Source organism: Oryctolagus cuniculus, chromosome 18, assembly GCF_964237555.1.
Source record: "Oryctolagus cuniculus chromosome 18, mOryCun1.1, whole genome shotgun sequence".
Lineage (NCBI taxonomy): Eukaryota > Metazoa > Chordata > Mammalia > Lagomorpha > Leporidae > Oryctolagus > Oryctolagus cuniculus.
This window is the reverse complement of record NC_091449.1, coordinates 67,038,031-67,100,677: the sequence shown is the minus strand read 5'-3', so window position 1 is coordinate 67,100,677 and position 62,647 is coordinate 67,038,031. Positions and strand designations below refer to the sequence as shown.

The following is a 62,647-nucleotide window of genomic DNA, read 5'->3' as shown; positions in this document are numbered from 1 at the left end:
GGCCAGCGCCGGGCAGATGCCAGGTGCCAACCCCAGGCAGCCCTTGGCCCTGCCCCGGCCGCGAAGTCCACACAAGTGCAGAGCTGCCCACTGCCCCCTCCCCACCTCCGGTCGCCCCCCTGACCCTGCCTGTCTCCACCCAGTGCACCCTGACCTGCCCCTCCCCCCCACGGGCCAGGGGCCATAATTAGCTCCCACCGGTCAGCACTTTCCAACACCCACCCCCCAGGAGAGGAAAGCACTTCTCAAACGCTGACATCTGAATGTGCCAGGGAGGAAGAGGCTCCCTGGGCCGCCCTGGCTCCACCACCCCAGGCTTGGGGCAGCTCCTGGGACAGCCAGGGCGGACAGCCAGGCTGTAGGGACCAGGGGTGGACAGCACCCTGGGCTCTGGCAATGCGAGGGACCCGTTTGGAATGAAGGTCTGGAATTCAGGGTCCCAGGGGTGTGGCCTAACTGCACTGTGGCTGCACCGGGCCCAGGACCCCGAGACTGGGGCCTGGGACCTGGGACAGGCTGGGGGGCAGCCTGGCTCAGCGGGGACGCACGAGAGAGGCCCATGGCCAGCCCTCAGCCCACATTAGAGACAGGGGCCCTCTGCCAAGTTATACGCTAGTGCCAGACTCTCCCCAAGGAGTCTATCCACCCTCAACTCGATTTGTTAAACTTTGTTATGAAATTCTTCAAACACAGGGAAAATGAGAAATACTGTGTCTCTCAGGCCTCCCGACACGTCACACTACAGTGCGGCCGGCACCTCCCCTGCAGACAGAGCGCGTCCTGTGCGCCCAGCGGGCTGGCTGGCGGCAGCTCACCTGCCCTCAACGGGCCGCAGGCGGGGACTCGCTGCCTCTGGCGGTGGCGGAAGAAGCTCGTGGCAGACGGACGGGGCAGCTGCCGGGCACAGGGTGCGAAGGGCGGAGGGCAGCAGCGGCCGGTGGCACCAGCAGGAAGCAGGGGCATACGGGGAACCGCAGAGGTCTCGGCTGTCGGGGGACGAGGCTCAGAGGAGCAAGGTGCTCAGAGTCACCGGCTCACTGGTGCCCCCGTGCACGGCTCACAGCCCAGCCCCCCGCCCCACAGGCCCCAGCCATCTCCCCGTGGCCACAGTGCCTGCCCCGATGCACTCAGCGGGTCTGATTCGCTCCTCTGGACCTCAGCAGTGGGGCCCGCCCTCCAGAGCCCCCCGCAGGGCTCAACTGGATCCTTTGCTCCCCAGCTCCAAGGCAGACGGTGATGACCTGGCCTTAAACTCCGGAGGAGCCGCCGGGAGGTCCTTCCTCTCTCCGGAGCTGCGGGACCCCTTTGGCACCGGGAGCCCCACGCTCGGAGCTGTCCCCCGTCTGTGTTTGGGAACCTCAGGCCCCCACCTGTGGGTGGGTAATCTTGGGTCCTTGTCCGCGTTCAGTTTGCCCAGCCATTGGTGGGTGCAGCCGTAACCTTGTCCTCGCTGGCCAGCACGGCCACAGGTGGGGAGAACGCAGTGTTGGGATCACTGTGTTTTTTAGCTGCTTGAGCCCTCGTCGGTTTGCTTGTTTTTGGAACTAAGGTTCTCCTGCCACTCAGAAGCCACAGGGAAGAGCTGAGTACCCGGCACACAGCAGAGCCGGGAACAGACAGCTGCCTGAGGCCGGGAGCCTGCCCTGAGCCCCGGCCCCGGAAGGTGGTGAACAGACCCCCATAACACTGCGTGCGGGAGGCCGCCGGGAGCCTGGCAGGTGCAGTGCACCGTGCCGCTGTTTCTCTGGAAAGCAGCAGAAATCTGGACCCATTGTCAGCACGTCCACGTCTCCTGCCGTCCATCAACCTCAGAAAACAACTGCTGAAACCTCACTTCCGCCCGCGGGTTCCCACGCAGGCGGCCCGGCGCGGGGAAAGTGCTCGGCCGTCAGCAGCTCCCACCCTCGCCTCTTCCTCCCCTTTCCACAGGAACTGAGTTTAGTTCCTTTTCCCCCAAAAGCCGGACCGAGAGGAAGCAGCCTGTGTCCAGGCAGCCTGCGCGGGGCACGGGGCGGGGTGGGCTGAGGCTTCCTGCCTGCCCTCTGACCTGTGCCCCCACCCCACCCTCCACTGATGGACGGCTCCCACGGCCCCCGCCAGGCAGCCCCCTGGATTTCACCGGCTCACCAGGGTTGGCAGAAGGGGTCCCCTCTGAAACACGCAGAGGCACACTCTCCCCGCCCCCCAGGGCTACCGCCCGCCCGCCCCACGCCGCCCCGGCCCCAGCCTCAGAGCTTTCTACAGGCTGCTCCGTTGCACCCCCACCCTGCCCAGTGGAGAGGAACAGGAGCAGAACTGGGGGCACACACTGCCCAAAAGGACACCCACAAAACCACGAGGGCGGCCACCCCGGGCCGGGCAGGGTCCAGTCACAGGTCCTTCCTTTGCGTCCACCCACAGGCTGGGTTCCCGTCCAGTCTGCGCCTCTGCCAACGCTTCAGTCGCCAGGAAGCTGCCCAGGCTTGTGTGCCGCCAGGGATGGGAGCTCGTTACTTCTCAAGGCTGGAAAGTGATTGCACAGAGGAGGTGCACCTGCCTCCCTGGCTTCCTGCCCCACGGCCGTGAGGCGCGGGCACGCCCGGTCCTGGACGCTCCTCACTGCTCCTCGACCTTCCTGAGGGCTGGCCCCACCTGCACCTCTCTCCAGACAGCAGAGGCGGCACCTGGAGCTTCGCGCTTGGCGAGTCGGTCCTCAGGATGCGGCTGAAGACACAGCAGGGGTCCAAAGCCAGCCTAGGTAACCCCGAAGGCTTAGGGTCCTTGAGAGACCCTGGGAGGAGCCCGCAGGGCCAGGGACGCCTCCAGGGAGCTGTGGACACTGCTCCCGGACACTCCAGGGAGCTGTGGACACTGCTCCCGGACACTCTGAGAGACCGTGCCTAGAGACCCTCGGGCCTCGCCGCCCCGGGTGTCCACGGGACCCAGGCGAGAGCTCCTGCCCCCCCCACCCCACCCCTGTTTCTCTCTGTGTAATTACTGCCTGTTGGAGATTTTTTAAGGGATAATTTAAACGCTGTGATTCCCTTGGAGGACAGAGTACTCCCATCTGACAGAGAAGGGTTTGACACCTGTCAGGGGAGGGGTGGGAGGCAGGGGAGGGGGAGGAGTGGGAACAGCAGCCTTGGGGACCTTTAACTCTGAGCCATCGCTAAGGGGAGGCAGGCCAAGGGAGGGCAGGGCTCGGGGGAGGCCTTGCCGCCGGCAGCACCACGGGTTGGGAGCTGAGGGCCAGGGCCCATCCTGCATCTGTCGGCTGTGTGGTCCCAGCCTGCACCGTCATCACCATCCACGCCGACCACAGCAGTGTTTCTGGAAAGCGCAGAGTTTTTCATCTGGGGCGCGCTCCGGCCTTCGGCCCCAGCTTGCCTCCCTCTCCCCCGCCCCAGCCCGGTGCTGGCAGTGCACCTGCTGACGCTGCGCGGGGGCCCGGCACAGCCCGTGTGTGCTTAGGGAGGCAGGCTCCCGACCTGGCCTGCTGCCCAGCCCTGCCAGGCAGACGGGCCTCCCCACACACACCTCCCAGCACCAGCGGCAGAGGGAGGCTCCCGGCTGCTCCAGCCTCCCTCCGAGCAGGTGCCGGGCCTCCCCAGCGCGCCTCCCACACCCACAAATAGCAGAGGCCAGGGGAGCTTCATCAGTGCTTGGCTTCTGGGAAGCTGAGTGGGCAGAGAGACCCAGCAGGGGCCAGGAGCCAGCAGGAGGGTGCATGCCGCCTCCTGGAATTCGCCCTACAGGCTCTCCCACACCCTGATGCAGGGGATCACAGCCCTACCAGGGTCCCCGGTGCCGGACATTGCTCGTCCACTGCCTGAATGACATCGGGACCCTGCCCAGAACTCCACAGAGACGCAGCTCCGAGCCGATGGGGCTCCGCGGTCAGGACGGCACAGAGCGGCACAGAGCCCAGAAGACCCGCAGGCAGGCAGCCCGCAGGGGGTGACGCTCCAGAGCCAGCAGCAGGGACGTGGAGGGATGTCGTCAGCAAGAGGCTGAAAGAATGAATGAAAGAAGCATATATGAGCCATGACTGCTTTTCTGACACGCCACACATGCGTGAACACAGAGTAAACGCCTGCCATGATTGCCGTGTGCCCCGGAATCGTCACAGGCTGTCCCCGAGGGTGCTTTATAGGGGACTTTCAGTTCTTAAAAAATCTCTGGCGTGGGGCACCCACACCCCAGATCACAGTGCAGGTTCAAGTCCCAGCTCCTCCACTTCCGATCCAGCTCCCTGCTAACGCGCCTGGGAAGGCAGCGGAGAACGGCCCAGGTGCTTGAGCCCTGCGCCCACGTGGGAGGCCTGGATGGAGTTCCAGGCTCCTGGCTTCAGCCTGGCCCAGCCCTGGCATTGCAGGGAGTGAACCGGGGAGGGAAGGAAGTTCTTGATCTCTGCTTTTCAAGATGAAAATAAACATTCACAAATTCTGTTAACATGGGTACTCTAAATTTTTACGAAATGCTAGCTACTTCTAAATTGGCTTTTGGAGGAATGCACTCATTCTAAGTGTGTCTTTCAAGAAGACTTGACAAATTTGTGTCACCCTGTGAATAAAACCAGACGCCCCGAAGCCCTCGCCTGGGCCCTCTCAGGCCACCTCTGCCCCCCAGTCCTGGCCCCGTGCAGCCGCCGATCTGCCTTCTGCCGCTGCCTTCGACTCGTTCCCGCACCATGGAGCCACGCTGCGTCTGGCTTCTTTCACTCAGCACATTTTCAGATCCACCGTCTGCCGTGAATCAGCAGGCCGTGAGGACGGGGCTGTGCCGTGTGGGCTCGCCACAGCGTGTGCGCAGAGGCCCCATCGCAGCCCATCGGGCGGTCTCTCCTCTGTTTTGGATGAATGAAGCCCCTGACATGAGGGTGCGGGGAGGCTGTGCCCGCGGGGGTGCAGAGGGGAGCACCCGGCTCAGAGAACGCGCGCTCTGCCTGGCAGCCACGCCCAGCGGCCGCCACACGCCCACACCGCCCGCTGGAGAGCCCAGATCTGATTTCCAGCTCCGGCTTCTGCAAACGCAGATCCCGGGAGGCTAAAGTGGTTGGGTCCCTGCCACCCGCGTGGGAAACCTGCTTCTGGCTTTGGCCGGGCCCCACCCCAATCGCTGGAGGTGTTAGGGGAGTGAACCAGTGGACTGGGCGCTCAATCTCTCTCTCTTTGTGTCTCCCAAATTAGAAAAAAAAATAACCTAAACATCCTCATCAACAGCTGATTCCAGGGACTTTCCCAAGCCCAGCACCCCCTGACCTTGTGGGAAGAGGGGCCCACTCCCCGGGGAGGAGCCGCACCACCACAGCCAAGAAGTGGCTCCTGCGGGACAGGACCCCCCCCCCAGCCCAGAAGAACGTGCAAGCCGGTGGGAACCTCGTCTGGTTTCCAGGAGCGCGGCCTGCACTCGGCACACTTTGCACGGGGGAGTTCCCGTGCACCTGCCCTGCTCCGACGCCTGGCGCTCACCACCGGCGCCTTGTTCCCTGACCTGGCACTCAAGAAGCCCGTGTGGGTCTCGTCATAGGTGGGGTTGGGGCTTGGGGTTTGTGGCAGCTGCTGCACCGTTGCTGGGTGTTCTCCGTGGCCCCATGTGCATGCGTGCACACAGAGACGCTGTTTCCAGGACGCTGTCACAGGTGTCGCCACCACCAGAGCCACGACCCTGGCCAGAGTACAGTGCCAGGCCCTCGGCCGCAGCAGAGCGGTGAAGGGCACAGGCCACCGTCCGGGGCGGCCTCGGTCCGAGGGAGGGTCGGGCGGCTCCAGGAGGACAAAAACCAAGTCAGAAGGAGGCCCCTTGGGCCTCAGACCTGGAGACCACTGGCTGGGGGGGGGGCAGCCCCAGCCCAAGGCCCGGCCCCGAGACGCCCTGGCCTCCAGGCAGCCACGGCCTCCACTCGTGCCGCGCTGCACAGGGCCGCCCGCGTCTCCTCGGCTCGGCACCCAGCTCCGGCTCCCAGGCCTCAGCTGCTGCCACTCGCTCTGCCCCTCCCAGCCTGGGGAAGCCCTCCCTGAAGGCCCAAGGCACAGGCACAGCCCCCGGCACGGACCTGGGTGTGGACACCGCACTGACAGCCACGTCTGCCCTCTGCGAGGCAGCACAGACCGGGCACACGAAGGATGGCAGCGTCTCCATGGGTACGGCGGCCGTTCCCTGCCTCGCACTTCTCTGGATGTCTCTGCCCCTGTGCGTCCACACTGACAGTGCTCCCTCTGTGTGCCCTCTGCAACCCCACACTCCACATTCCTAAGCCCACCTGGCCCAGGCCGGCGTGTGTGTCCAGTACAAAGGACAGCGCCTGGCACCCACCAGGCCCAGCCGTCCGAACAGGAGCCTGCACACTTGTCCCTCACTGCCCGGCCAGCTGCCGTCACCTCCGGGTGTCAGCTCAGCGAGGACGGAGGCTGTCGGTCACCTCTCTGCCTGTCCCCAGTGCCCAGCACACAGGAGCTGCTCCTTGGGTCGCTGAGCCCTGAGCTGCAACACTGCCATTGGCCCAGCACCCTGCACAAAGCTGGGCCTGTCACAGCCCTCAACTCCCCCCAGTGGGCCGGTCAACGCCAGGCTCCTGGCCTCGTCCATCCCGGATGCCTGGACGCCAGCACAGGGCGGGGCAGAGCGGCCAGCGCCTTACTGAGCCTCCCGAGAGCTCCCGGCATCCCCATCTCACCCCTGCGCACCGGAGCCGCATTCCCAGGAGCAGGACTGAGCCGCAGGGCTGAGGACCCCACAGGGCAGCCCTGCCCAGACATCGCTGGGAGCAGGAGGAGCTCCTGCCCCTGTGCCTTCTGTGCCCTTGAACCCTGCCACTAACACAGGCCGGCCGTGGGGCAGTCATACCCGGCCGGGGCGGGGGCTGCCAGGCCGAGCTGCCACAGCACCGTGTGGCAGGTGTGGGTCTGGCACACTCTGGGGTTGGGGACGGGGGTCCAGAGACGCCTGCCGCTCCCAGCCCCTCCCCGTGCTGTCCTAGCCACAGCGCAGTGTGGCCCTGCCTGTCACCTATTCCGTTTCTCCCCACCCATGGCCGAGGCCATGACGAGAGATCTACTGCCTGGCACACGGCCTCCTCGGGGTAGAGAGGGAATGGGCAACGTGGGTGCCCCTGCCCCGGACCCTCACCCAGCCGGCTGCTGGGCACCTGCGGCCAGGGAGCAGCAGGTGTGCAAGTGCCCCGGCGGCGTCCGAGGCCAGGCGTAACCCAGGCTCCCAGGCCCACAGGAGGGGCCCTGGGTCCACCCACTCCCTGCCACCCCTGCCCGCGGCCCCGGGCTTACTGGAAACAGTTGTGGGCCAGTCTCCTCACAAGGAGAGCTCCTCGGCCGGAAACGGGCGGTTGAGGGCGAGCCACGGCGGGCGCACCTCTGCCTCCGCGTCGGGAGTCCCCACCACGGCCCGGGGTCGCCTCCAGCACAGCACGGGGAGGCCCAGGCTGCAGGCTCCGCGGCACTCCCGCCCGCACCAGCCTGGCTCCACGGCACTCCCGCCCGCACCAGCCTGGCTCCGTGGCACTCCCGCCCGCACCAGCCTGGCTCCGCGGCACTCCCGCCTGCACCGGCCGGCCCAGGAATCAGGCCCCTGAGCTCCCATGCGTGCTGGGGAGGGGCCGGCACTTGCCCCCAGCAGCTCGGGGTGACGGCACAGGACAGGAGGGGCGAGGAGCCCTGGGTACAAGGAAAGCCAGGGTCGCGACAGGACAGTCGGAGCCTGGACACACCAGTGGCCATGTGGTCTGAAAGGAAATTGGGGGCTTTTCGGGGTCCTGGGGCAGAACCTGCGGCCACCCCACCTTCTACACTGCTCTGCAGACCACGCCCACTCACATACCCCAGACGGGCGCCCCGGCCCCATGCTCGGCACCCTTTCTCTCCAGCTCCACACTGAGCCCCGAGCGCTGCCTAGCGCAGCCGCTCAGCCCAGGCAATGGGCACTGTGGTAGCATGTGCTGGGGCAAAGGCTTAGCGGCTGTGAGAAAAGACCCCAGCTACAGGGGCCAAGGGAGCAGGCGGACCCCTCCGGCTGCCAGCAATGTCGGCAAGAGCCGCTGTGGTCCGTGGGCACCTCTGCTCCACGCGCTGTCTCAGGGACCCAGGCTCCACCATGGCCGAGCAGTGCTGTCCCCAGCCTAGCAGGGGAGGGGGACTGTCACACTGACCGCCCCGGGGGGAGGAAGAGACAGAGGGAGTCCCCCACCTGTCTGTCACCCCTGTTCCAGTTTTCTGGTGAGGAGGCAGTCACGCGGCCTCACCCGGCTGCGGGGGGGGCGGAGGGGGGGGTGCGTCCTGCTGGGCAGCCGGGAGCCCAGCACAGCCGTTCACAGTGGGCAGGAAGGGTGGATCTCGGCGCACGTGGCCGTGTCCACCTCGGTCAGAACTGAACCCCTAGCCTAGGGCCCTCAGACCTACTATTTTCCCGAAAGTAGGTCCGTCTTCACAGGCAGGCAGCCCGCGGCTTCCACCACACAGAGGAGTCCAGGACTCCCCGAGTTTAAGACCTACAATGGCGTGGTTCCACATCCGCTCCTGCTCAGACGCTGGGAATCACCGGTGTGGTGCTGGGCAGGGGGTGTCACGTGCCCCCCCCCCGTGCCATGTGCCACGGACTCCTGGCCTAGAGTTCTGCAGTGCCAGGGTGACCAGGGGCTGCCCTGGCGGAGCGTCCCCCAGCCAAGCCCAGCACACCTATGCCAGCAGGTGCAGTCAGCCGACCACCTCTCCCGAAGTGGGAGTCCGGCTCAATGCGGCCACAGGCGCCCAGGAGCAGGGTCTGTGCTGTCTTAGCGGCCCCTCCCGCCGCCCTCGGCGGCTGCTTCTGGGTTCTGTGCCCCCAGCCCGGGGAGGCCTGGGAATCCCGAGGCACATAGTGCAGTGGGGCTGGACCTAAGGCTGTCTCCGGAGGGCCCGAGCTCTGTGCCTGGCACAGCATCGCGGCACAGGAGCGCCGCGGCTCCGAGCTGCTGCCTGCCTGCTGGAGCGGGGCTTCGGCACAGCTATGTGAGCAGTCAGCACCTTCTTATCTGAGCGCAGACTCCCCAGCTTCCTATCTGCCCTTGGAGGCCCACGGGCCAAGGCTGAGGAATTTGCCCGCCCAGAGGTGGAGACGGGCGTGAGCCATCAGCGTGGACAGACAGCGTGGGCAGCTGGGGAAGCCCCTCCCACAGGCACAGGGAGGGGACGTTCTGCTCCAAGGTCACACAGCAGGTAGCAGCAACAGGGGCAAATGCCCTCAGCCAGCAAACCACAGAGACCCTCGCAGGGTCCCTGCTTGGTGAATCCTTACTGAGGGGACCACAGATAGAGACGGAGCACAGCCCTGGTGCCTGCCTGTGGTTGCCACCGTCGTCATCCATACGAGTGACCTGGTCAAGGAGACGGCCAGCCTTCTGGGCCCTGTGCAGACTCAGGGGGCGGGGGGCAGGGCAACAGTGCTGGTCACTTGGCCAGAAGGTGTGTAGGACAGTGTCACCAGGGGCCCACCAGTGTCGCCACGGGCCCAGTGGTTGGTCCGTTGGTGCTGTGGTCATTTGCTGTGGGCTGAGGTCTGTGTCCCCCCAGTTTCTCCACCTGCTAGCCAGCCACAGGCCCTCCTGGCCAAGCAGAGACCCCAGGAACTGCCCTGACATGGCCGAGAAGGGAGGGACTTCTCACAGGACCCTTCTACCACTCCCCAAGGCGGCCGCCCACAGCTAGCCTGAGTGACCACCCAGCCGTCGCCAGCGGCCACCTCCCACCACAGCCCCTCCTGCGCCTGCTGCGCCTGCGCTGCCCCTTCCTGCCCGGGAAGCCACCAGCAGCCCAGGCAGACACAGCCCTGAAGCTGCCCCTCGCGCCTGGCCGTGCATGGTGACCGCCCACCCTTTCAGCCGGGAGACAGGGCCCTGTGGGCCCCAGGCCCTGGAAGCTGGAAGCTGGAACCCTGGGTGCCCGCGGAGGCCGGGCTCCCCTCTGGCTGTGATGTGGTTTCCGGAAGCTTCTCGGGGCCGTCGGAGGTTTCCAGCTTAGCGCCGGCTCTCCTCCCGCTTCCTGCCTGGGCAAGCACAGGTGCAGAGAACGCACAGGAAACCGTGAACGCGGCCTGAGGGACCAGCCCACTGGGGCCTCCCTCACGCCCCTCCTCTGCAGCTTTGACTCCTGACCTCTCCTGTATCCGCCCCCCACCGCCACCTCCCAGCATCTCAGAGCAGCTGTGTGTCTGCTTCTCTGCGCCGGCAAACGTCACCCACTCGGGGGTGGGGCCTCTCTCACCACTGCCCCCAGCCCTGGCACACAGGGCGTCCTCCCCAAATGCGTGGCTGGGGGGCCGTGGTTTCCCTCCCCAGAGCCGGGGCTTCCTCCTGCCTCGGCCCTCGGATAAGAGGCAGTGGGCGTCTGCTCAGGGCGCAGGCTGCCCTGGAGGCCCGGCTCTGAGGGCTGAGCAGTGGGGGCCTCCCTTCCCCAGGGAGTCATCTCTGGCCCGGGCCTCGGAGGGACTCAGAAATCCCCCAAAGGGAGATCAAAGCCCAGGCCCCACTTCAGAGGCAGGATTTGGGCTGCAGAGATAGGTGGCCTGGGGGAGAGATAAGGCAGGAGCGGGAAGGGAGGCCCTTGGACCATGAGCGCCGGGCCGCACCTCCTGGGATTCTGGCCTGGGGGACGCAGGGGCAGACACCACCCAGGGCCTCCAGGAGCCCCCGGGTGGGGCCAGGAGTCCAGCAGTGCCGCCGAGACTTGGGAAAACAGCTTGCGGCGGCTGCTGACCCGGCAGAGCCTTCTTCCTGGCGGCTCCACCACGCCACTCCTGTGTGCACCCCCCCACACACACACACAGGAAGGCAGAGGCGTGCGGGCACCCAACAATGCCTTCTGGAATGTTCTCAGCAAGACCCATCATGCAGTGCAGTTGTAATGGGCTCAGCTGAATGCTACGCAAGCACCCGCCAACAGTGAGGCCGGTAAACAACCGGCACGCATCCCACACGCAACCACGCGTGACCCTCTGCGGACCGCACACCCAGTGCCGGAGCCAGCCAGCTCCCTCACCCCGGCTGCAGGGCCTGGCGGGCTGCTGGCCCCGCCCTGGCCCTCTGAGTGGAACCCACGCGCTGGCCCCGCCCCGGACCTCTGGAACCCACGGGCTGGCCCCGCCCCGGCCCTCTGAGTGGAACCCACGCGCTGGCCTGGGCCCTGCAGCCCTGTGCCCACAGGACTCATCTCCCTGGACACGAAGGGAAAGACTCTCTTGTGTCGTGGAACACCTGCTTTCACCTCCTGGGACCTCCCCCGGGGTGGGGGGGGCATGAACCAACAGACAAGCTGAGGAGCCTGGCCTCAAGGTGTGGGCAGAGCCACGCCCCCTGCGAGGGTCCGGGGAGGAGTCGCCTGCCCCTCCCGGCCCTGGTGGCAGCAGGGGTCCCTGGGCCGCAGGCTTCTCCTCCATCTTGTGTGCTTTTCCCTCTCGTTAGAAAGAGGCCCCCAGATAACCCGGATGCCCTGGGTCAGGCCTGCGGACCCTTCCCACACGGAGGGCTTCCTGCAGCAAGGAGGGGCCGAGGCTGACGCAGAAGTGACGTGGGCCCAGCGGCGACCGCAGGGCTTCCTCCCAGGCTGAGCAGTGAGGGCGACAACCCGGGAGGCTGCACAGAAGGGCTCCGACCCAGAGGACAGGCCGGGCGGGCAGCTAGGACGCTCCCACGTCACCTGTTCCCTCTGGAGTGCCCACGTCACCTGTTCCCTCTGGAGCGCGGGGCCGGGCGGGCAGCGAGGACGCTCCCACGTCACCGGTTCCCTCTGAAGTGCCCATGTCACCGGTTCCCTCTGGAGCGCGGGGCCGGGCGGGCAGCGAGGACGCTCCCACGTCACCGGTTCCCTCTGGAGCGCGGGGCCGTGGCGGGCAGCGAGGACGCTCCCACGTCACCGGTTCCCTCTGGAGCGCGGGGCCGTGGCGGGCAGCGAGGACGCTCCCACGTCACCGGTTCCCTCTGGAGCGCATCTGACGTCACCGAGAACTCTACGGCCACTCAAGCTGCACGAAGACCTTTCCAAGCTGCCCGTCTGTAGCACGGGCTGGACAGACGTTCAAACCACAACCATGGCAGGACACAGGAGGCCCCCTTGAGGGGCGTCAGGCTGCAGGGTCCACCTGCATGACCTGACCTGCACGTGTGTCCACCGAAGGCAGGTCTGGCACGTCACTGGCTGCCCTGGCCCATTGTCCACCCCCGGAAGGCAGCGAGTCACCGTGGAGCACCTCGCAGAAAACAGAGCCACGGGCACACAGGCAGCATGGCGGCCACAGTGCGCAGCCCAGACCTCGGAGCCCGCCGTGGCTGCTCCGTGCAGGAGAGGTCCACACAAGGACGCAGCCAAAGGGGGCCTTGGGGTCAGGTCGCGTCTGGGCAGCTGCCTGGGGCTGGCATCCTGGGCACTGCACACCAGCTCCCAGGAGGAGCCGAGCAGGCACCCGAGCGGGCCAGGGTGGGGTCCTTCAGTGCAGGCCTCTCCAGGACCCTCCCCACCGCGGCGTCCCTGCTCGCCTCACTGCTGGTCCTGAATCAGCTTCCTCCTGCGGGCGGGACCCTGCTCCCTGCTCCCCGTGGAACCAGCGGGGAGCCTCAGGGCCCCTCCCGAGCCGCACGGCCCGGGGTCCACCCCACTCTGGGCTTCCTGGGCAGAGTGCAGGCCCCGCCTCTCCACGGGAGGAAGATGGTCAGAGAGTGAGGGGTGTTCTGTGAGCGCTGCCCGGGATGGGCGCTAGTGTTTGGGTTAGGACAAGCGTGTGCCTCTCTCCTGAAGACAGCTCTGAGTCTCGGGGCATCGGCTGTGGAGTCCAAAAGGCCGCCTCTGCCCCTGGCCAAGGCCGGGCGCCCGGTGGGCGAGTCGGAAGGGCCGCCCCAACCTTGCCTCGTGCCTCCCCGCCCCCATGGCTGCTCCCGGGCACCCGAGGGCATTCCGACGTCTCCCTCAGCAATGGCTGCACCCTGGGGTGCTGGTGGGAGGCCACAGGCTCAGCCTGCACTGGGACAGTAAGCCTGTGTGTGGGAAACTCCCCTGGTCCTGCCCAGGTCCCTTCCGTCCCCACCCATCGGCCTCCTGCATGCTGGGAAGTCCAGAAGCACCCGGCATCCTCCAGGCCTGCCTTCTCGTGCCAAACAGGGGCCCCGAGGGAGCAAGAGCCCCGCTGCTGTGGAACACGACCGTCCTGGCGAGCAGAGGCCACGGGCCCCCGGAGACCCCAGAGGCCATGCCCGGCAAAGCCACGGCGGACTTCTAGGTGGTTTCCACGCTCCGAACTCAGAAGCTCAACTTCTCCCCCATGTAGAGAAAAGGCCTTGGCTCCCGTCCAGCCACTGACCAGCAGCCGCCGACTCCACGTGTGCAGAAGGGCCGCCGGCCGATCCGAGAAAGGCTGAGTCAGGGGCACGGGAGGAAGCCCAGCCTTCCTCTTCCCCTCGGGCGCGGAGCACAGGCACGGCCACGCGCAGGGGCTCCCGGCACCGTCCACAACCTGAACACCGGACACCTGTGCCCGTGCCTGTCCCTCGGTGTGCCGTGTAAGCTGGCTCCTGACGCAGGCCAGAAGCCGCAGGTTTAAAGGAAATCACGGCGGGAATCGGCTTGGGCTGAGGGAGGAGTTTGGGAAGCCCCTGACCCCACAGGTGCAGCCCTCGGTTTGGTGCGAGGAACTTCAAGTTCTCCCGAAACCAGAGCCCTGTTCCTGCTCAGGATGGAACCCGGACCCCCAGCTTGGCCCCGTAGACCACGGCACCGAAAAGAAACCGAACGCGCAAGCCACACACGATGTTTGCGGCCTTCAAACGTGCAGGGGAGGAGACGCCGATGCAGCACGCGTGTGGTGAACCCGTGCACCCAGCACGTAACCGGGACCGGCACACGTGCACTGGGGCGGCTCCGTTCCGTTCTCAGCCCAGGCCTCTGGATCTGAGTCTCCACGGGGAACGCTGGGTCTGGTCTTAGAGCTGGAAGATTGCAACGCAGACACACAGCCAAGTGCCCGAGCAGGCTCAGTGAGTCCTGCCGCTGAAACCGGGCCGAATCCAGAGGGCAGCGCCCGCCAGCCCAAGCACTCGGTGGCCCCCTGGGCTCGTGGCAGCCGGCGCTCTCGGAGCCAGCGGCTCCGGGACAGCGGCCAAGTCCACAGTGACCCCGCGCCCTCATTACAAGGGAATCTGGCAGAAGGGCTTCTTCCCCAGGCCTGGGAGGAAAACAGCAGCAGTACTGGGAAGACTTCGGCGGCCGAGGGCACTCATTATTCCTGTGTTGCTGTGGTTTCCCAGAGCGCCAGGCTGGGCTGTGCCCCGCCTGCCCCCCCCACCCCCGCCCCTGCCCCAGCTCCCACTCCGAGGCAGGGGGCCGTGACTTCTCGGCAGGAGCCGGACCTCATGCAGGGACCTGGGCGGGGCAGCTCCAGGTGCTGGCCCGTGGGGAGCAGAGCCAGTGCCCCAGGACCCCGGTGCCGCGGTGGCAGCGAGGGGCTCTCCGAGCCTGGGGCCCCCGTGTGGCTTTTGGGGCTGGGGCAGCAAGCACCCTCCTGTGGGGGTGGGTCCCAACGTCAGGGCACAGGCAGGGCCCCGCCCCCGCCCAGCACTCCCTGGCCTTGTGTCCTGTCTGCGTGTCCTGTCCTCAGATCTAGGGTCAGCTGGGGTACTTCCGTCCTTAGCTAACTGCACCTGAACTAGCCCTCGCCTAAACACACCTCCAAACACCCCCTCTCCCAGCAACCACAATCTGAGGGCCTCCAGGGGGTCATGTTCAGACCCCATCCCTCCCTCAAACGCAGGCTGGGGCACCCTTGCCCCGGGAACGGAGGCCCAGGGCTGATGGGCATCAACCACTTATTGCGCTCGTGCGCTCGGAGGGGCAGGGCAGCACCTGAGCCGCATCGCGTCCCGGGAGCCCTGCAGGGGAAATTATCCCCCCCGCCCCCGCAGATGGGCAAACTGAGGCTGTGGGGGGCTGGTGAGGCACAGGGCACCGCCAGCACGTGGAGGAGGAGACGGGCCGTGGACAGGCCCACTGTGGAACCTGCACTCAGAAACGGGTGCAGACTCCAGCCCCCACCGCGCCCACAGCAGCGTGTGCACCTGGGCTGCGAGGAGAGGGCCTCACGGCCCCCAGTAAGCGCTGGCTGCGCTGCCTCCCCTGTGCTCAGAGCCTGGAGCGGCCGATCTCCTCTGAGTCCCGGGCAGCCACAACCCGGCAGCAGGGCCCAGGAAGCGAGGCCAGAGGGGCTGGCTCCTGGGGAGGCTCCGCCCCAGGCCTCCCTGGTGGCCCCCGGGGGTCTCTGCCTCAGACACCGGTGCCTGTCCTCCCTGCATGTGACCACTCCAGTCCTCCTCCTCCGGACGCCGGTGGGATTGGACTAAGGTCCCCTGACCCCAGTGTGGCCTCCTGCTTCCAACAGGGTTGCGGGGTGGGACTTGGGCATCTCTTTTGGGGAGGCACAGCACAGACGTGTTAGAACTCACACTGTGTGAACCCCCCATGCACCCATGTTAGATGAGCAGAGCAGTGGGGACCCTACCCAGCCCCTGGCCCACGGGGATGCGACTTGGGCTGGTGCTGTGTGCTGGCGCAGGGAGCCTCGCTCAGCGGCTGGGGGCAGGAGGCGTGCTCCGTCGCTCCCAGGAGAACCTCGGGAAAGCCCAGTGTGCAGGCAGCGAGAGGGAGTGGGGCCTGGGAGCCCCAGGCTGCTTCCCCGAGAGCCAGCGCCAAGCAGGGCCTCTGAAGGGCCGGAGAGAGGAGCTCTGGTCTCACAGGCCGGCGTGTGAAACTGAGCTGGCAGGGAAGGCGGGCCTGGCCAGGGCAGGGCGGAGGCAGAGGGCTTCTGCTTGGGTAGGAAATGGAGTTGGGGGGAGGGAGAAGGGAGAGGAGGAGAGGGGGAGGGCTGAGGGGGTAAGGGAGAGGGGGAGAGGAGAGGGGAAGGGAGAGGAGGGATGAGGGGGAAAGGGGAGGGGGAAAGGGAGAGGGGAGGGAAAAAGGGAGGGAGAGTGAGGGGGAGGGGAGGGGGAGGGAGAGGAGGGGTGAGGGAGAAAGGGGAGGGGGAGGGAGAGGAGGAGTGGGAGAGGGAGGGAGAGGGGAGGGAGAGGAGGAGTGGGAGAGGGAGGGAGAGGGGAGGGAGAAAGGGGAGGGGGAGGGAGAGGAGGAGTGGGAGAGGGAGGGAGGGGGAGGGAGAAAGGGGAGGGGAGGGAGAGGAGGAGTGGGAGAGGGAGGGAGGGGGAGGGAGAAAGGGGAGGGGAGGGAGAGGAGGAGTGGGAGAGGGAGGGAGGGGGAGGGAGAAAGGGGAGGGGAGGGAGAGGAGGAGTGGGAGAGGGAGGGAGGGGGAGGGAGAAAGGGGAGGGGAGGGAGAGGAGGAGTGGGAGAGGGAGGGAGGGGGAGGGAGAAAGGGGAGGGGAGGGAGAGGAGGAGTGGGAGAGGGAGGGAGGGGGAGGGAGAAAGGGGAGGGGAGGGAGAGGAGGAGTGGGAGAGGGAGGGAGGGGGGAGGGAGAAAGGGGAGGGGGAGGGAGAGGAGTGGGGAAGGGGGAGGGGCGGGGGAGAGGATGGGGCGGGGGCTGGGTCTCCGTGGCTGGGGGCTGCTTACCCTGGGAGGACTGAGCTGGGCTCACCTAGTCTGACTTTGGGAACCGGGAGCTGGCACTTGCTGCTGGGAACCCCCCCCCCCGCCCCCAGAGCTCTGCAAAGCAGCCCAGCTCGGATCAGGCCGAGTCCTGGGGCAGGGGGCAGAGGGCAGAGGGCACGGCAGAGCTCGGGGGAGGCCTGGGCAGCAGGGACAGGGGCCAGGGTGAGAGAGAGAGAGAGAGAAAGGCGGGGGGGGGGGGCAGAGCGAGGCGTCACAGCTGTGAGCGCTCTCCCTGTGCCCACGCAGGCTGCAGGAATCCTCGCGGTCGCCCTCGGCTGGGACCAGAGTTCCAGGCCTTTATCCGCGTGCGGGTCCGTGCCCGCCGCCCGCCGCCCGCCGCCCGCCACCTGCCTCCCGCCTCCCACGCACTGAGATGTGGGGATGAGCGGACTTGCAGGTAGGCAGCGTTGGCCCAGGGCGGGTCCTCCGTGAGTTTGTTGTCGCCGCCTTGGGGTTTCCCGGATCCAGGTCCCCAGGGAACCTCGGGGACGCCCTTTGGCAGGGTGCGGCTTCGGCCGTGCAGCCTCTGCGTGCGGCCAGTCAGCCACCGGCCACGTCAGCCCTGGGGTGGCAGCCCCGGCTGGCTGCTCTGCCGGGGACACCGGCGCCTGCACACGGGCCTGGCGAGGTCTCAGGTCCACCCCCACCGGGCGCTCGCCTTGTCCTGGTGCGTCCCCCACGGTGCCACCGTCCTGCTCCTGGCACAGTTCCTGGCCAACCCCTCGACCTAGCACAAAGCCGGCACGTGGCAGGAGCTCACGTGGGCCCCGTGGAGCCGTCCCACGAGCCCACACTGCCCCCTGTGACTCAGACGCAGGGGCTTGTCCCGGCCCGGGGTTCAGGGGATCCCTGTCACCGAGACCAACGCGGGCGCATCAGGCCCACACCTGTCGGGGGGGTGCTCCTGTGGAGAGGGCCGGGAGGTGACCGCCTGGGGGTCGGATGTCCTGGGGTGAGCTGAAGCCATTGGAAAAGGAGAGGCCGCTCCTAGGGACCCGCTCTTTCTCCTATGAATGGGGTGGTGTGTGGTGGTGATGCCCGGAACCCTGGGAGCCCTTCTGCAACCAAGAGGGAAGAGACGGCAAGAAATCGAGTCCCTGGGTGACACGGTTGGGCACAAAGCCAAATCCACCCAACACCCAGAGCACCCACTAACCTGGGCTGACCAATCAAACAGGCCAGGCCGTTCATCCCCCGCCCCAACTCCCGCCCCCCTGGGGACCCACAGGGTTCAAACCTCAGCCTCACAGTGGGGTCGGGGGCAGACCACACCCCCGCCTCGGGCCTCAGCCTCTCCAAACGAAAATCACAGCGAATGAGAAAGACCACCCTGGTCGCCCCTCCTCCGGTCCCCCGGGCTCGGCTGAGGCTCCCCGGGAGGGGTACCTGGAAGCCCTGGAGCCGGGCCCCAGGTGGCCGGCTCCTCCCAGAACACCCCACGGCCCCATCAACGCTCGGGCTCTGATCTGTGCGCTTTGTGAGGCGCACGTTAAGTCTATGCCCGTTTCCGGATGGAAAACTCGAGGCCGGGGGGGGCGGGGTGACCGCCCGAGCCCCAGGGGCTGGATTTGGGTTCAGGCGCGGCCTGCGCTGTGTGGTAGCACCGGTGTGGGCTCCTGGGCGTAAGAGGAGCGAGCTCACCCCACCCCCTGCGACCCGCGCAGCTGCAGACGAGGGGCGGTCAGTCAGGCCTGCCGCCGGCCTGGCTTGCTCCCCCCAGGCCAGGGGTCCCCTCGGGAAGTTCCCGCTGACTGCCCGCAGTGTTCCTGGGACCCAGCGCCTCATCCTGTCCCAGATCCCTGGGAGCAGCCCTGGGCACGGAGTTCCCAGTAGCTTCAAAGGCGGCCGGGCGGCGGGGCTCCCAGGGGGCGAGGACAGCAGGGAAGTCGGGCCGGCCCTGCAGACGTCAGACGTGTGAGGCCGCTTTGGTCTCCAGCGCAGCCCGGAGCCAGCCCCGCTGGGAACCCTGCTGGCATTTCCGGGTCTGTCAGCCCCACCGTAGCACCCCGGAGACCTCACGCAGAACAAAGCGGCCTGCAAGGCGAGAGGATTAGACGGGAGCGGAGCCAGCGGGTGCAGCTGCACCAGCCTCCTGGACGGGCGTCCCTGCCGGGCCGGGTTCTCACGACAGCAGCCGCCCGGCATGCGTGGGGTGGGCAGCGCAGGCGGCCCCACCCGGCACCCGCAGACGCCGCAGGCTGCGGACCCTCCCTGTCCCTGTCCCTGCCCACAGGTGAGAAAGATGAGGCTGGGGATGGCTGGGTGCCTGGTGGGGGCGAGGCAGGGTCCCCACAGCCTCTGCCCAGCCTCATCTTGCATCTGACAAAGCCGAGACGGGGGCCGGGGCTGTGGCTCAGCGGGTAAAGCCACCGCCTGCAGTGCCAGCATCCCCCATGGGCGCTGGTTCGAGTCCCAGCTGCTCCACTTCCCATCCACCTCTCTGCTGTGGCCTGGGAAAGCAGTAGAAGATGGTCCAAGCACTTGGGTCCCTGCACCCGCGTGGGAGACCTGGAAGAAGCTCCTGGCTCCTGGCTTCATCCCAGCCCAACCCCTGGCCGCTGTGTCCATTTGGGGAGTCAGTAGTCTCTCCCTCTCCCTCCCTCCCTCCCTCCCTCCCTCTCTCTCTGTCAATCCTGCCTTTCAAATAAAACAAATCTTTCATTAAAAAAACAAAAACGGAGCCCTGGAGGTCCCTGGCTGCCATCACACGTGCGGCCGTGGGATCTGAGGTGAGGGACGGCGGCGCCAAGTCCAGGGCTCCCTTCCTGCCCCGCAGACGCTGGACACCGTGCCCAGGCCCAGGACAGGACGGAGTGTGGGGCAGGGTGGGTGCCCCGCCCTGGAGGGAGAGGCATCGGGAAGGGGCGGGGACGAGCCCAGGAGCACCTGTGCCTCCTGGGTCGGGGGAGGAGCCAGGAGCCCCCCCCTGCCCAGCCACTGCTTCCTGCTGGTGCTCTGGGGGTGGACGGGGCCGGCGCCATCTGACCAAGTCACACCCTGGGCGGCGGCCTCTGAGTGTGGGCTCTGTCTACACTGCCAGCTGCAGGCAGGGGGTGTGACAAGTGTTGTGAGAAGACTCAGCAAAGCCACTCGTGGGTCCCTGCAAACACACAGCGGAAGCCACAGACGACCCCTCCCCATACGGCCCTGTAGATGGACTCAGGTGGGGCCCGGCCACCAGCACCAGGAAACCTGAACAAGAGCAGGTGTCCTGAGCCAAACAGCTGGTGCTCTGTGGTGCTCAGGGAGAGCAGAGGCAGCACTAGTGCCGAAGAGCTGCTTCTGTGGCCCCACCATGCGTGTGGACCTCCGGCTGCATTATGGCTGCTGGAGCTCCGGCCATCATGCTCACATTCTGGCCAACTAGAAAGTCGAAGAACAGCCACGCGCATGCACCGTGATCAGGGATGTGCCCACAGGATCCCATGGACAAGGTCCCACTGGCCATGACCCTGTCACTCTGCACACCTAGCAACAAGGCCTCGTAGAAGTGCAGCCTTTACCTGCCAGTCTGCGGGTCTCAGGCTCAGGCCACACCAAGTCCCCTGCAGCAGGCACAGGAGGGAGAGGGGTTTGCAGGGGGGACAGAGCGAGGGGTACTCGGGGAGGGAAGGCGGCAGGGCCGGGACGAGTGTGGCTTCAGCTCTGCTGCTTCCCTGCCAGGCCTCAGTGGCCCCATCTGCATGATGGGTGGGCAGCGACTGCGGGAGACCCCTGCTCTCTCCTCAGGCTCCAAGGCTCACAGCTGTCAGAGGCCGGGCGGGGATGGGGGGTGGGAAAAGAAGGGGAGGGGAGGGGAGGGAGGGAGGAGGGGGAGGGGGAGGAGGAGAAGGAAAGGAGGGGAGTGGAGGGGGGAGGAAGGGGAGGGAGGGAGGGAGGAGGGGAAGGGGAGGTGGGAGAGAGGAGAAGGGAGGGGAGTGGAGGGGGGAGGAGGGGGAGGGAGGGAGGGAGGAGGGCGAGGGGAGGGGGGAGAACAGGAGGGGAGGGGGGAGTACAGGAGGGGAGGGGGAGGAGGGCAAGGGGAGGTGGGAGTACAGGAGGGGAGGGGAGGGGGGGAGGGGGAGGAGGAGAAGGAAGGGAGGGGAATGGAGGGGGGAGGAGGGGGAGGGAGGGAGGAGGGCAAGGGGAGGTGGGAGAACAGGAGGGGAGGGGGGAGGAAGGGGAGGGGAAGGGAGGGAGAAGGGGGAGGGAGAGAGGGAGGAGGGGGAGGGGAGGGGGGAGAACAGGAGGGGAGGGGAGAGAAAGGGAGGGGAGGGGGGAGAAAGGGAGGGGAGGGGAGAGAAAGGGAGGGGAGGGGGGAGAAAGGGAGGGGAGAGAAAGGGAGGGGAGGGGGAGAAGGGGAGAGAGGGGTGTGAGCCGAGCTGCCGCCTGCGGGTACCTGTGGGGAGCAATCCGGACTAGACTAAGTTACTCGAATTAGGACTTATTCTATGCATCTGCTCTCCCACAATATGGCGCTGGGAGAGAAGTAAACAGCTTCCGCACAGCTGCCTCCAGTTCAACCAATAAACTGTAGGACTTGTTCCTGATTGGAGGAGAGCAGCGTACTCAGCCGAGTTGGGATTGGCGGAGGAGGACTATAAAGGAGGAGAGAGACGGCATGCACCAGCAACATCTATGGGGAACATCTAGCTGAGGGAACACCTGTGCAGCCCCGGAGAAGAGCCGGCCGGCGGTGTGCCGCTCCCCTGCGGAAGTGGGGAATGCGGCCAGGGGGAACTGCCCTTCCACGGAGGTGGAAGGGACAGTAGCCAACCCGGGAAGAACCAGCAGCAAACCCGGGGAGAGCCGAGCAGACGAAAGAACAGCGCAGGGTCCTGTGTCGTTCCTCCACGAAGAGGGGGAGCGACAGGTACCCACCCGTGCTCCGAGTGCCCGTGAGACATCGGTGCGCAGGCGTCCCTGGAGCGGGGGGGAGGGGGAGGAGGGGGAGGGGGGAGGCCTTATCTGCCCCATTGTGCAGGTGAGGCTCGGGGTCACACGCCTGCCCAGGGGGTTCTGACGGCAGGGGAGCAGCAGGGGCCGGAGCGGGAATGCTCTGCACAGGCGCCGGCTCTGGTCAGTATCCGGGGGAGCTGAGAACCCCCCCGGTGTGGGCGTCTGCCGGGGCAGCTGAGAGGTGGGCACTGGGGTGCGGGCGTCCGAGTCCCGGCTCCACTGCCGGTTCCAGCCTCCTGCTGGCAGCCGGGGGCGCTACTGTTCCCCCCCACAGATCTCCCCCCCACCCCTCCCCTCTTACCCACCCCAGGACTGCCCAGTGCAGGGCCTGCGCTCCCCGGCTCCCCACCCAGGGCGGCCCAGGGCAGGGGCGGCCTGGGGCAGGGGTGGCCTGGAGGGCAGCTGCCTGGGGTCTGCAGGAGCAGGAGGCCGGAGCGGGCAGCAGCTGGGCCCAGGAGGAGTCTCCTCTCCCAGGGCCGCACTCCTAGGCCTCTGCTCTCGTGGAGATAAGCTGGGCCAGGCAGGCCGAGACGCCCAGCCGAGACCAAGCCGGCCCCGCCTTGCTCCCCAGCGGGCACAGCCCTCGTCCACTCCCCAAAGCCCAGGTCCTGGGCGGGGCTGAAGCCAGCGCAGAAGTGGAAATTTTAAAATTGCGCCCGCACGGAGGTGGCCAGCAGAGCCCCCAGCCCTGGCCTCTGGGCCCTGAGAGGGGCTGGAGCGGGAGAGGGTGGGGCCGGCCCAGAGCCGGGGGAGCAGGAGAGAGACGGGCGGGGGAGCAGGAGAGAGACGGGCGGGGGAGCAGGAGAGACGACGTGGTGGAGGCAGCTGGGAACGGCCTGGGAGGCAGCCTGGAGGCGAGGCCTGTGAGGTGGACACCATGGCCACCGCCCTCTTCACACCAGGGCCGCGTGCCCTTGGGTGCCCAGGGTGCCACAGGCTGGCTGGGGACGGTGCCTCCAGGGCTGTCTCCAAAAGCCAGCGCCGCCTCTGCCCCCTCTCCCAGACACAGGGGGCCCCGTGGCCAAGGTTCTGGAGGGAAACAGGGGGAGCTGGGGTTTCCACCCTCGCGGTGCCGCCACCTCTCCCCCTCAGGCCTTAGGGGACAGCCAGGTCACAGTGAGCCAGCAGTGGGGGTCCCAACCCCCCGGTGCCCCTCACGGGCTGTGCAGCCTTGGGCGGGCGACTGGACCTCTCTGTGCCTTTGTCGCTGTCACTAGGAAGCAGGGAGGGTAATGACCCCCAGCAAGGGGCATCCTGACCCTGATGAGAGCCAGCGTCCACGCCGCGCATGTGCACGGCCACTTGCTCTGGGTCTCACACACTGCACCCGTGTAGTCACATTGGTTGTGAATAACACTATGATTGTGATGCGTGTGCACAGGCGAACACGTAGAGCAGCCGCCACATTATTCAAAGAAATGCGCTCCAATCAGAAGTAGAATTCTAAAGAAGTCCACGACCGAGGAATGCAGAGGGCGGAACAGAAGAGAGAAAATCGAATGGAGTCCCAGCGCGTCGCCCACTCCCTGGCAGATGACCCAGAATCGGCACCAGAGGCGGGCAGAAGGAAGGTCTCAAACGACCTAACTGTGGTCTAAAAGAAATTGTCTTTGGGGTGGGCGCTACGGCACAGTGGGTAAAGCCACCATCTTGTATGGACACGGATTCGAGTCCTGGCTGCCCCTCTTCCCATCCAGCTCTCTGCTGTGGCCTGGGAAAGCAGTGGAGGGTGGCCCGAGTCCTTGGGCCCCTGACCCGCGTGGGAGACCCGGGAAAGCTCTTGGCTTCAGCCTGGCTGTTGCAGCCATCTGGTGAGTGAAACCAGCAGATGGAAGATTCCTCTCTGTAACTCAGAGAGAGAGAGAGAGAGAGAGAGAGAGAGAGAGAGAGGAGAGAGAGAGAAATTCCCCTCAAAGAAAATGGAACAGGTGGATTGACGTTAAAGGATAGAGAGAAAACGTGTGGGGCATCCTCTTGCAGGGTCGACATCCCACATGTGCGCTGGTTCGAGTCCCGGCTGCCCCACTTCCAATCCAGCTCCCTGTTGATGGCCTGGGGAAGCAACAGAAGATGGCCCAGGTGTATGGGCCCTGTGTGGGAGACCCGGAGGAAGCTCCTGGCCCCTGGCTCCTGATCAGCCCGGCTCTGGCCATTGCAACCCTTTGTGGGGTGAACCCGTGAATGGGGACCTCTATGCATCCCACGGCCACACTCAGCCCCACGAGGGCCCTGGGGGCAGACGCCCGGAGGCTCTGCTCACCAGTGGGCGCCCGCCACGCCTTCCCCAGCCTTGCCAAGCCTCAGTCTCCCCGTGGGAAAAGCAGCGAGCTGCGGCCCCCGCCAGCCACGGCGGTGACAGGGGACGGGTGCTCCGTGCGCAGCGCACATGGAGGCTGTCTGGGGGCCAGTTTCCCGTCCACCCTGCAGGCCCCCAGCCTGGCTGACACAAGGCCTGGGGAAAGCCATAAACCCCCGCCCGCCGGTCCCGGGCTGGAGATCTGACCGTCCCCGTTATCGGAATCAAAGCCGCTCTGCTGATGGATGGGCCTGGCCGGGCTGGGGGCCCGGCAGCCAGGCTCCTGGCGGGGACGTGGGCTGGGCGGGAGCAGCTGCGGTCACCTCAGCGGGCCGCCCCCTGCTACAGATGCTTATCTCTGGCAGAGCGGGAGTGCCGAGGTGTGAAGAGGCCACACAGGCGCAGCCCGGCGGCGTGCACAGCCCCCGGGGCCCAGAGCTGACACCCGCAGGAGCTGCAGCTGGGCTGTGGCAGCGGCTCCCCGCGGGAGGCTCTGGTGGGGGAGCCTGGGCAGCCTCCAGGAGGAACGCCGCATCCCAGGGCTTGGAAGATTCTGGAAGGGCCTGGTTGGTCTGGGACCCCCGACGTGGGGTCCCTGAAGGCTGTCGGGCGACCCCCCAGGCCGCCTGGGCTCCGGCCTGGCTCCCGCGCCGGGAGACGCCGTGCTGAGGGGCATGGGGAGGACTCTGGGGCGTCTGGGGAGACCGGAATGAAAAGCGGAGCTTGGGGTGGGCGTTTAGCCTGTGGCGAGGACGCCCACACCCTGCATCGGAGCTGAATACCCGGCCCCTGCTCTGGCCGGCGCGGCCCCGAGGCAGCTGGGTCCCTGCCACCCCACGGGACCTGCCTGAGTTCCGGGCTCCTGACTTCAGCCTGGCCCAGCCCCGGCTGTCGCAGGCATTTGGAGAGGGAACCAGCGGACAAGACGGCAGGCTCACTCTCTCCCCACCCCCAAAATTAGCGAGTCACTGGAGGCAGTTGTAAAGGTGCGCTCCCCGTTTCTCTGCGCCCAGACGCCGTGCTGTTGGAGCGGTCCCCGGAACACCTGATGACGTCAGCCCAAGCCGGCTCCTCAGGGCCCTGTGGCCTGGGGGAGGCTGTCGCCTGGTGCCAGGGAGGAGAAAGAGCCACGGGTGTGAACAAAGGGCCCCCCCAAGCTGTGCCATGGCGGCTGTGTGGGGGGGTGAAGTCAGGGGAGCCCAACCCAACCCCTCTGACCAAGGACCCCGCCCCAGTATTCTCAGGGGACAGCGTCAGGAGGTCCTGAGAGGCACCGGTGCCCTCGTCCAGGGGACCCCAGGGAAGCGCCTTGTCCCCTCCAGTGAGTGAGGACAAGGGGCGGCGCCTGCCAGCCAGGAGGCAGCCTTGACCTCGGCGTGTGGCCCCGGCACCAGGATAAACTCAGGTCCCTCGATCGAAGCCCGTCTGTGCACATCTGACGGCTCCCTGACAGGTGGAGACACGGTCTCCGGCCCCCAGATCTGTTCCCGTCTGCTTTGGGAAGCACGTCCTGGGGCCGCCAGCCCCCAGTGAACACGGCTCCCACGGCTCCAGTGCACCCGCTCAGGACCCTGGCCCGACACCCGCTCTGGCCACTCCCTCTCACTACCCTCCCCACCCCCGCCCCGCGCTCAGGGGTCCCCAGGGCACCTTCCTCGCCTGACCCTGCCTCTTGACAACAGCTGGTTGCCAAGGAAACCTGGGGGAGCCCAGAGCCAGGCCAGGGCCTGCCCTGCAAGGAAATCCAACCCTTCCCGCCCCTCCACACACAGTGGCCTCGCCGCCACGCCCCACGAGAGGCGCCCGCGCCCTGCCCTGGGGCTGAGGCCAGCCGGACGCCCTGGGAGGCCAGCCCGCCCCTCTTGCACGGCGCACATCAAACGCACACGTCCCACTCGCAGAAGCTGCTCCAGGAAAGGGGGGCATCCCCTTCGTGCCCCCAGTGGCCATGCCCCTCGCCGCCCACAGAAGGAGAAGCCTAGCCGACGCCTCTGCCTGGCAGTGACCGTGCGACACCAGCGTGGCCCCTGCTTGGGCTATGCTGGTGAGAACTGAGCCGGCGTGGCCCATGGCAGCCAGGCGTGGCCGCGTGAGCTGCTGCCTGGCTGCAGGCCTGTGTCCCTGTCTCAGGCGCTGGGTGCTGGGGACGGGCACAGCAGACCCGACCACGACCTGCACAGGGTATGTAGCTCCTTGGCCTGGGGTCCATGTGGCCACCCTCCTGCCCCTTGCACTCGGCCGTTGCAGCTACCGAGGGGCGCTATCCCCACGACCCCTGATCAAACCCACTCATCAGATAGGACACAGAGGCCCAGAGAGAGGATGTCCCCTGCCGGAGGTCACACGGCCACCAGGGCCAGAGACCCCACACACGCCCAGTGCCCTTAAGTGGGGACTGTGGAGCAGCAGCATGGATCCACCCTGCAGCTTGTTAGAATGCACATGTCCAGGTTCCGCCCCAGAACCCCGGAGTCCGGGTCTCCGAGGATGAGGCCTGGAGTCAGCTTTCCGGCTGCCCTGGAGGGGGTAGTCTACCTTGGACCCTGACGGGCCACCATGTAATTCCCCAATGTGGTCACTAGAGGGAGCCAGCGCCCCAGAGACAGCCCCAAGCAGCAGGTGCCTGCGGCTCCAGGGGCAGCGGGAGGCTCTCTGCCTCCGGTCTTCCAGCCAGGGGTGTTTGGGAAAGGGAGCACTTCCTTAACGGGACGGGCAGGAAGCTTGAGCTCACAATGCTCCAGGAGTTCCGAGCCTGCTCTTTGTCTCTGTGGTGAAGAATTTTTTTTTTTGATGGAGAATAGGTTTATTAGCACTGCAGGGGCCCACTTTTCCCTTCACCATCCAAGCAAGTGTCCAGCTCAGTAGACAGCTTCAACCTGGAGGCCACAGGAGCTGTCGACCCCCAAGTACATGAATATGCAGGTGATATACTGACTGTGCGCCTATCTTCCCATCATTGATCACAAGTCGGTATCCATCTCCCAGGCCCTCAGCCTTTGTTGTCTTCTTGGCCACAAGGAGGAGGTGTCCTAAAAGCTGTTGATCTTCAGCCTGGCTAATCCGAGGAATGGGCGTCTTGGCAATGACCAGGAAATGCACCGGAGCCTGAGGGGCCGCATCACGGGACACGAGGCACTGCTGCTCCTCGTACAGAATGTCAGCCGGAAGGCTTCGGTCCAGGATCCGGGAGAAGATGGTTGGGGCCGCACCCCCCGGGGCTGCCTGCTGGGCCTTGGCCACTTCACCCCCATCCGTCATACCCGCCGCTCCTCGGACCTGCGCCCCCTGGGGCCCTGCAGCCACCAGGGCCCGGCATGCCGCGCGCACCCCGGCGGCCAGCACCGCGGCTGCCGCCATCTTCCCAGAGCGGGAAGGGCAGCGGGGAGGTGAGCAAAGCAAGTGAAAGCAGGTTGCAGTGAGAAACAGACCCTGCTTGGTGGGAGAGGCCCCCGGGGAGGGCTCCGTCCAGGGCTGGGTCCTGGGGGCTTGGATAGGGAGTGCCGATCAACTGACTGGTTCCTCCAGCCGCTTGGATCCACCAGGGTCTCGGCAGGGCCACGGTTCCTGAGCAGTTAACACAGGCCACCCTGCCGTCCACCTGGGAGACGTGACCGTGGGAACCATGCTGGTCCCCCAGCACTTCCCCTATGAAGCTCTGCATTTTCTGGGGGCACGTCTCTCGTCTAATCAGCGGACAGCAGGTTTCACGCAAACACCCAACTCCTCCTCCCCGCAGGGCCCTTCCCAACAGCCTGTCAACCCTACCAGCTCCTCACCCGCCAGCTTCACGGTGTCACCCCGCCAAGCCTCACTCTGCCATCGGTACAGCGGGGCTGCTGAGCCTCTGAGCCCCCGAGCCCAGCCTTGAGATTTCCCAGGATGCCCGTTGATGTCCGTGAAACAGGAAACAGAAGGCGGGCAGTGCTGTCCCTTGGAAGTCCAGAGGTCAGCTTGCACGGTTTTGCCGGTGCTCCCTGTGTGCCGTGAATGGCACGCGCCCTAGCCAGGGAATGCCGCTGGAGGCCTGGAACGGTGGCAGATGCTGAGCGTGGCTATGCCAGAGACGGCGCTCCCTCCAGCGGGCCAGGTGTCCACCCAGTGGCTGCGAGAGACTTTGTCACGCCGGCCGCTGCTAGGAGCACAGGGTCAGGCGGGGCTGTGGAATCCTGCTGGGCCAGGTCACCAGGGAGGGCTTCCTGGAGGTGCGGCCCAAGTCATCCAGGCAGGGGCCTCCTGCATCCAACCATCAACTGCTTTCCTTAAGCTGGAGAAGATTCCTTTACCTGTGCAGGCCACGGTTTGCCGTGGGAAGCCCCCTCCGGCTATTACATGGCTCCCCCCTGCCGGCCTGGGGGGCCACAGGGAGCTGCCGTCTTTCTCGCATGGCCAGGGGCACACCGCTGCCGTGCCGACTGCGGCCCACGGAACATCCCCACCGTCACAGGAACCTCACACATTTATCCATTAACGCGGATTTAAGCCCACGTCGTATGCACCCCCAGCGCCTGCGGCACGTGCATCGCCGTGTTGCTAATCCTGTTTCTTAATGAGATCCAGGCTGCAAGAGCGCCTACCCAGGGCGCGCGGTGAGAAGCAGCGAAGCCTGGATTTGAACGCTGAGCAGCCGGCTCCCGTTTCACGCCCATTTGCTGGACGACGCCGGCTGCCTCCAACGGCCACTCCGTCACACGGCAGGCCCCTCTGCAGAATTTTTTTTTTATTTTTATTTTTGACAGGCAGAGTGGACAGTGAGAGAGAGAGACAGAGAGAAAGGTCTTCCTTTTGCCGTTGGTTCACCCTTCAATGGCCGCCGCGGCCGGCACTCTGCGGCCGGCGCACCACGCTGATCCGGAGCCAGGAGCCAGGTGTTTCTGGTCTCCCATGGGGTGCAGGGCCCACGGACTTGGGCCATCCTCCACTGCCCTCCCGGGCCACAGCAGAGAGCTGGCCTGGAAGAGGGGCAACCGGGACAGAATCCGGCGCCCTGACCGGGACTAGAACCCGGTGTGCCGGCGCCGCAAGGGGAGGATTAGCCTAGTGAGCCGCGGCGCCTGCCCCCCTCTGCAGAATTTTAAACTCAGTCCTCACGGGGAACAGCTGTGAGAACCAGAGGAGCCACACGGGTTCCTCCACGTCTCCCACAAGGAAGTCGGAGCCGTCCCTGAAGGCGCCAGGGCCGAGGCACCGTGAGGAGCTGGGCGGCAGCCTGGGGCTGGGTCCCCAGAGTCTCGTGTGAATGGACTAAGAAACGCGATCTCATTACGGTGTCGGGGAGGTGGGCTTAGTGAGAGGCCCGCAGGCCCCCGGGGCGTGGCCGTGCAAGCCGGCTCTCGCCACAGCGCTGGCTCCTGAGCCAAGTCCAGCCCGGCCTCTCCGCTGCCTGCTGGCCACAGGGTTCCTGCCTGTCATGTGCTCCCCTCCCCCGCCCACAGAGAACGGTCTCTGACCAGCACAAGTGCCCTCCCACAGGGCACTGACCTCTCCCCCGCCAGGCCGGCCTCACCCTCCCGCCCTCCCGGAGCGGACGCCTGTTGGGGGCAGAATTCAGAGCCCCCCTCACCCACCGTGCATCAGCTCCACCCCTGCTCCCTGCTAACCGCGGGCTCAGAGGGGCCGCCTCCCAGGCTGCGGCAAAGACACCAGGTGAGGCGCCCGAGTCCCACGTCAGAAGACCTGGGTTCAACACCCGGCTCCCCCTGGCTCCATGCACACCCCGGACACAGTGAGGATGGCTCCCGGCATCGTGTCCCCGCCGTGTGGGAGACCTGGAGGGAGTGAGTCTCTGGCTCCCGGCTTTGGCCCGGCCCAGGCCTGGCCACGGTGGGCGTTCGGGGAGCGGCCCAGTGGGTGAACATGCTCTCTCCCTCTCGATCTCAAATACATAAAATTTTTAAAAAATAATAAAGGCAGAGAGCAAAGCCTTAGCCTTGTCTGGAAGATGAGGATGAAGAGGATGAAGGTGGTGACGACGATGAAGAAATGATGAGGACGGTGGTGACGATGGTGGTGATGATGCTGATAATGTACGGATGACGGTGGCGGTGGCGACAGCGACGGTCAGGTTAATGGCAACGATGGAACCTAGGTCCTTGCCCAGTGCTGGCCACGTTACCCACCAGCCCCACCTCTCACTCCCACCCCCCACCTCCCGTGACGCCTTCAGCCAAGGGACACAAACTCGTCAGCCATGGCTGCCTCCGGGAGCTGGGATGCCCGCCGTGCTCTCTCGCTTCCCAGCCGCACTCTGGACGCCTCCCGCCCCAGCCAGCCCGGTGCCCAGGGCGCGGCAGCAATGCCGACGACCCTGCCCCCGGGCAGCCCCAGCTTTCTGTGGCCCGAAGGCGACCACAGAACCCAGAGGGCCCCCCAGGAGCCTCCACGGGCAACCAGTGCACGGCACGGTGACCACAGCGACCCAGCGCCGTTGCCGGGGGCGGCACCACTGTGTTCCGCAACCCGAGGACCCGCCCTGGTGGCTTCCTCGAGAGACCCCTCGCGGTCCTTGAGACTCAGCGCCCTCCAGGCCCCTCCCTCCCCTGTGCAGCCCACGGGCGGTCACCCTGCCCCCCACTGGAAGGAGTCCAGGAGGCAGGCATCGGGCCGACCTCGTCTCCCTCCAGCCCGGTGCTCTGCCCCTAAGGGGGCGCGGCTCGTGGGTGCCCCGGAGCCTGGGCGGTGGAATCAGCCGCGGAGTGTCCAGCTGTGAGGACTGGGGCAGCTCAGACCTAAACCTCGGGCAGGACGGTCGGGGGCAGGGGCCGGCTCCGCAGCCGTGAGGAAGAGGAGCCACATCGTGTCACTTCCGTCACCAGGTCGGCAGGATGTGTCCAGGCTCTCGGGAGACATTACGCGCCGTGCCGCTTCCACCACGACTCTGAGCAGGCTTGGGCAGCAGAGCGGAGCCAAGCGTTCGGCTTGGTCCCGAGCCGGGGAGGACAGGACCTCGGACCCCACAGAGCAGCGAGCACCCGGGGTGGACACGGCTGAGCCTGCCGCGGCTCTGCTTCCCGGAAGAAGAAACGCCGCCCACCCGGTGTGAGCCCGGCGGCGCCCCGCCCACACCTCGGCAGCCACTGCCCGTGTCGGCCACGACCCGCTTCTCAGAGCCGACGCAGATGAGCACTTTGTCCGGGAAACACCCAGGAGTCTTGAACCCCCGTTTGCAATTTCACAAGAGTGTGCGGAAGACACGTGCTGGCAGGTGTCCCCCTCTCCGCCCCAGGAGAGCCCCGGCCAGGCTGCAGGCTGCCGGGCGCTGCGGACAGGGACCTGGGCTCTGGGGCAGGGCGTTTCACAATGACTGCGCCCCGGAGCTCGGACTCAAAACCAGAAGCAGCCGCACACCACTTCTTATATAACTCAGCGTGCGCTTCCTCGTCCCTGCGGTCGAGTTTTCTAGAACCCACCGCGGGGTCGCCAGGTTTGGTTTTGATGTCTGCTCTCCACCTGCGAAAGGGGAAACCATCAGGAGACCTCGGAGCGGGGGTTTTTGTTTGGTTGGTTGGTTTGGTTTGATTTTTTCAAAAAAAAAATTTTAAGGTTTATTTATTTATTTGAAAGCGTTAGAGGGAGAGAGAGACAGAGAGAGAGAGAGAGCTTCTGTCCACTGGTTCACCCCCCCCCCCAAATGGCTGCAAAAGCCAGGGCTGGCCCAGGCCAAAGCTGGGAGCCAGGAGCTTCCTCTGAGTCTCCCGCGTGGGTGCAGGGGCCCCAGCACTTGAGCTGTCCTCTGCCGTTTTCCCAGGCCGTTAGCAGGAGCTGGATCGGGAGTGGAGCAGCTGGGACTTGAACCTGTGCCCATGTGGGATGTGGGAGCAGCAGGTGGTGGCTTTACCCACTGCGCCACGGGACTGCCTCCCGGATTTTGTCATTCTTTAGTAATGAAATGGCGGCAGCTCCCGTCTAAGCACCCCCTGCCCAGGATGGTGGGCCTGCCGGGTCCTGAAAGGAGCGGAGGCCGTGGACAAGGGAGACGAGGGAGGGCAGCCGAGCGGCTCGGGGACGCCAGGCAGAGCCGGGCAGGGCTCGGGGAGCACACACACTCGGTCGGGTTGTTGTCGTGGCTGCTGCTGTCCCTCGTGGCCCTCGGCTCTGAGCCACACGTGTCGCCCGCAGGGTCACGTTAGCCCTCAAAGATGCGGCAGGACGCCCCCTGCCGTCCCACGGTTGCACGAGCGGCTGCCGACATCAGGGAGTGATGCTGCCCCAGGAAACAGGAGGTGAAGGCCCCACACTCGGCCCTGGGCTCTGTCCACCGGGAGGTCCACTTGAACCTGGCCACTCCCTGGCTGCCCAGCTGCCGTCCGCTGCAGCCTCCGTGTCAACAGGAGCTCACTCTGGGGTCTCGAACAGGCGATGTCCCAGGCTGTGCCTCAGTCATCTCACACGCAAAATGGGTCCTCAGTGCCAGAGAGCGGGTGGGAGACAGGGGCTCCGGAGTCCGACCCCAGGGCTCAAATCTGGGTGACGCTGCTCCTCGCTGCGTGGCCTCATACAGGGTGGGGGCCCTCCATCTGCAAAATGGGTGGACAGCCGCCTGTAGGAGACTTGCTGTGACGAGCAGAGGGGCTGAGGGGCGCAGGCAGGCACTGAGCAGCGGCCGTGGGGAACGGAGGGATGGGGTGGCGGGCTCGGAGCTGCCCTGCGAGGTCCTGGGTGAGGGGACGGGCCTCAGCCGGCCCCTTCTCCGTGCCCACCTAGGACAGGAGCCCCCCGGTAAAACACGCAATTAGTGAACTTGAAGACACAGTGGAGACAGCTGAAAAGCAGAGGGTCTGCGCCCTGGAGGCCCCGAGCAGGGGGGTGGGGGGCGGGGAAGTGGCTGAGACCCTGTGTGAATAAGGCCCGGTCCTGGTGAGTGGCCCACACCCACACCAACGTAAGCACAACACGCACCCAGCCTCATCATCGGTTACTGAAAACCGGAGAGGACGATGAGACCTGCCAGGCACCTGGGGGTGGGGCGCATCTTACAGAGGATCAAAGACAGGGACGAAAGGAAGCTTCCTGGGGTGAAGCGGGTTAAGCCAGCACCTGGCACGCTGGCATCCCACATGGACGCCGGTTCAATTCCCGGCTGCTCTACTTCTGATCCGGCTCCCTGCTAATGGCCTGGGAAAGCAGCAGAAGATGGCGCAAGTGCTTGGGCCCCTGCGCCCACGTGGGAGACCTGGAAGAAGCCCTGGCTCCTGGCTTCATCCCAGCCCAGCCTTGGCCGTTGCAAACATTTGGGGAGTGAACTGGTAGATGAGAGCTGGCTTGCTCTCCGCCCCTCCCCAGACTCTCCCTCTGTCCGTCTGTCACTCTGCCTGTCAAATAAATAAAAATTTTTAAATGCCACAATGAATTACCTCATTTCCACCTAAAAACCAGAACGAGAAGTGCAAGCTAAGCCCAGAGCCAGCAGAAGAGAGCGAACGCTCCAGCTCGGAGCAGCGATGAGCGGAACAGGAGACAGAACCAAGAGCAAGGAAGGCAGAACTGGCTCCGGCTCGGAGCTGTGCCATTCGTGACTGCGACCAAACTCGCCAGGAAGGAGAGAGACACACTTTACCAAAACCAGGAGTGGAAGCCGTAACACGGCCACAACACAGACGCCGCGGGCTCAGCGGGGGAAATTCTGAGCGATTTCAATAAATCGGGCACTTCAAGGGAAGTTGACAAATTTCTCGAAAGACACAAAGTGACAGCGCCCACTCAGGGGGCGGGGTCTGAGCGGCCACGTGACCACCCACGGCAGCCGGATTCTCTCGTGGACTTCACCAGCACTGAAGGAAAACTAACATCAGTTCTTCACAATTCCTCCAGAAATTAAAGGGGAGTGAGTTTCCCACCCCGTTTACAAAGCCAGGATAACCTGAATACCCAGACCCGATGAAGGCACTACAGGAAAGCCACAGACAAACCTTCTTGGTGAGCACAGAGCAAGACTTGCCGACAGCCCCTCGGAAAAGCAAGCCGATCACACAAACAACGGAAAACTCGCCGAGCAGTGCAGCGACAGCCAGTGGGGAGTGTCTCATGTGGGGTGTGCCACGTGGGGTGTCTCGCGTGGGGAGTGTCGTGTGGGGTGTCTCATGTGGGGAGTGTCGCGTGGGGTGTCTCGTGTGGGATGTTGTCGCGGGGGGAGTGTCACGTGGGGAGTGTCGCGTGGGGAGTGTCGTGTGGGGTGTCTCACGTGGGGAGTGTCGCGTGGGGAGTATCACGTGGGGAGTGTCGCGTGGGGAGTATCACGTGGGGTGTTGTCACGTGGGGAGTGTCGTGTGGGTAGTGTCGCATGGGGTGTGTCTTGCGTGGAGTGTGTCTCAACACGTCACATCACCAGACTGGAAAGCAGAACCCGTGGCCATCCCGGGAGGCGGTCCCAGCAGCCGCACAACCGACGTCCACTTCTGGGAAAAGCCCTCCGCAGGTTCGGGACGGAAGGGAATTCCCTCGCCCTGAAGAGGACATCCAGGCCAAGACCGGCCTCACTGGGCGAACGGGAAGCATGGCGTCCCGAGGGGAGGGAAGAGGCGAGGACGCCCACCCTCGCCACGTCTGCCCCACAGTTCACACAGCAAGAAACAGTGGCCGGCGCTGTGGCCAGCGGGGTGAGCGGCCCCCTGTGACGCCTGCAGCCCACAGAGCAGCGCCAGGCCCAGTCCCGGCGGCTCCGCTTCCAATCCAGCCCCCGTCCATGCACCTGGGAAAGCAGCAGGTGGCGGCCCAAGTCCTGGGTCCCTGCCGCCCATGTGGGAGACCAGGATGGCTCTCCTGGCTCCTGGCTTCAGCCTGGCCCAGCCCTGGCCACTGTGAGCATTTGGGGAGCGAACCGGCACACTGGATCTCTCTCTCTCTCTCTCTCTCTCTCTCTGTCACTCTACCTCTCTCTCTCTGTCACTCTACCTCTCTCTGTCACTCTACCTTTTTTTAAAGATTTATTTATGTATTTATCTCTCTGATGTGAGTTGGGGCGAGCACTGTGGGGAGATGAGAAGCGTGCACCTGGATTTGACCAGGCCTCCTCCGCCTGCCAGGAGACACGAACACGCGGGAGCCATTTCCTGGCTGTCCCCGCGGTCACACAGACCAGCAGCTAAGCACCACCCTCAGGCGCTCCCGGTTTCCTGGGAGGGACTTGGGCTCCCGAGGCCAGACTCTGGTGCCGCGGGCTGCGTTCCTTGCCGGAGGCTCCGGGAAGAACCCACTCCGAGCTCGGGCAGGCTGTCGGCACAGCTCGGTCCCGGTCCCAGGGCTGCTGTCCCTGTCCCCGTGGCCTGTGCTTCCAGCTCCTGCCCTGCCGCGGCACGTCCAGGCCTCCCACCCCCTGGCACTCACTCTCCGGCCAGAAACGGCTTCTGCCTTTAAGGGCTCGTGGGCCTGGGGCCGCCCAGATGCCAGAGGGTCTCCCTCTCCGCCAGCCTATGCCCTAATTACAGCTCAAAATCCCGCAGGACACGGTCACCAACCCCCCACCCCCCAACAGCCCCTTCGTGCCTTCCGGCCCCTGATGCCGTCACCTGGGAGATTAGAGCCCACGTGAGCTTCGGGGGGCACAGGCAGAGCGCCGGGCCCAGGACATGAGCACACATGTGGGCGTAGGGGAGGCAGAGCTGGGTGTCGCCCATGGCACACAGGTGGATTCCAGCACATGGCTGTCCACGGCATCCATAACACCAAAAACTGGAAACGGCACTGACCAGTGGGTGCATAAGCAGAGCGTCCCGACCACGGGACTCTCCTCTCATGACACAGAACTACCCGCCCCCGCTGTGTCAGCTCCCGCTGGGGCATTTAGCTACTGGAGACCGACTTCTCCCGGTTCCTGGAAAGGCCGGGATGTGTGGTGGAATGAGAAGGTGAGAAGGTCATGCCAAGATGGCCACTGACAACAGAAACTGCCTGGCAACAGGCCGCGATTGGATGGCTTCGGAAACCACATGACAAGAGAGCCTGACTGGCAACAGGCCGTGATTGGATGGCTTTGGAAACTGCCTGGCAACAGGCTTTGATTGGTTAGGACATAGACTACCCCTTGACTGGATTGGCTGCCTCGGCTACATAAGCAGCTGTAGCAACTGAAATAAATGAGTCTGCAGGCTGCTGGCCTCTGGCCCGCTTTCACCTCACTCCTGGGGTCTGTGTGGTGACTCCGCGCCGCGCCTCCTGCCCCCACCACGCTGCTCCTCACAGAAACGAATCCACAGCAACAGGGATGAAGGGAGAGCCTCCCTCGGCTTCGTGGGCGGGGCCTCTCACTGAGTTCCGAGCTCTCTGCCGGCTGGGATCCCACCACAGCCCCGCTCACCTGATGGCCCCCAGGGCCTCTGAGCACCGTGGCCTGGGAGGTTACGTGCCATGCCGGGACAGGGATTTCGGGGCCCACACTCAGACCCTGGCGGGCGACAACACCAAAGCACGGTGCTCCGTCAGAAACGCAGCCCCCAGACAGCAGCACAGGCGGCTTGAGCCCGTTGGCATGAAAGCCTGAAAACGCAAACCAAGGGTTTAGTGACCAGATAGGGAGCTGCCAGGGCTGAGACTGGGGTACGGCAGGGAACAGCGGGGAGCAGGGGGGACGACACCGAGTGCACCCGTGGCACCCAGGGAGCCGCAGCTCCCCAAAGCCTGCACTTTGTACTGAGCCAGGGAAGCATGGGCGGGCGAGTCAGGCCCGGGGCCAGGAACGTGCGGTGCCACGTGCCGGCTGTGGGACCCTGTGGGAGACAGTTCTCTGTGCAGCGGGGCTGAGCGGGACACTGCAGCCGTTGGATCTGTGCATTAAATTAGACACACAGGACAGCCTCCTGGACATGGGATCAGAGACGCTGAGACTCAGCTGAGCTCACACAGCCGGGCCTGCCCGGGACTTCCCCCGCCCCTGGGAGCCTGGTGTCAACAGTTTGTGCAAGCAGTGGCCTGCGGAGGAAGCCGGGCCCAGCACCTCGATGTATTTTTGTCAGGGTGGGGAGGCACTTTGCATAGCCGGAGGGTGCAGGCCCAGCAGCAGTCAGGCTGGCTTGGGTGGACAAGCAACGATCAGAGACTCACGTCCACTGTGCACAGCCCTCCCTCTGCCCCCTCAGAGTGGACAGAAGCCTGGTCCCTCCCAGGGTCAGGAGATGACCGGCCAGTACGCACGAGCAGGTGCTCAGACGCACAAGCCCGTCGGTCAGGGATGCCGCGGGGGGAAGGTTCTAGAAGCAGGGGAAGACCTCCCGCAGCCCCTCCTTGTCACCTGTGCCACTGCACTGGCCAAGTGGCCTTTGTTAAGGAACCCAGAGGTACAATGGAGTCCGCAGGTCCCCATGGAGGAGAAGGTGTGGAAGGTGACGAGTGTGGCGGAAAGCCGAGGGTGACCCGCTGCCGCCCACCCGCTCACCCCTCACACCGGTCCCAACCCCGAGAAGGACCTCCCTGCAGGGGAGTGGCCGTGGGGGAGCCCACACAGTTGCTGGCACGACCCCGACTGCGCCTCCAACCCGCGCTCGGGCGTCAAGTAGCCCGGAATTCCTCCCAGCAAGGCGAGCGGGTGCCCCAGCCTCTGGCCGACACGGCCGGCCCTTCGTCCAGCTTTGCCGTCTCTCACAAAAGCCCCGGCGAGCAATGGACCCGGCCTGTCTTTCATTTAAAAGACAACTTTGTTTTTCTTAGGAGTCAGTTCCAAACAGCGATGGCTGCAGGCCCCGTGCGGGGAAATAAAACTCAGAAACACGGCTGGGCCTCCGAACAAGGCCGCGTGGGGAGGGCAGGGCAGCGCCCCCCAGGGTGAAGGGATGAAGTGCTGCATACTTGCCCAGCTCCGAAGGTGGGAAGCCCTGGCTCCGTCGGGACAGGCCGCCTCCCCCTCCTCCCTCGCTCGCCGGCCAGGGTCACTTTCAGCGTCGGCCTGGGCTCAGCTGCCGCCGTCCACAGTGCCGGGAGTGAGCGTGAGGCCATCTCGAAGCAGTTCCCCTCCAGACTGCCGGGATCGCCTGGCGCTCATTATCAGCTCTCGGGAGCCCGCCACAGGGGCGCCCGGGCCAACACCACAGCTGGCACCGCGGGCGCTCGGGGCCGGGGATCAGGACCCGCACTGGGGAACACCTGGCTGAGACCCTGCGCTGGCTTTGCGGCTCACTGCCCACGGCTGCCCGGCCGGCTTGTCCAGCCCCTCTCCTGCCTCCCCGTCAGCTCAGCCTGAGGAATGCCGGGCAAAGAGCCGCACTTGGGCCGGGCCTCCCAGAGCGTATAGGAAAGGGAGGTGCAGGGAGAGACGCCCTGGGCAGCTGAGGGGGCCGGCAGGCGCACAGCACCTGCGTCAGAGGCGGCAGCAGGCGTAGCTAAGTTTCTGCGTTCTGGGTAGTGCACCCAGCACCGCAGAACGTTCCGGAACCTGCTTGCTTCACCAGGGAACGTTCCACATGTAAACCAGCATCCAGTCGCCAGAGGGTGGAGCGGGGGGGGGGGCACATTGAGCGCGAGGACGAGGACGGAGCAGGCCCCAGCACCTTGCTCGGGACTGAACTTCCTGCTGCCGGCAGCGGGAGGGGGGAGCCAGGACCTGGGCGCCCCGAAGCCCTGTCCCCTGGCTGGAGGGGGCGCCACCTGCCCACAGGAAAGAGGCCGGGCTGGGACTGGGAGAGGAGGCATAGCGAGGTGTCGGGGCCTCCAGGGACACGGGGCGGGCGGGGACTGGCACGAATCCCCCCCCCCCCCGTCCGCCCTCGCTCCCCACCTGTTCTCTGCTGGAGGACTCTGCTCCCTAGAGCAGGAGACACCGCGGGCTGCTGGCGCCCTCTTTAAAACAAGTTCTCAGTCGCCCACCGGGAAATTCGCCACCCCAGGCGCCCCACTCTGTAGCATCTCCAAGGCTCTGTCCCGGCACTTCCACACCCTGGCAACTTAGCCCACGCTTGGTTTCCCACATGGACCACGGGGATGGAGACCTGCCTGCCCCCGGAGCCAGCCGGGGATTCCGTAGGGGGTGGGGAAACAGCAGCCCAGAACCCCCCGGCTGGCGGGGTCGCCCACTCACGGTCACGAGGGCCAGAAAGGGCAGCATCGGGAGCGGCCTTGGTCTCAGCCGGAAGCTGCGCCCGGCTCCACAGAGTGGCCGCCCGAGCCTGGGCCCCGGGCTGTTTCCTGGCTCACCCTCACCCCTGTTTTCCGAACTCTGAAACTGTGTCCACCCACCCTGCGGGCAGGAGTGGGCGCCCCGTCTGACGTTCGGGTGCTCCCACACTCCCCAGCACAGACCGACCCGAGGAGCCCCCATGGAGCCTCCTGGTGGCCCCGGTGAGAATTCTCTGGGCACGTGTAGCAAGGATTGCAATTGGGCCAGGTGTGCGCTCTGCACGCCGCGGCCACTTGGCTCTGCCTTTCAAATAACAAAAAAAAAAAACTTAAAGAAATGAAAAGGCCGAGGTCGGGGGCCACAGTCTCACAGCTCCAGGGTCTGCCCGGGGCAAGCATGGAGGAGCCTGGGGTTCTCGGGGGTCCTCAGCCCCTGGGCCGCCCCAGCCCCCGGGAGTTCCTCCGTGCTCTCTCCCTGCCTGGGGGTTTCCACACGCCCAGGCCCAAAGCTGCCTGGGGCGAGGCCGCCTCCCGGGATCTCCCTCAGGACCCCACAGCCTCTGATGTCCCCTCCCCAACGTGCGCTCAAACAGGGACGGCAGAAGGGACGAGGAAAAGCCCAGGGCTCTGAGCACAAGCGGAGGTGGCCCGGGACCCCCAGCCCCCAGATCGCAGGCATCCTGAGGAGGGGGCAACCCGGGGCAAGGGGCCCAGAGAGGGACGGAGCAAGGCCACACCGGGTCTGAGGGCACGGACAGGCATTCGGGCGACTCCCCCCACAGCCCCCAAGCAGGCCTGCAGAGGCGCCCCTTCCCTCAGCCTGCCCCCAGCCCTGTCGGCACCGACACCTGGTCAGGGCCCCCCAGGCTGCTCTGAGCCCACGGGGCCACCATCTCTCTCTGTGTGTAAAATTAGCTTGGCCCTGGGTTTCAGGAACAAACACCTGACACCTCCTTCAGTGGCAGGAAAACAAAACCAGCAGGGACTTTCCTGCCTCTGGGGCTGGGCGGGGGACAGGGGAGGGCGGGGGAGGGCCGGGAGGCTAGCTGCATCTGGGAGGCAGAAAGGAGGACCCTGGGCCACTCCCCTCCCGGCTCCCCGGCCCAGGCTGCGCTGTATCCTTGGGTGTTCCCCGGGCTGCGTCCCGGGCTGCGCTGTATCCTTGGGTGTTCCCCGGGCTGCGCTGTGTCCTTGGGTGTTCTTGTGACACCGTGGCGCCCGTGGCCACGCGCACTTCTCAGCCGCTTCATGCAGTGCGACCAGTGACACAGGATGCACAGCCCCCAAGTGCCCAGCTCAGTGCCGCACTGGGCGCCCGGGGGGCAGTGCTGGGCAGAGAAGGGGAGCGACACTGGCCCCAGGAAGCCCGGTGTCCCTCAGAGTCACTCCCGTCCCAGGAGCCCTGCAATTGTAGGCATTTGGGGAGTGAGTCAGCAGGTGGGCGCTCCCTCTCTCTCACTGTGTGTGTGTGTGTGGGTGTGGGTGTGGGTCTGTGTGTTTCTCTGCCTCACAAAGCTTACAAAAGGCAGCTGCACGTGACTCCACCTGGTACCCGTCCACGGTTTTATTTCTGGTAAACTCACAGCGTTGTGCTGGCCCCCCCGTTCTGGTTGGTCTTTTTTTTTTTTCAACTTTGCATTTGTTTTTAAAATTCCTCCATGTTGCTGCCCGTGCACCCAGACCAAATGCCTGCCCCAGCAGAGCGAACCCACCGCCCGCCCCTCCCCGTCTGATGTTCGGGTGCTCCCACACTCCCCAGCACAGCCAGCACCCCGAGGAGCCCCCCGTGGAGCCTCCTGGTGGCCCCGTGAGAATTCTCCGGGCACGTGTAGCCAGGATTGCAATTGTGGGGCCAGGTGTGCGCTCTTGGGAGGCCACACCTGCGGAAACACACCTGTAGCTTCCCCAGCAGCAGAGGGGAGGGAGCAGGTGAGAACCTGGAGTCTGGGGCAGGAGGTGCCATGGCCTGCCAGCAGGGGGTGCTGCTGCCCTGGGCACGCAAGCCCCAGGATCCCAGGAGGCTGCAGCGGCCACCTGACAATGTCCAGGCCGCGGGCGGCAGTGGGGGGTGGGGTCACAAGAGTGGGCCAGGCAGGGGGCTCGCTGCGTCCCCGCACCTCCACACACCCTGCCAGCCATCGGCTGGCAGCAGGGAAGAGCAGCACCAGGCAGGGAGGGACAGAGCCTCAGCCGTCTGGCTCTCAGAGGCTCACCCCACCCCGCCCGGGAGCCCAGCTGCTGAGTGCCACCTTGGCACCCCCTCCCCAGGGCTGCATCTGGACTTTGAGTCCCGAGGGTAAGAAAGAAAGTGGAAGGGAAAGAGAAAGTCCACCTGAGCGGGCAACCAGCCCCAGGGCCGGCGTCCAGGGCCCAACGCGACAAGCTCTGCGGTCGGCCTTGGACCCCGGGGTCAGCCCGCAGTGTCCTCTCCCTCGCCCCTGTGCCTGCCATGTGCTGGGCAGTGCGTGAGTGGGGGCCGGGTGCACCCCGACACACGCGCCCAGTGCTGGGGTGGGCTCGTCGGGGCATCACGCACACACGCGTGAGACACGGCAGGAACACCAGTTCCCCCAGAGGAGGTGACGGCCCCGTCCGCGTGTACAGCTCTCGGTCTGTCCTCCCCTTGAAAGGACAAAGCAGCCGTGTCCACGGAGCCGGAGGCGGCCCCTGCCCCACCCCCCGCCTCCCTGCCCTGGGGGCTTGTCCCCAGGCTGCGTGGGGTGTTCGAGGAATCCCAGAGACGGCGGCCACATGCGGCCGCGCCTTCATTCACCCGTGCTGACCCGTGCTGACCCCGCTTCGCAGACGAGAGCCATGGTCACCGAGAGGGGCCCGCCGAGGCAGCCCGGCTCCTGCACACGCCACAGGCTGCGTGCACGAGACCAGAGCACTCAGGGACCACCCGGCATCCTGCGTGCGGGAGAAGGTTCCGGAGAACGGAGGCTTTCCTCCGCGGGTTCCGGGGCAGCTTCTGTGAGGCCAGCACCTCAGACCGCACGGCCCCTGGGAGCCACGTTTCCAGGAAACCCGGGAGGCCAAGGACAGCCCTGTCCCCGGGATGGGCGCTCGCTGGACTTTATTTTCACTTTCCTTTTTAATTCCCCAGCCCGGCATTGTCCCGTCTTCCACACGGGCAGTGGTGCCTGGGGGGAGCCGGGGGCGCTGACGGCCTCACCTGCAGGGCACGAGGACGTGATGGCTGCAGCGACGTAGCAGGCGTCGGCACCCCCAGTCTGCGTTCCTGGCTGGACATGGCCTCAGGGACCACTAGGGAACATTCCGGCAATGGCGAGAACTGGGCGGGTTAATGTGGGGCCGTCAGGGCCGCGTGCCCTTGTCAGGGATGGGCAATCCAAGGTCCGTCGTGGCCGAGCCCTGTCCCCAAGGCCACACATCTGCGTCCACTCTTCCCAGGGCCAGGAAGCCTCCACAGTGGCTGAGCCTTATCCCCAAGGCCACACGTCTGCTTCCACTCTTCCCGGGGCCTGGGAACCTCTGCTGTGGCTGGGCCCTGTCCCCAAGGCCACACATCTGTGTCCACTCTTCCCAGGGCCAGGAAGCCTCCACAGTGGCCAAGCCCTGTCCCCAAGGCCACACGTCTGCTTCCACTCTTCCCGAGGCCTGGGAGCCTCCGCTATGGCCAAGCCCTGTCCCCAAGGCCACACGTCTGCTTCCACTCTTCCCGGGGCCTGGGAGCCTCCGCTGTGGCCAAGCCCTGTCCCCAAGGCCACACATCTGCGTCCACTCTTCCCAGGGCCAGGAAGCCTCCACAGTGGCCAAGCCCTGTCCCCAAGGCCACACGTCTGCTTCCACTCTTCCCGAGGCCTGGGAGCCTCCGCTGTGGCCAAGCCCTGTCCCCAAGGCCACACGTCTGCTTCCACTCTTCCCGGGGCCTGGGAGCCTCCGCTGTGGCCAAGCCCTGTCCCCAAGGCCACACATCTGCGTCCACTCTTCCCGGGGCCTGGGAGCCTCCACTGTGGCCAAGCCCTGTCCCCAAGGCCACACATCTGCGTCCACTCTTCCCGGGGCCTGGGAGCCTCCGCTGTGGCCAAGCCCTGTCCCCAAGGCCACATGTCTGCGTCCATTCTTCCTGGGGCGGGGTCCTGGGAGTGTCCACCATAGCCCGGCCTGATCTTCGCCCTTCCCCCTCCCGATGCACTGAGGCTGCTAAGCAGGACCCCGAGGCTTCGGCCTCCCAGTCACGGTGCCGCCCAGGGAAGGGCAGAGGCTCTGGACCGGGGGCGGGGGAGGCCCTGCTTCGTCCCACCAGGCCTGTTTCCCCAGCCATCAAACGAGACCGTCTGTCCAGGCCCTCAGAGAACTCGTGTTTGTTAGGGGCCTTTCTCACCATGAGCTCGTGTAACCGGCACCACAGCCCGGGCAGGAAGGTAAACTGAGGCAGAGAGTCGTCCGCCAGGGTCCCCGGCCACATGGGCCAGAGGCAGGTTCAAGCCCAGGCCCCAGACGTCCATGGCACCTGCTTCTGGAAGGTGGTCACACCTGGCTGGCTCCAGCCACAAGCCCTGCTCATCACGGATGGAAAAAAAGGTGCCCAGAGCCCCGCAGGCGTGAGCTGGGACATCGGCCCCGCCGGGCGGAAGCTGGCAACGCTGGGCAGATCCTCGCCCAGCGAGGCGTTTGGGGCACCCCAGCTTCCTCGCCGTTGGAGGGGGTAGGAGGACAGACCAGGGCTCCGTAGCTGTGCCACTGTCTGCTCCACGCCCCATCCGAACACATGAGCTCCTGAGACAGCCTGCAGACAGCCCTGCGGCTGGGGCGAGGCGCGGGCACCCCGACCCGCCTCTGCTGGGGTCACGGTCGCCCCTACATAGTGCCAGGCCCAGTGCTGAGAGTGTCATGGGGGCAGCTCCTTCAACCCCACAGCCGTCTGAGATGGAAGCCCCTCGAGGCCAGGCGCCATGGGACAGCCCCGGGGTAGGCGGGGCGGGGGGTGGTACAGGACCACCTTCCCCTACGGGGCCCATGCCGGTGCTGTCCACTCCGCGGGTGAGGAGGCCATGGGGGCAGCAGAAGGGCAGCACTGGGCAGCCCCAGGGCTTGCCCCCTACCCCGTTCAAGTGCTCCGACCACAGCAGTGTCCCCCCAGGGTGCGGCAATGAGGGGCAGGGTACACAAACTCTCCACCAAGCCAGGGCAACTCGGCCGGGAGCCCCCCCTCCTCTTCCCCCACACCTGCTCCACTCGGTCCAGGCCTCCAAGGGCCTCTAAGCCTCAAAGAGAAGGGCCGGGGGTCTCTAAGCCCCCAGGAACCAAGGGCAGAGGTGCAGACCCACCCCCTCTTTCCAGGCCATTCAGTCCCGGGCACCCTGGGGTGCTGGAGATCAGCAGGTGCACTGCCCCCAGCCCCACCTTCTTTGTGACACCTCTGGCCTTCAACCTCTGCCTCTGCACAATGGATTAAATGGGGTTCTTATCTCCCAGGGTCAGGCATACAGTAAGGGCTGCATAATTACGGCCTGGCCTTCCCAGACCACAGCCCGCAGGACTGCACCCACTCAGCTGTCCTTGGAGGAAGGGCGGCCAGCAGACAGCCAGGGGTCCAGGAGCAGGAGCCTCTGGCAGGCCCACTATGGCCACACATGTGCACACACATACACGTGAGGTCATGTGTGTGCACACACACACGCATGCACGGCCACGCCGGCACTGGTGGCCTCGCCCTCTCCCCTCCTCTGTGTGAGCGCCGTGCAGCTGACACCGGGCAGGGCCCTTGTTGCTCAACGCCGGCCCGGGCTGCTCTCAACGGTCAGGGCCGGGCTGTCAGAGTGGGGGCCTCGGATCCAGCCTCTGCGGCCGCGGCTTTTAATATTTTAGAGAAGTTGGGCTTTGGCCAAGTTCCTCTCCATCAGATTCTTCCTGTTGCCGGTGCCCCTCAACCCCCAGGGCCTTAGCCCCGGCATCCACAGGCCCGGTTCAGCTCTCCTGGGGGGCAGGGGAGGGGGCTTGCAGAATCTCGGAGGCCGCAGCTTCCCGGGGCCCCCGCCACCTGCCACCCATGCCCACGCCCACACCCATGCCCACGCCCCGGGTCCCTCATGCTCAGACCAGCGCTCTGGGCCCCGCTTCCTCCGTCCACTCCCGGGGTGTCTTTCTCATCATCTGACATGAAGGCTCAGGCCTGACCAGCCAGCCAACCAGGCTGCCCCCATCTCCCCCAGGGGGGCGGGACACCGCCAGTCCCCTCGCCCCTTCCGCGCCCACCGGGCTGCTTTCCCTGTGTCTTCGTCTTGCTCGGCTATGAGGGAAAGTCACCGTCCACCCCCACGAGGCACCGCACTGAAGTCAGCCTGCAGGCGGCTGAGCCCAGGAGAGGGGCCGGGGACAGGGTGGAGACGGCGGAGGGTGGGTGCCGAGAGTTGGGGATCGGCCTCGTGGTGCAGTGGACACAGCATGACCTCCAGGGAGTTTGCCACAAGCTCATCCCTGTCCCGAGCGGGGCCGCCGGCGGAGGTGCCTCTGCCCAGTCCTTACCCTGCGCTTGGCTCTGCAGCCACAGACGCGGCTCTACACCACGGGCACTGCTCGCGTGCCGGAGTCCGGCCCTGAAACCGAGGACTCGGCAGCGCCGGGGCTTCCTGGAGGCGCCAGGGGAGACCCCGGTCCTCGCGTCTTCCAGCCTCTGAGGCGGAGTCCCTGACCCCCGAGCCCGACCTCCACCTCCAGAGCTCAGCAGCTTCCGGCCCCGCTCGCGCCCCCGCCGTCCCGTCTCCCCCTCCGCCTCTGGCCCTCTGCCGCCTTCTCATAAGCCCTCCTGTGACTGCACTGGGCCCGGGCAGACAGCCCAGGCAGTGTCCCGTCTAAACGTCCTCCACCTCGTCACGGAGGACACCGGACAGCGCGTTCACAGGTTCTGGGTTGGAGTGGGGACCCCGTTCCCGGGGGAGGAGCCGTGTTCCGCCACCCACGCCGACGGGGCAATGTAACTACTTAGCTTCTCTGAGCGGTGCTGGGCTCAGCTGTGACGTGGGGGTGGTGGATGGAGACTAAGCTGGAAGGGTGGTGGCGAGGGCGAGGGCGAGGGCGAGGGCGAGGGCGAGGGCGAGGGCGAGGGCGAGGGCGAGGGCATCCATCCCTGTAGAGTTCCTGGCAGGATTAAAGGGCTCCATTCCCGGCACAGTAGACGCTACGTATGTGAGCCGTTGGTCCACATAAAAGGTCTCCTGCTCGAGAGACTTGTGCCCAGGGCTTCAGCCTGTGGGTCACTCACTGCTCCACGACACGACGACCCCCAGGAGCCTTCGGTGGGAACTAGCGCTCCCGCCACTCAGCCCTCCCTGAGGGGCCGGACAGCCTGTGTGCAGGGGGTGCGCGCAGTGGGGGCTCAACACTGCTGTGGAACAGGCCCTCGTGGAGCTGGGCAGGGCAGGCACGCGCCCCCTGACAGCACTGCCCCGGGTGCACTTCTAGCACACCCCAAGCCTTCCACCCCTGGGCAGCTCTCTCTGCCCCCGGCTCCAAGCCTGCTGTGTCCCAGCCGGATCCCCCTCTCCCTGGAGGTCACAGCTCCCGAGAGAACCCCACCCCCCACCACTGGCATCGGTCTGAAGCTGGCGGGTTGCTGCCCCCGCGGGTTCCTCTCGGGCTGCAGCTCTCTGTGTGTGTGTGTGGTCACCGGGGTCCATCTCCCTCCACTGTAGACCATGAATGTGTCTGTGCCCACCTGGCACCTGCATCCGCACGGGGCTCCCGCAGGGCAGCACAGGCGGCAGCCACGGTGCCTGTTGTCTCACCACGGACTCAGCGGGGGCTGGGGCTGGGGGGCACACAGAGCCTGTGGCGGGCCCCTCCCAATGGGAAGCTGGGCACCAGGCTAGGTCCCCGGGGACGCCCTCAGAGCCCTCAGAGGCTGTGAAGGAAAGCAGAACCAGGATTTTCCTCCCATTTTTTAAAGATTTATTTATTTATTTGAATGGCAGAGTTAGAGAGAGAGAGGTCTTCATCTGCTGGCTCACTCCCCAGATGACCGCAACAGCCGGAGCTGGGCTGATCCGAGCCAGGAGCCAGGAGCTTCTTCCGGGTCTCCCATGCAGGGGCCCAAGCACTTGGGCCGTCCTCTGCTGCTTTCCCAGGCCACAGCAGAGAGCTGGATTGGAAGAGGAGCAGCCGGGACTCGAACCGGCACCGCAGGCAGAGGCTTCACCTTCTACAGCACAGCACTTGAAGCACGAGCGGGGGCTGGGGCTGGGGGGCACACAGAGCCCGTGGCGGGCCCCTCCCAATGGGAAGCTGGGCACCAGGCTAGGTCCCCGGGGACGCCCTCAGAGCTCTGTTGTGACATCGCCAGGGTGCGCCGGGCACAGCCACAGGCTCGGCTTGGTTTTTACGTCGCCCTTGAAGACTCTTGCCGGGCTCCTTTCACCACGCGGCCCAGAAACCGTTACGCGGTATTTTAGGGAACAGATTTCTGTAACTGCGGTGCTTCTTAGAACCACTTTCTTCAGTTTTGCTCTTTTGCAAAATGACTGCTGGATGTGCCGCCGGCGGCTCTTGGGCACAGAATTAGCCTCCTCAGAACCGCACTCGCACACGGCGCTGCGAGGACCCAGGACAGGAGTCCTGCGCCCGCCTCTGACCCGATGCTGACCTGGAGCTGCAGCTTAGCCTGAGAGCCGGGGCGCGCAACACACGCTGAACCCCACTCTCTGCCGGGACAGCAGACTCAGGACTGGGAAGCAGCCTTGAAAATCAGGCGTCCCTGGGACATCCCGCCCCAGGAAGCCCAGACAAAGCCACTTGCACGGCGTGGGCCCCATGCGCACAACTCAGACGTGGCAGGTGCAGGGCAAAGCACGCCGAGCCCGTTTGTGTCGAGGAAGCCCACACACCTGGGGAGGATCTTAGTCACCGCTGGCATCAGCAACCTCGGGTGGGGAGGCTTGCACAGGGCTTGCTTTCTCTGACTTCTTTCCTAAGATTTACTTATTTGAAACACAGAGAGAGGTCTTCCATCTGCTGGCTCACTCCCCAAATGGCTGCAACAGCGGGGCTGGGCCAGGGTGAAGCCAGGAGTCAGGAGCTCCACCTGGACCTCCCACAGGGGTGGCAAGGACCCACGCACTCAGGCCCTCATCACTGCCCCCCAGGAGCGGCGCCTGGAAGCTGGGTCACACGCAGAGCCACGACTGAATGCCAGGCCCCCCGAGGGGGCCGCAGGTGTCCCGGGGCTAAACCCACCGCGCCACGGCTCCTGCCCTGCCGCTTTTGCTTTCTGTATTATCTACTATCACCTCTTCTGCAACAGGCGTATACCTCTTGTCCATGCTTCTCATACCTGTACTTTTTCTTGAGCAAACACACAAGGGCAGCGCTGACAGCGCTCCACGCATGTCGCTCCAGCGGCTGCTGAATGTCCCACAGGGCCGAGGGCGCCGAGCAGAACAGCGGTGTCGCCGCCTCGCTGGACCTCTGCCCTGTGCCAGGCACCGTCACGGCCGCTTGCACGGTGACAGCTTCTGGAAGCGGCTGCTCGTTCTCTTCCTGTTGTCAGTGAAGGGGGGATCCCTGGCCCCGCGGCGTCAGCGCCGGCAACAGTGGCTGCGGCGGAACCCAAGCTCGGGCGCCAACACTGGACACGGTGGCTCTCACCCTGAGTGGCTGCCTGAAATGCCACAGCCCACCTATGCTGCAGCGTGCGATGGCTCCGGACAGACGGGAGGCAGGCAGCATGGACCAGGAGGGCCTCGGGCTGAGGCCGTGCGTGTGGGCCCGCGGGGGTGGACGGCGGGGGCCAGAGCCGCAGGGACTCTCCCTGAGGGAGGGGGAGCCTGCAGCCCAGGAGTCCCGAGTGGGGGAAGAGCGGCCACACTGGGTGCCTCCTCCTCTTGGGGTCTCCTACTCAGTGCTCTCCTGACCCCTTGCAGCTGCAGTTTAGAGCCTCGGGGTTTTTTACGCCATTGCTGCCGTCCGTTTCCACTCCAGCCCGTCCCTACAGAACGCCGGAGCCCGAGGAAAGCAGTGTGTGCTGAGGCCTGTGGCACGGAGCACTGTGGACAGCACGGCCAGGAGTGGACAGGAAGGAACTCTACACTGACAGCAGGACAGAAAACTCGGGGGAGTTGGATTCAAAACATGGCAGCATGGGGCTGGCGCTGTGGCACAGTGGGTACAGCCGTGGCCTGTGATGCTGGCATCCCATAGGGGCACCTGTGCCAGTCCCAGCTACTCCAGCCCCATCCAGCTCTGCTCACGCACCTGGGAAAGCAGCAGAGGACGCCGAGTCCCTGGGCCCTGCACCCACATGGGCGACCCAGACGAAGCTCCCGGCTCCTGATTTTGGCCCAGCCCAGCCCCTATTGTTGTGGCCATTTAGGGAGTGAACCAGCAGACAGAATCAATCTCTCTCTCTCTCTCTCTCTCCCCGTGTATGTAAGTCTGCCTTTAACATAAACAAACGTAAAAATAAATCTTAAAAAAAAAAAAAAAAAGAGAACAGGGAGACCATGCTCTCTGAGCTGGTCAGGGAAGGTGAGCCGGGAGAGCCACGTGCACGCGCCGGCTGCTGGGCGGCACATCAGCCCCGATCCAGGCAGCTCTGTGGTCAGGTGACACGGCTCAGCCCTCCAGAGGGAGCCGGGTGCTGGGAAGCAGAGAACAGGCAAGAGACAGGGAGGGCCGTGGGGGAGGGCTCTTCACCTACAGACGGGAGGGGCCACCCTGAGAGGGCTGGAGCCGGGGGGCAACTGGAACACAGGCACCGCCCCCCCCCCCGCCCCAGCACAGAGACCACTGAGGCCGTGGTGCAGTGACTGGAGTACAGAGCACCCCCCCCCCCAGACATGGAAGACCTCAGACCCCCTCTGCAAAGCCCGGCGTGGCTGAATCTTACTCCTCACTGGTCCAGGGCTCCAGCGAGTGGGGAGGGCAGGGCTCCAGTGGGGGGCGGCCAGGGCTCCAGCGAGCCAGGGGGGTGGGGGGCCAGGGCTCCAGCGAGCCGGTGGGGGGCGGCCAGGGCTCCAGCGAGCAGGGGTTGGCCAGGGCTCCAGCGAGCGGGGGGGCCAGGGCTCCAGTGGGGGGGGGGGCGCCAGGGCTCCAGCGAGCCGGTGGGGGGCGGCCAGGGCTCCAGCGAGCCGGTGGGGGGCGGCCAGGGCTCCAGCGAGCCGGTGGGGGGCGGCCAGGGCTCCAGCGAGCCGGTGGGGGGCGGCCAGGGCAGAGCTGCTGTGGATCCGCTGCTTCGTCAGCGGGCAGGGCCACCTGCCCATCACCATGATTGCTTTCCACCTGCCTGTGAGGGGAAGGGGTTCAATCAAAAGGGGGCGAGGCTGCACCTGCCCTCAGGGGCCCACGCCCAGCCCCACCTGCTGTGGCCCAGCACCCAGTGGGATGCAAAGGTGGCAGGCAGGGGACTGTGCCGTGCAGCACACACAGGACGCATCTCCAGCCCCTGGCGTCCCGGGCGCTGTGTTCCTGGTGCTCTCTGGCCCTTTCTCCACCGTGCAGGAAGCCTCTGAGACCCTAGCTCCCCCGAGGCTCGGTCAGGCCCCCCCATGCCCAGGCCCCTCCCCTAAGCTCCCCTAATCGGCAGAATCAGGACCCCTGGGGCGGCACCTGCACATTCACACCCCCAGGTAGGGGAAGGCAGCAGCAAGCGCAAACGCGTGGCTCGGCCCTCACCTGCTTGCACCTGCTATGTCCTCCGCAGGTAAGTTTCATCCTGCCACCCCGCGCCCCTGCCCAGCCTGCTCCTCTGCAGCCCTTCCCGGCCACTCCCCTGCCTGGGTCAGACGCCTGCAGCTGCTTCGGGACACTTTCTAATCATCAGCCTCGTGAGCCCCGAAGGTCAGAGCTGAGTCGGGCTTGCTTGGGGCCCGGTGCCCAGCACACCGCAGGGCCTCAGCACACACGGGTGTGACTGACTCAGCAGCCGGTGGCGACCTTTGCCTCGCCACACCCTGCCCAGCCCGGTCGCGCCCAGCCTCAGCCTCCCCTTGCCCTCATGTGCACACAGCTGGTGCCATGGGACCTCACGTAACCCCTGTTAGCAGGGCCAGCCCGGTACTCCCCGAGAACAGGTGTTCCTGCCGTGGCCTCCAGGGTCTCAGCACAAGTGTCTGGGCTGCTCGGCGGGTCAGCAGGGGCACGGCCGGGACTCCTTTCCCCACCGTCCGCTCCGGTCTGTGACGATGGAAGTCTCGTTCTCTTGTGTGCTCGCCCTCTGGTCTGGGGGTCTGGGCCCTTCTTCCTCCTTCAGCACCAAGGGTCTGCACTCACCCCTAAGTACAGCTGCCCCCCCAGGATCTCCCTCCTGCTCACAGGGCTTCCTGCACTGGCCAGCTGCCAGCATGGACACCTCAGCTGCCCTGGTCCCAGAGTTCCTCCGCCTTTGCTCTGTCTCAACTTCCGGTCCACTGCCTGGGCTCTGGCCTGCGATGACCTTCCCTGCAGGCACTCTGGCCTCCCAGCCTGGAACCCCCGTCCCTGCCACAGCAGCCACGGCTGTGCTGCCCTCCCCTGAGCCACAGCCCTGCATGCTGGACCTGAGCTCAACAGATATCTGTGGGTGGATGGAGGATAAAGCTGGACAGATGATTGGAGAGATGAGAGAGAGACAGAGACAGACAGAGAGACAGAGACAGAAACAGAGAGAGGCAGAGAGATAGAGACAGAGAGAGACAGAGAAAGACAGAGAGAGAGAGAGAGAGAGGCAGGCAGGCAGGCAGTGGAACCACCCCAACCTTGAGGGTCCGACACTCCTGCAGCTGAGATCGCTGGGTCAACCCACGGTGACTCGGTGACTTGCCGCAGGCTGCCAGCCTGGGACCACGGCCTACAGAGAAGCAGGAGAGGCGGCCCCGCCCGGGCCCCATCGGCTGTGAGAACTGAGTGAACAGGCACAGCCGAACTGACCGAACGCTCGGTCACAGCCGTGCTGCCCTCGCAGGTGCGGCTTGTGGCTAGGAGGGCGCATCGCTCCGCCTGGGAGCTGTCGGCTCCGTGCTGAGGGGCGGACCAGGCTTCACCCTCGCAGGAGTTCTGACGTCTCCGCCAACGTCTCCTCTCGCAGCCAAGAGCCTCCTACGGCAGGAAGGCGTTTGGCCCCTGTGGCAAACAGCAATCAGCCAAGACCAAGACCGCGGTGCACAGGCGCCCGTCTGGGGCGGAGAGGCGGCCGACGGGGAAGCGTCTGCTCGCTCTCTGCTCCTCTACCTGTCCCAGGTGCCCTGAGAGGACGAAGCCACACCTGGGCCCCAACAGGGAGGGACAGCTTCAGCCAGCTCAGCCTGCCGGGGTTCTCGCTGCTCCGGGCGCTGCCGAGGCCGGCCCGGGGGTCGGAGGGAAGCCCCCGCACTGCCCCACTGCCCGCTTCTCGGCCCCTTGCTGTGCGGTGGGGTTAACCCTTGCTGTGCTGTAGGGTTTAACTCGCGTGGACTCAGCTGTCGATCTGCTTCTCCCTCGCCCCCATCCCCCACGCGGGCCAACTGCTGTGTGTAAGGGATCGGCCGTGTGGCGTCTAAGACCTCCCCGTCCCCAGCGGGGACCTCACCCCCACACAGGGTCCCTAAACTCTCCGATCCCAAGTGGCCTACTGTAGGGCGTGCAGGAGCTGGCTAGGGAACAGTGCCTGGGAGTGTCGGCTTCACAGGGGGGCTTATTTAAAAACCAGCCCCATCCCACCCCACACCCCCTCACCCCCAGTCCCGCCTCCCCGCCCCCCACAAAACGCCAGCCCAGAGCGCTGCCCACGGTGGTCCTGGCGGCTGAGACAGAAGACGAGACGCGAGGGTTAAAAGCCTGGGCTGCAGCTGACCCCACTGGCCTCGGTCTGTCCACTGTAAAATGGGGCGATGTCCGTGGTGCCTACCTGTGCCCGTTCCCTGTGGCTACTGCTGCAGACGACCCCAAGCTCGGCGGCAGCAGCACATGGGCGTTCTCACAGTTCTGAGGCCGGAAGTCCGAACTCTCTGAATGCAGTGTCCGCAGGACGGAGCAGGGACACGGACGCCTTCTGGCTCCTGAGGGCTGCCAGCCCGACTCGGCTCCAGCCTCTGCCTCTGCGGCCGCACCAATCGTCTCTGAGCAAAGCCTCCCTCCCATTGACCGACAGAAGACTGCCGTTAGGGCTCATCCAGGTAATCTGGGAAAATCCCCGCTCGGCAAAGCCCTCACCACACCACCGCCAACTGTTTGGCCTCACAGGTTCCGGGCATCAGGCCTCCAGGCTATAAACTACCCCGTCCGGGAGAGTCAGAGCCCACCTGGGCCTCAGCACGGGCGGCCTTACTGACCATCAGGCAGCACAGCCTGCGGCCTTGTGGGGGCAGGGGCCTCCCCTTGTCACACGCACCTGCTCTTTGTGAGACGGGAGCCTCACGGCCGCCCTAGAGGAGTCCATGGACACAGCTCACTGAGACTCAGCCAGGGCCACGGCGGCGTCGGTGCTGGCCACGGGCGTGGGGTGGGATGAGAAGTCAAGAGACTCCGGACTCACCACGGATGAGGAGGAGGGACCCCTCCCCCAGGCAAGCTGGCGCCCAGGAGTCGGCGTCCTGGACCAAGAGCCGGAGCCGTCCCGGGGCCAGGCACTCGAGTGGCAGGGGGCATGCCATCCGGAGCCCGCCCTGGGTGTGACCTAGACCTCCCTCTAAGTGGGGATGAAGGCAGCCCAGGAGGCCTGGGCGGGAAAATCGCCGGCGCGTCCTCGGCCACTTAGAGCAATGCTGCCGACCCCTCGGCACCTGGAGGGGAATGGCTTTCCTTTCAGAACAAGTGAGCCCCGCGGACGCACATTCCTGGGGACCTGTGTTAGGTGTGGGCGGTGGAACCGAGGCCAGAGCTGCTTGGCGGGCTGGCGGCACCGGGTGGTGAAGGAGAAACCCTCTTCACCCTGCCAGCGTCGTGGCATGCGTTTTTTTTTTTTTTTAAGTTTTATTTATTTATTTGCGAGGTAGTGTTACAGACAGTGAGAAGGAGACAAAAATCTTCCGCCTGCTGGTTCAGTCCCCGAATGGCCACAACGGCCGGAGCTGGGCTGATCCGAAGCCAGGAGCCGGGAGCTTCTTCTGGGTCTCCCACGTGGGTGCAGGGGCCCAAGCACTTGGGTCGTCATCCGCTGCTTTCCCAGGCCACAGCAGAGAGCTGGGTGGGAAGAGGAGCAGCCAGGACTCGAACCGGAGCCTGGTTGGGATGCCAGCCCCTTGGCGTGCGTTTCACGCCTGCGACTCATCTTCAGGTGGCCCAGCAAACACACGCAGACGGACAAGCCGGTCTTCAAAGCGTCCATGTTAAATGTGTGTCAATGAAAAGGCTGCGGGTGCCTTTCCAACTTCCTACAACTATCATGTGTGTATCTTACTCCTTGAAAGGCACCAGGAGGGCCTCCCACCCACCGGTTCACTCCGGCAAAACCGGAGCCAGGAACTCGGTCCTGTCCCCCACGCGGGTGGCAGGGCCCGAGGACCTGAGCCCTCACTGCGGCCGCCCAGGGTGCGCACGGGTGGGAAGCCGGATTCGGGAGCAGCCCAGCACTCTGATAGCAGATGCGGGACCCCAGCTGGTGTCACTGTTAACACCCACCCTGAAAACAACCTCATCGTTCAACTCCACTTTTCCAAGAACTTTTGGAAGTATGCTCATATATAAAACAAAGAAGGCAAATTGGCAAATGCGTGGGTAAATACCGCTGACCGTCACGGTTAACTTCTCTGTATGTTGGAAAGTTTCCAGAATGAAAAGTGGGGGGAGGGGCAGGGTGGGAGGAAGGCCGTTCTTGAACCGAAGAGCTCCCCTTTTCCCCAAGGCTCCGCTTCGCGGTGGAGGGGAGGTGCCGGGGCTCTGAGGCTTTAGGGAGTGAGGATGCAAAGCCCGGCCTTCCGGCAGGGAGAGAAGACCACGGCTGAAGCGCTTTCTTGGCTCAGGACACCGTCAGAACCATAGCCGAGGCCCCCGAGGGCAGCAGGTGCGGACGCCAGGGAGCCCGGACAGCTGCTCTCCGTCCTTTGTAACATACAAGAACTAGCAGCCCTGACTTCCAGGGGAAGGAGCCCCACGGGGCCCAGAGAATCACGGACTTTCGGGCTGTAGTGGACACTGAGCTTGACCCTCAGCTTCCAGGCCTGTCCCTGCGGTCCCTCCCCGGACACTGACGGCTGGCGTGTGACTCAGCTCTGGCCACTGAAATGTGAGCCCAGGTCAGCCCAGGGGCTTCTGGGAAGTGTCCTTCCCAGGAGGAGGCAATGGGAGAGGTGAGGTGTCTCATTTCTTTGTAAGCTCTCTCCTGAAGGTGACACCTGCAACTGTGGCTGCCATGTCCGGGGGACACCTCCGAGCCGTGGAGCCAGCCCACCCGGGAGCCTGCCTGTGCTCCGCGTTGTGCGAAATCAGCATGGTCAGCTTCATTGGATTTCTCCTCCCAGGGAGCGGAACCCCGTGACAGCTTCGCGCTGCCTGACTTAGGAAAACAGACATCTTCCAGGAGGATGCCCGCTCGGGAGCAGGATGCAGCTGACGTTACCCGGCTTGCCCCCGCGCCAGGAAGCCCCCTCCACGGAGCGTGGCATGCTGCGGTGTCACAGGGCACCTGGCAACCCCCAGGCCCCGCTGCTGGCTGGCACACCTGCACCGGGGACTCGCTCCCTCCACTTCAGAGTCGGGTGGGGGCAGCCCCCGCCCGCCGCCTCGCTCAGCCCTGCCTGAGTGCTTCCTGGCGGACCCTCACATCTCCTGTTCTTGGTCCAGGTGCTGTTGGGATGCGGCTCCAAGCCTCACTCCCTCCCCTGCCAGCCCCAGGGACCAGTGGGCCTCCCTGGTGGACTCCTGGGGCCCCCGACCATGCTCCTCCACCACCCGGGGCTGAGAGGGAAGTCACGGCTCCCGGAGACCCCGCCCGCCCAGAGGTGGATGGATTCGCGTTTCCCTCAGAACGTCCTAAGGATCCGGATGTTTCCAAGTGGATCCGAGCCTCTGCCTTGGCCTCCCCAGGACAGCGGGGGTCCTGTGTCCTGGGAAGTGAGGGGCCCTGACGGGGCCCAGGGGACATGGAGCAGGATGGAGTTCAAGGGCCGGGAGAACACTTTGGTCTTGACCCCCCCGAGGCTCCCTACAAGAGGTGGCAGCCCTCGAGCTCCGTTCCCCATCAGTGTCAGCCTCCTTTTCCAGCCTGGCCTGCATTCCGTGGCTGGAAGCTGCGAGGCCAGGGAGAGGCAGATGCAGAGCGGTCAGCGGGGCCAGCCAGGAACTGCCCGCTGCCTTGATGGGCACCCTTGCTGCTGTCTCATGGGGCCAAACATCTGCTGCTGGCCCTCCCCACAGACACAGCTCAGCGTGGTGGCCAGAGACTGGAGCCCCAGGCAGTTTGGTCCAGACTCGGGTATCCGCCATGGCTGCTCCCAGCTATGACACCTTCGGGAAGCGACTTCACCTCTCTGGTCCTTGAGGTCCTGGGGTGGATAACAGCAGGTGCCTCCCTGGGCGTTTGGCAGAACTGGGCAAGACCGTGCGCACAAAGCACGTGGCCTTCCCTGCCATGGGGTCAGTGTCGCTCAGCGTGCACATTCGGTGCCACCGGCATCGCGTGCTGCCTCCCGTCCCTGGGTCCCTGCCACCCGCGTGGGAGACCAGGGTGGAGTTCCTGGCTCCTGGTTCCAACCTGACGCAGCCTTAGCTGTCACAGCCATTAGGGCAGGGAAGCAGTGGACGGGGGAGTTCTCTCTCCCTCGTCCTCTCCCTCTCTACTGTGGTGGGAGAGGCAGGGCACCCACTCCCTCCAGCTCCGGCCCCTCGGGCCACCCCACCCAGGACACCAGCCCCACCCGGCTCCCTGGAAAGGTGGGCGTCGGCCACAGCCAGGGTTTCAGTGTTGGCGCTCACTCGCGGGATGACTTGGGGCAAGCAACTTCCCCTTTCTGTTCCCTGTCCTCCTCTGAGAAGTCGGAGGCCCCCGCTCCTCGCACCTGCTGGGATTCCTGGTGGGATGGATTCCGGGGCCCTACTCTTAATACTCGCCTTGTGCCTGCGGCCACGCGGTCCACGGGGCTTTCGCTCTAGTCCTCACAGCAACCCAAGGAGGGGAGCAGTTTACAGCCGTTTCTGTACTATTGGGGAAACTGAGGCCAGGAGGCGGGTCTCCAGGAGGCTGCCCAGTGAGTGACAGGTACCGATGAGATCAGAATCTTTGCTGAGCTCGGGTCTGGTGTTACCCCGACGTGGCCCTCTGTTCAGTCCCTCTGGGGCCAACTGACTTTACCATTGGTGGGTCGACTTGGAATTGTGTGATGTTGCTGCCTAAGGAAGCCCCCTCCCCAAAGGGCCATGAGCCCGTGTGAATCCGTGGTCACTGCCAAGAACGCAAGGATCGAAATCCCCCGGGCCGAGGAGACCAGCACAGCCCCGTCTGCCAGCGCCCGTGTGGCGTGGCTTCCAGCACTGGATGTGCAGACGGGAGAGGAAGTGAGCCCAAGCCTCGCTGTGAGAAGCCCACCGCCCAGGCTGGCGTTGGGGAAGACAGGTGCGGAGAGAGCCGAGAGCCTCAGAACCGCGGAAGTCTCCAGAGACCGCCATTCTGCTCTCCCTGGGCTCTGCCACCACGACAGAGCCCCGCCGACAGACGGTGACCCCTCGCCTCAGCACCCCCGTGCCAGCAAGTGACATCTGATCTCACAAACCTGCTGCTTGGCTGACGTGTTCTTGATTCCCTCGTGCAAACGTGAACGAGCAGGTGCAACCCTGAACGCGCAGCTCGCCATGCTCTGCTGTCTGTAACCACCTGTAACCTGAAGGCAGGCGGGCAAGCCTCGGAGGACTGAGCGGGGCACGGGGAGTTCGCTTGTCTGCAGCTCGGCGGCCGGGTTCCAACACCGGCTTTGTTAACGGTGCCCCCTCCCCACTCTCCCGCCTCCCTGCACTCGACAAGCTGCCCTCGTCTGCTCTTATCTTTAAAATTCCGGAGTGTTGTGCATATTTTTCAGCAAACATTATTTACTGAGAGGCAAAAATGAATGAGAGGGAGAAGACAGCATCTCCCGCCTGCTGCTTCGCTCCCTGAATGCCCACAACCAGAGTCAGGTCAAGGTCGAAGCTGAGAGGCAAAGACTACGTCCAGGGGCTGGCGCCATGGCTCACTTGGTTATTCCTCCACCTGCAGTGCCGGCATCCCACGTGGGCGCCAGGTTCTAGTCCCGACTGGGGTGCCGGGGTCTGTCCCGGTTGCTCCTCTTCCAGTCCAGCTCTCTGCTGTGGCCCTGGAAGGCAGTGGAAGATGCCCAGGTCCTTGAGCCCCTGCACCCACATGGGAGACCAGGGAGAAGCACCTGGCTCCTGGCTTCGGATCAGCGCAGCACTGGCCGTGGCGGCAATTTGGGGAGTGAACCAATGGAAGAAAGGCCTTTCTCTCTGTCTCTCTCTCACTGTCTAACTCTGCCTGTCAAAAAAAAAAAAAAAAAAAAAAAAAAAAAAAAAAAAAAAAAAAAAAAAAAAACTCTGTCCAGGTCTTTCCTCCATGTGGGTCACCTGCTGCCTCCCAGGGCACCCACCAGCGGGACCCCGGCACTCCCATGTAGGCAGCCACGTCCCAGCCGTGTCTTAGCTGTAAGGACAAGTGCCACACTTGTCCTCCAGCAGCTGCTCTGAGTGGACACGGCCAAGCTCTGGGGAGGGGTGACGGAGCAGAGCAGAGGCCAGGTGTGCAGGGGGCCCGCTCAGCGCTGTGCTCTCGGGCTGGGCGCTCATCAGACCCACAGAACGCGCAGCCCAGGAGTGAAGCCCCTCGTGGGCCATGCACCCGGGGGGTGGCAGCATCCCTGGACCGTGACAGCCGCCCCGGGGCGGGCTGGGGATCGGGGTACCTGAGACCTCTCTGTCCTTGCAGCCCGGTCTTGCTGTGAACCTAACACCGCTCTTAACGTCTATTTTAAATTTAATAAGGACGTTGGGTGATTTCCAGGCGTCCTTTCAGACAGGATTCCACAGGGTTTGTCTCTCATTAGCAGCAGTGAAAGTAGGATTTCCTGCTACCGGTTCCCTCTCCGGCGGGGAAGCAGCCGCGGCCTGCGCAGGTGCCGGCACGCTCGCCGCCAGATGTCTTCACCGTGTGGTTAGCGTTTGGGGAAGATGAGGCCGGCCGAGGTCTGGCTCCCCCTGTGCCGTGGTTTCTCCAGGTGTCTCCCAGCCACGTGCACCAGGGTCGCCTGTGCAGGGAAGAAGCAGCCCCCACGCCCAGTCTGAGACCCACAGAGTGGAACGAGGGGACAGGAGGGACGAGGCCGGCAGGGCTGGCCACGGCACGTCACGGTCGGGCGGGACGCGTCCTGCTGTCCATCCCGACTGCCCGGATGAAGTGCCCGCTCCTGAGCTGGCTGTGCCTGGGATCCAGCCCCTCTCTGCCCCTGGCAGTGTAACGGTGGGCGAGCCCCCTCCTCTCTGAGCCTCGTAGAACGGAGGCTGAGGGTGCCAAGCTCACAGCGTGCCCCGGGAATTCAGCGAGGCAGCTGCTGGCTGGGGGTCCCGTGGTGGGAACATGGAGCCGCTCCCGGGGACACCCCCACCTCGCCCTCCGCTGGCCAGGGCAGGCCTTGGTGCCCCTGGGGGAGACAGAGGCCTGGTCTCGAGCACACTGGGCCTGCTGCCTGCCCGCAGGGATAGAGCCCAGTGCCTTCGCTTGGCCACCAGCATCAGGGGACCCGCCCCCACCTCTCAGGGCACAGGGAGGCGACCCCAGCCCTGGGGGAGGAGAGAGACTCCCCCAGCGTCCGTGCCAGGGAGCTGAGCGCACCGGGCAGGCTGACGGCACCCAAACCAGAGACTCCTGCGCCCCAACCTCGCGACCTGCAGTGCACGGAGAGGCTCGGGCACAGCCCCCTACTTGGCGCCCGCCCCTCGGGAACAGCAGCCCCCTACCACCCTGGCTGCCCGCACCGAGCGGCTTGCGGTACTCCAGGCACCCAGCTAAGGCCTTTCCATCTGTCCTCATCAGCCGCAGCCCTGGGACACAGGAGCCGTTATCAGCCCCTCCCTGCCTTGTAGAGACGAGCACTCAGCTGCGTGGCCAAGGCCGACTGCACGGGGCTGAGCAGGCCTGGAGGCCGAGTCCACCGGGACCGTTAGCCGACAGGGGCTTTGCCTCCCGGGCACCAGGGTCTGAGGCGACAAATTCCCGAGAGGCGCTCGCGGCCGAGGCGCAGAGCACCGTGAGCAGACGGCCTGTGCGGCTGCCCACTCCACGGACGCTGGCCTCAACCACAGGCCCCGCTGAGCTGCAAGCCACGAGGAAGACGTCCCACCTCAGCCAGCTCTGCGCAGGACGGCGAGGCTCAGGGAGGGAAAGCGATGTCCCCAAGGCCACACGCAAGTCGGTGTCTGGGTCGGCCCAGCATGCAAATCAGCGTCAAATTTGTGCAGCCTTAATCCAGGGCAAAGGACAAAAAACAAACCAAAACAAAACCCCTGAGGCCCAAGTTCATGTCCAGCTGGTCGTCGGGAGCTTGGGATGCCTTCGATTCAGGCCACCCCAGGGGCGGTCGACCCTGCCACCCCCTGCTCCGGTCAGCCTTGCCCTGGGAACCCACGGGCGTGCCCTGCCTCATGCTTGCTTCTGGGCTGCACTCCCCGGGGGGAAGGTGGGCGAGCAGACTCTGCAGGCCGGGTCCTGTCGCTCCCTGCAGGACCCCCGCCAGCCCCTCACCCAGGGCTGCTCCGGACTGCGTTCCTGGACTCGGGGGGACCCCCACCTCCCATTACCCTGGGTCCCTGGCCCCTCTGTGGGAGCCGGGCATGGACAAGCGCTGGGACCTGGCCACGTCATCTGATGACCCCATCAAGACCCCAGAGCATCCCTAATCCTCCACGCCAGCAAAGACACAGGGAGCGCCCGCTGTGTGCCAGGCACGCACCAGAGCGCAGGAGCGACGGGAGACGCGGCCCCTGCGCCCCAGGCACCTCTGGCCTCTCGGGGTGACGGCAGCACCCCGAGGAGAACAAAGCCAGCGACCGCAGAGAAAACAGGGCAGCCTCCCCGGGGAGCGGGCGGCTGAGGAGACCCGGGGTGAGTGGAAAGGCACAGCCACGGGGGCGGCTGGGAGAAGATGCCTGGAGCAAGGAGCGGCCGTGCCAAGGCCCGGAGGCAGGACCCTGCCTGACGCATGGGACAAGCAGTGGAGCTGGAGCAGCTCCCAGGGCCAGGTCGTGCGGGCTGCCCGGTAACGGCGCTCCTGGGCGCGACCCCAGGGGTCCCTGAACAGAGCAGGAGCCCACACAGCCGGCACCCGCAGCTCTGTCCCAGGGCTGAGACCTACAAAGAGCCCGACGCCCGGGAAGGGCTGCCGGCGGTGCCGGGCCTGCCGCGCCCCCGAGGCCGATGCAGGAGGGGGGCGCTTGCAGCAGCGAGGGAAGCGAGCCTGAGACAATGCGTTAAGAACGACCTCGGATCCGCAGAACAACCCGGGATCCGCACGCGCTCCGGCCCACGGCTGCCGGGTCCGGGTGGGGGGAGGGCGGCAACGATTCTCTTCCCCTTCTTCACATTTTATATAATGCGGTTGCTGCTGTATTATTTTTATGATTTTTAAAAAAGTTGAGGAAAATGTGTTCAAACCAAACCCAAGGCTCAGAGAGGGGAGGCGACAGAAAGCCCGGTTTCCCTTCCTCAGATACCAAGCCCCCAACAGGGCCTGGGGTTTCTGGGCTGCACACGGCTTCCTGGAACCCAGCCAGCCTGAGACCGGCGGGCCCTGGGCACGGAGCTTCCCGGCGCCCCCCACCCCCGTCCAGCCCCGCCGGGGCCACGTGGATGCCCAGGAGTGGGAGAATCTCGACCCCTTGCTAGCCTCTTGCCCAAAGCCAGCCAGGGCGCTGGGCCGGGCGGGGCAGGGTGCAGGGCGCCAGTCATTGTGGGACACCCAGGAAGCGCCTCGCCCCAAAACTCAGCCCCGGCCTCTGCCTGGGATCTTGCCTTTTTAGGCCCGTTTGGGTCACCCCCAATGGAGATAAGCCCCGCTCTCTCGCACCCACGCCGGATCAGTGAGAGGCGCCTGGATCCCCGCTCCAGCCACAGCCCTGCCCTCAGCCTCCCAGCAGCCCTTGAGGGTCCCCAGGATGCGAGCTCAGCCAGCAAACCAGAGCAGCCAGGCTCTGCCCAGGCTGCCTGTAGCACGGACCACTGGCCCCATGGGGACCCCGGCAGCCTCGTGCCCGGCCCTGCTACCCCCTGGCCGCCCCAGGCTTCTCCCTTCCTAAGCAGGCTGGGAGAGACCTCTCAAACGGCACCGGGGGCCCCTGCCTCTGTCCTGCACCCACGCTGCCGCTCAGGCTCAAAGCGTCTGGCCTGGGCCACCTGGTGGGCTTCGCACAGTGCTGTCACCCCCTCCAAGCCGCCTTCCCTGACCCCACAGCTCCAGTGTGGATCAGGAGCACCTGGGTCCTTCCACCCCACATGGCACCCTGGAAAGTTGTACCCCCACTCCTGGAGAGAGGACACACCAAGGGGGCGGGGCACGCTGCGCAGGTGCGGAGAAAGCTGGGGAGTCCCCGGCTGGAGGGCGGTCACCTGCCAGGACGTGGCCAGGAGGACCCCTGACCCCTGCGGCCAGCAGCACAGGAAGCCAGTCCACCCGAGTCCCTGTGCCCTCCACATGGTGGGCGCGACATCCACCGGCCAGGAAGAGGCGTGGCCCTCGCCAAGGGAGCCCAGCCATGGTAACTTGAGAGCCAGGACCGGCTGCCCATGCCAACGTGACGCCGAATTCCCCCGGGAGCACCGGGCCCATCATGGCCGCCTGCCCCTGCCTCCATGCTCAGGCCTCCACGTATCCGGAGCTTGGCTCTCCTTGCTCG

The 62,647-nt window shown here is 65.5% G+C and overlaps 1 long non-coding RNA gene and 1 pseudogene across 1 annotated transcript; both read right to left on the bottom strand.

Annotated features, from left to right (window-relative positions):
• Positions 1-2,218: 2,218 nt before the first annotated feature.
• LOC138846372 (uncharacterized) lies at positions 2,219-36,298 on the bottom strand. Its single transcript, XR_011383854.1, has 3 exons — positions 36,123-36,298; positions 3,773-3,989; positions 2,219-3,309 (listed from the first exon to the last, which is right to left on the bottom strand). It is a non-coding gene; the product is annotated as an uncharacterized lncRNA (long non-coding RNA).
• On the bottom strand, positions 26,698-27,564 carry LOC138846681 (adenosine 5'-monophosphoramidase HINT2 pseudogene; annotated as a pseudogene).
• Positions 36,299-62,647: the final 26,349 nt, after the last annotated feature.